Source organism: Episyrphus balteatus, chromosome 2 (assembly GCF_945859705.1).
Source record: "Episyrphus balteatus chromosome 2, idEpiBalt1.1, whole genome shotgun sequence".
In the NCBI taxonomy this organism is placed as follows: domain Eukaryota; kingdom Metazoa; phylum Arthropoda; class Insecta; order Diptera; family Syrphidae; genus Episyrphus; species Episyrphus balteatus.
In genome coordinates this window covers 18,645,503-18,711,096 of record NC_079135.1, presented here as the reverse complement: position 1 = coordinate 18,711,096, position 65,594 = coordinate 18,645,503, and the positions used below count along the sequence as shown (strand labels likewise).

General features: G+C 29.7%; 6 protein-coding genes across 6 annotated transcripts; 3 read left to right on the top strand and 3 right to left on the bottom strand.

Moving 5' to 3' along the window:
• The first annotated feature begins 19 nt into the window (after positions 1–19).
• On the top strand, positions 20–2,831 carry LOC129910885 (ribonucleoside-diphosphate reductase large subunit). The gene is made up of 2 exons (XM_055988474.1): positions 20–132; positions 203–2,831. The coding sequence occupies exon 2, from the start codon at positions 209–211 to the stop codon at positions 2,663–2,665; it is 2,457 nt and encodes an 818-aa protein (XP_055844449.1). The 5' UTR covers positions 20–132; positions 203–208; the 3' UTR covers positions 2,666–2,831.
• A 2,178-nt stretch (positions 2,832–5,009) lies between these two features.
• Positions 5,010–8,323, bottom strand: LOC129908254 (valine--tRNA ligase). The gene is made up of 6 exons (XM_055984631.1): positions 8,218–8,323; positions 7,720–8,162; positions 5,957–7,666; positions 5,455–5,902; positions 5,223–5,398; positions 5,010–5,165 (listed from the first exon to the last, which is right to left on the bottom strand). Exons 1-6 carry the CDS (start codon positions 8,321–8,323, stop codon positions 5,115–5,117), a joined length of 2,934 nt encoding a protein of 977 aa, XP_055840606.1. The 3' UTR covers positions 5,010–5,114.
• A 2,827-nt stretch (positions 8,324–11,150) lies between these two features.
• LOC129908253 (uncharacterized) lies at positions 11,151–12,651 on the bottom strand. The gene is made up of 3 exons (XM_055984630.1): positions 12,546–12,651; positions 12,103–12,261; positions 11,151–12,031 (listed from the first exon to the last, which is right to left on the bottom strand). The coding sequence occupies exons 1-3, from the start codon at positions 12,649–12,651 to the stop codon at positions 11,151–11,153; spliced, it is 1,146 nt and encodes a 381-aa protein (XP_055840605.1).
• A 2,169-nt stretch (positions 12,652–14,820) lies between these two features.
• LOC129909847 (39S ribosomal protein L12, mitochondrial) lies at positions 14,821–15,616 on the bottom strand. Its single transcript, XM_055986966.1, has one exon. The coding sequence runs from the start codon at positions 15,479–15,481 to the stop codon at positions 14,912–14,914; it is 570 nt and encodes a 189-aa protein (XP_055842941.1). The 5' UTR covers positions 15,482–15,616; the 3' UTR covers positions 14,821–14,911.
• A 4,986-nt stretch (positions 15,617–20,602) lies between these two features.
• On the top strand, positions 20,603–21,751 carry LOC129910126 (splicing factor C9orf78 homolog). The gene is made up of 4 exons (XM_055987394.1): positions 20,603–20,736; positions 20,797–20,911; positions 20,972–21,467; positions 21,536–21,751. The coding sequence occupies exons 1-4, from the start codon at positions 20,606–20,608 to the stop codon at positions 21,664–21,666; spliced, it is 873 nt and encodes a 290-aa protein (XP_055843369.1). The 5' UTR covers positions 20,603–20,605; the 3' UTR covers positions 21,667–21,751.
• A 10,824-nt stretch (positions 21,752–32,575) lies between these two features.
• Positions 32,576–52,333, top strand: LOC129910726 (uncharacterized). Its single transcript, XM_055988215.1, has 6 exons — positions 32,576–32,951; positions 44,479–44,610; positions 45,170–45,320; positions 45,383–45,462; positions 48,866–49,074; positions 52,085–52,333. The coding sequence occupies exons 1-6, from the start codon at positions 32,882–32,884 to the stop codon at positions 52,310–52,312; spliced, it is 870 nt and encodes a 289-aa protein (XP_055844190.1). The 5' UTR covers positions 32,576–32,881; the 3' UTR covers positions 52,313–52,333.
• Positions 52,334–65,594: the final 13,261 nt, after the last annotated feature.

Below are 65,594 nucleotides of genomic sequence, written 5' to 3'. Positions count from 1 at the left end.
ATCACTTCCTTGTGTCACTTTTGAAAACTGCCAAAAAATTTCAAATCCCGCCAAAGTGTGTAGTTTTTTCATCATTATCCATCCAAACCAGTACCAGTTATCTTTTTATTTTAATTTTTGTTATAAAAAAAGGTATTTCACAATATTTTATTATTTATTTATTTCATATAAAATGAAATATTTACAAATCCCTATTTAATAGTTCACAATGAAAGCCGAAAAAATGTACGTCTTCAAGCGAGATGGTCGCAAAGAAGAAATCCACTTCGACAAAATCACATCACGCATTCAAAAGTTATGCTATGGTTTAAATATGGATTTCGTCGATCCCGTTGCAATAACATTCAAAGTTATAAGTGGCCTCTACTCCGGAGTAACCACTCAAGAATTAGATAATTTGGCTGCTGAAACTGCAGCCAGTTTAACCACCAACCATGCTGACTATGCAATTTTGGCGGCACGCATTGTTGTTTCAAATTTACACAAAGAAACAAAGAAAGCATTCTCAGAGGTTATAAGTGATCTTTATAATATGATTGATTCGGCTACCGGTGAAAAGTCACCCATAATTTCTGATTTTCATTACAAAGTTGTAATGGATAATGCTGCTCGATTAAATTCGGCAATAATTTATGATCGAGATTTTGGTTATAATTATTTTGGTTTTAAGACTTTGGAGAGATCTTATTTGTTAAAGATTAATGGCAAGATTGCCGAACGTCCACAGCACATGTTAATGCGTGTTGCTGTTGGAATTCATGGCGAAGATATCGATGCCGCCATTGAAACTTATAATTTGCTCTCGGAGCGATACTTTACTCATGCTTCGCCGACTTTGTTTGCCGCTGCCACGAGGCGACCACAATTGTCATCTTGTTTCCTCTTGAGTATGGTCTCCGACTCGATTGAAGGTATCTTTAAATCAGTCGAGCAATGTGCCATGATCTCCAAATCCGCAGGAGGCATTGGTCTTAATGTCCATTGCATTCGAGCTAAAGGCACTGGAATCGCGGGCACAAATGGAACCTCAAATGGGCTTGTTCCCATGTTGAGAGTCTTTAATAATGTTGCCCGTTATGTCGACCAAGGTGGTGGCAAACGGCCTGGAGCATTCGCTATCTATCTCGAACCATGGCATTCAGACATCTTCGAATTTTTGGATTTGAAAAAGAACACTGGAAAGGAAGAGACTCGTGCTCGAGACCTTTTCTATGCTTTGTGGATCCCAGATCTCTTTATGAAGCGTGTAGAAGCCGATGGAGATTGGTCATTAATGTGTCCACATAAATGCCCAGGGTTGCATGATGTTTGGGGTGAAAAATTCGAAGAGCTTTATACTCGTTATGAGAAAGAAGGTCGTGCCAATCGAACAATTAAAGCTCAAACTTTATGGTTTGCAATAATTGAATCTCAAGTTGAGACTGGAACTCCTTACATGCTCTATAAAGATGCTTGCAATCGCAAATCGAATCAACAAAATATTGGAACTATTAAATGTAGTAATCTTTGTACAGAAATTGTTGAATATTCAGCTCCCGATGAAATTGCTGTATGTAATTTGGCCTCGATTGCATTGAATGCTTTTGTAACTCCACAAAAGAAATATGATTTCCAAAAGCTTAAAGAAGTTACAAAGACTGTTACAAAGAATCTTAATAAAATTATTGATGTGAACTTTTATCCAGTTCCGGAGGCAAAGAAATCCAATATGCGTCATAGGCCAATTGGAATTGGTGTACAAGGATTTGCTGATGCATTGATTATTATGAGGCATCCATTTGAAAGTGAAGGAGCACAATTACTTAATCAACAGATATTTGAAACTATATACTATGGAGCGCTAGAAGCAAGTTGTGAGCTAGCTGAGAAAGAAGGTCCTTATGAGACTTATGAGGGTAGTCCAGTTAGTAAGGGAATTCTGCAATATGACATGTGGGATAAGACTCCTACTGATTTATGGGATTGGGCTGTTCTTAAGGAGAAAATTGCCAAACATGGTGTACGTAATTCTTTGTTGGTTGCTCCAATGCCAACTGCATCGACTGCACAGATTTTGGGCAATAATGAGTCGTTTGAACCATACACATCGAATATATACAATCGACGAGTTTTGTCTGGTGAATTCCAAATTGTTAATCAACATTTGTTGAAAGATTTAACCGAATTAGACTTGTGGGATGATGATATGAAGAATGAAATAATTGCAAGTCGTGGATCAATTCAACATATTGAAAGAATTCCAGTGGAACTTCGTGAGCTTTATAAAACTGTATGGGAAATTTCAGTCCGATCATCGATTAAAATGGCAGCAGATCGTGGAGCATTCATAGATCAAAGTCAATCATTTAATATTCATGTGGCTGAGCCAAATTATGGAAAATTAACTTCAATTCATTTCTTTGGTTGGAAGGCTGGTTTAAAGACGGGAATGTATTATTTGCGGACAAAACCAGCTGCACATGCTATTCAATTTACTGTTGATAAGACTAGATTGGCTGGAGCTGTAACACAAAATGGTGGTTCATCTCAATCGACTCCTGTTAAGGAGCAAAATGGACAAACATCTAATCCTACATCACCTGAGAAAGCGGAAAGGGAAAGAAGGATAGCTGAGATGGTATGTTCGTTGGAGAATAAAGATGCTTGTATGAGTTGCGGATCTTAAGTTTTTTTTGTTTGTTTAGTGTTTTCTTTTTTTATATTTGTAATCTTTTTTTTCTAATAATTATTTTATATTATATTAATGAGAGCTAATTGAATTGGCGATGTATCAAAGTATTGTAACTATGTTTCGAAATTTTTAGATAATAATAATATTATTCCCAAAAGTATTTCTTTTTTTTTTTTTTCTTTTGAAAAATTTAATCAACTACAAGTTTTGGATTGTGGAATTATTTTCTCAAAATATGTTAACGGGTAAAGTTAAACATATTTATCATTTCGTTGGTTAATTTAGCTTGTAATTTGGCTCCGGCAAAGGTAACAATTGGATCAGAGCTGTCCGATCTCATTAGAATCAAGATTATTTTTGCTTTTCAGAACCAAACCACTTAAGTTGATAGTTAAGTGTTTTGAGTAATTTTCTGGAGGTCGAATTTAAATATATTCAGCCCAATTCTGAATGAAAACTCTCGGGGAAATGTTCGGGAGAATGGCTCTCAATCGAAAATTCCAAGAATATAATTCCTTTTTGCTTTTTATCCCCTAGCCGTTAAGATTAACAAGCGAAAAAGGTGTAACCATTAGATACCTCGTGAAGTGAATCCATACATTTTTTTTTGGTCACCCGTGAACGTTCCTGTGAAATTTCGTGGTGAAAAAAAAATTGGAGAGTTTTGCTTCACGACGTGAAGCAGTTCACGTGCAAAATGTACAGGAATCTCTTTCACTCGTGAATCTACTCTCCTCATACATATACTTTTTGAAAAAAAATTATTTGAAAATTGAAAACAAACAAAAATTGTATGAATTCACTTCACGACTTGCTTCACAAGTATGTACTAGGCTTAAAGATTAACGAGTATCGTTGATAAAAAAAAAAACGATTACTGTAATAGGTAATCGCGTTTGAACTATAACGAAGTAGGTTCAACGATAATCGTTTTACAAAAAAAGGGCCCCTGGTCAACAACACAATCCAAAATATACTTTTCTTTTTAGGGTGCTGAACTCGAATCCGAAGTCAGAAATACTCGATTGGCCTCCGTTTTTGAAATTAACCGTTATAAAATAAAAAAAGTTTCCCTACACTAAAGGGTAATCTCAAAAATTAGTAAAAAAAACCTCCTATTTATAACGGTAATATTTCAAAAACGGAGACCAATCGAATATTTCTGACCCCTAAAAGAAAAGTACAGTACTTTGGTTCTTATGGCAAAAAAAGTTTAATTTTGTTGACCAGTGCTATTATTTTTTCTTCGCAATCATTTTAAAATTAATGAGTGCCCAACCCAAATCAATTGTCAGTTTTAGTTTTAACTTAAACTTTTATGCATATGCATGTACTATGTACCTACCTACATTAACATACATATTTTTATGGTCAAAAAATATTCTTTTTACTTTAAAAGTACGACTCTATTTGCCACCATATGTATATATAGTTTAATTAAAATCATTAGAGCCGTTTTTGAGAAAAGTGAGTTTTTTTTCATTTTTGTCATATTTGGGTGTCTGCTCATATTTTGTGTGTTAGCTCAAGCTCGATTTTTTACCAACTTTATTATTTTTTGTTTTTAGTTTGTTACCTCATAAGTTGTGAACCAAATTTAATAATTCTTTTTGTATTGTAAGGCTGGTGCCTGCAGTATGTTCAGTTCTGAGAAAAACCATAAAACCCAGTTTTGATCCATGGAAGTCGCTTTTGTTTTTTGATAAAAATCATTATAGTGGATTTTGGTGTGAAATCGAAAAACGAGTTTTCTTGCCAGTATCGTTCGTAGTGGTTTTTATGTTGATCATTAAAAATAAAAACGACTGCGTCGTATGAACTTGCTCTTCGATTTCATGCTTCATTGCTTTAAATTTTTAAACTTGTATAAATTTAGTTGTTTAAAAAAAAAACATAAAATTCGTTCTTCAAAAAAAAAAAAATACAATATCTTATATAAACAATATGAATTTGAGCTCTTAAGATGCACTTTTAGAACCAAAAATTCATAACCGTTAAAAAAACTATAAATCGTTTTTTGAAAAATAAAAATTTGAATAAAATTATATAAATATTGTATTAAATATTTATGAAAATTAAAATCAATATTTCAAAATACAGTTCAATTTGGTGCGGGAGAAATCAATAATTAAAAAGAAAAAAAAATCTATGGCCGTTTCCGTACTGATTTCCGTTATTTTTGTCCTAAAAAATTAATTCCAACAAACTCAGAGTTTTTTTTAACACAAAACAAATGCTCGTTCTGATTTTCATCAAACATGTTATAGGAGCATGTTGATAAACGTGCTAAAAATGGAGTAAACTGTAGAAGATTGTTTTTTTTTTTTGAAACAAGGTATTCAAAACAAACATCAGAATTTAATTATATCCTTAAATTATGATTTTTTAATTTAATTTAAATTTAAAACGAACGACTTTACAAAAGGGTCCAACTATCAAATAGCTAACTTTGTAATGCTTTGATATTTTTTATTTCTACTTCGAGTTGCTGAATCTGAAAATATAAATAAATTATGCACACAAATTTATATTAAATATTTCAAACTCAAACCTTTTCAAAATTCCTCTTCTGAACCGCTTCACTAGCTGACTTTCGGAATCCTTCATTCGAAGTCCGTTCCAAATATTTTTCCAACTCCTTTTGTAATCTCTCCAATTTCAAATTATTCAAATCTTTACCAGATTTCCCAGACTGTGGCAGTTTGAACTCAGAATTCGTTGAAATTCCTTAAAACAATAATATATAAATTTCAAAAATCACCTTGAAAAGTATTAATCCTTACCAAATGAACACAAATGTCCTGCTGTTGAAAATAAACTGTAATCCTCTTTCGAAATTGGATTTGATGTCGTCTCCAAAATCACTTCATTACACAATGTCAAAGCTTTCATTTCAAGTAAGTACTTATTCAATATATTAATAGCTTCTTTATTTTGAGCGAAGAGATGTACTTTAGGACTGTGTTTTTTAGAAACTTTATTTCTGCTCTTCAACTGCCGAATAGCTTGACAAATATCAAGAATTTCATTCACTTCAGTCTCAAGTTGAGAATTTTTGTACAAAGATGAGTCAAAATCGATAGGCTTGGGTAGAAACTGCTGCAGTTCTTCAGAAATGAATGGTGTAAAAGGAGACATTGCTTGAAGACCAAGACTTAAACAAGTCGAAAGAGTGACACAGTGTCCCTTTGCTTTCGATCCACCGTCGGATATACCTGGTTTTGTTGTTTCCTTGAATGGAAAGTTATTAAAAGAAAGCTTTCAAAAAGAAGGTAAATAACTTACCAAGTAGACATCACAAAAGTTTGTATAAAAAAAGTTCTTCAAGGCCGCAGTAGCTGTATGAAAGTTATAATTCTCCAAGCTATTCTCACAGACTTCCAAAGTATCCGCTAAACGACTTAGAATCCATTTGTCCATTAACTCCAGTTCAAGATTTTCTAGAGATCCCTCACCAACTGTCATATTGACTTTTTCATGAGCTCCCAACGTGTACCTTGTTGCTTGCCAAATCTTATTTAGGAACAACTTATTGGTATAACATTCTGCTACATCGAAATTGATAAAATGACTCTTGATATTATGACTACACAAAGTAAATCGCAGAGCATCAGTTCCACATTCTGGAATACCCGAGGGAAACATCTTCTGTAGTCCCTTGAAAGATTTTTTCAATTCATCCGCTCCAAGAACTCCTGAGTTATGAGATTGAAGGGCGTCATCTTGCATTGATTTCAGTGAGGTCCCATAAATAACCTGTTGAGGTGTGACGACATTTCCTAAACTCTTTGACATTTTTCTTCCATGAGCATCGCAAACAATTCCATTTAGAAGTACATTCCGAAAAGGAACATCACCAGTAAGTTTCATTCCCAACATAGTCATACGAGCGACCCAGAAAAATAGAATATCATGACCAGTTTCCATGACATCTAATGGATATGATTGACGAAATTCTTCACTTGGCCAGTTAAAGATCGAGAATGGTAAAAGTGAAGAAGAGAACCAAGTGTCTAAGACATCAGGATCTCTTTCAAGAGAAATATTCTTTGAGTTTAATTGTTTTTGTGCTTTTTCCACAGCTTCTTCCTGAGATTCTGCTGCAATCCACAACTCGGAATCTTTGCTTTTGGCCAAATAAGCTGGAATTTGATGACCCCACCACAATTGTCGAGAAATACACCAATCATGACAATCACTCAACCATCGGAACCAATCGTTTTCGAATGATTTCGGATGCAATTGAATTCGACCATCTCGAACTGCTTGAATTGCCTCATTGGCCATTCCCTGACAATGGACAAACCACTGTGGACGAAGTATATACTCGATGACATCTTTCGATCGTGAACAAAGTGGAAGACTCATCGAGTGCGGTCGAATTTCTCGAAGAAGCTCCTGGCTAGCAAGAGAATCTAGAATTTTACTTCTAGCTTCAAATCTTTTTAAGCCTGAAAAATGAACAAATTCAGGAAGAATCTGTCCCTTTTCAGAGATTACTGAAACAGATTCTAGAGAATGACGTTTGGCTAGTTCAAAATCATTTTTATCATGGGCAGGTGTTATTTTTACTGCTCCAGTTCCAAATTCTCGATCGACAGATGAGTCGAATATAAGTGGAATTGGTTGATTCCGAAAGGGATGCCAAAGGAATGTTTGCTTCTCTCGATATTGAGAGTACCTCTCGTCATCGGGATGAACAGCTACGGCAATATCACCGAGGATTGTCTCTGGACGAGTTGTAGAGACAACTATTTCCTGACTTTCCTCGCCATGTAATCTGTAAGCCAAGTTATACAATTGTCCGAAAGTAATGTTTTTGTCATAACCTGGAACTTTAATCTCAGTTGGACCAGAGATTTCTATAGAATCGACTTCAATATCTGATATGGCAGATTCTAGACTACAAGACCAATTGACTAAAGCTTTTTTGCGTTTAATTAGACCTTCGTTGAAGAGACGAACAAAGGCAAGATTTACAGCTCTGCTTTGCTTCTATAATGAGACACTGAAACAACCTTTAAAATGGAACTAGATAAAGTAGTTACCTTATCCATTGTAAAGTATTCATTATTCCAATCTAATGAACAACCAAGTCGCTTTAGATCATCGACTATAGAATGACCTTTTTCATTCTTCCATTTCCAGACTTCATTAAGGAATTCCTCCCGACCTAAATCATGCCTGGAAAGTTGCCTTTCTTTGAGGATCTTTTTCTCAACAACAACCTGAGTGGCAATGCCAGCGTGATCTGTTCCAGGTATCCATTGAACCTGATAGCCTTTTTGTCTTTTATGCCGGCAAATAACATCTTGGATAGTTGCCATTAAAGCATGGCCAAGATGAAGATTTCCGGTAACATTTGGTGGAGGGAGTATCATAGTGAACCAATGTTTTTCAGTTGTTGTCTTTGTTTGGGATGGTTTTTCTGACCATTTGATGTATTTATTGCTTTCAACATCTTTTGGTTGATAGCCTTGTGCTATTTTATCTGAAAGCATGTAAGTTGAAAAACTTGTTCCTAATCAATCTAGGGGTTGTCATACTTAAAGAGGAATATTTTCGATAACTTGTTGAGTTTAATGATCTTATTTTTGAGATGAAACATGGTAGTTTTAATTGATAATAGTTTAATTTTATAAAAGTTTGCATTTTTCGGTAAAGGAGTTGGGTAATTTTGGGAAAACATTCGGCTTTTTTGATCAGCTGTTTTTTGACAGTTCAATGAATTCAAAGTTGAAATATAGGAAGCGCTGTATGTGCTTGAGAGAAATAAATAGTGTTCAGTGGGGTGAGGATTTTTTTGGGAAATTATTTTTTTTTTATAAAAAAAATATTTTAAAATTTATCCAACTTAACTTCAAATAAGGGATATCTGAAATTTCCGGATTATTAAACAGCTACAACAGCTTTTAGGTGTATAATATTAGCTACAAATCGAAAATGCCACATTTGGAAAGTGGAGGGTAATGTGGTACACATACGCCTGCTAATGTGGTATACTCTTTTCCAATACAATATTACATATTTTATCAGTCTCTTCATTTTTTTTTTTTTTTTTTTTAAATAATGAAAGAAAAAAACAACATAAGATTAAAAATTATTTGTGTTTTGTTAAATTTAAGATAAATTATTAATTTCGTTGTTGGTATATTATAAATTAATTTACTATACCACATTAGAGTTTGGTAAGTATACTGTATACCACATTAGCGGAAACAGTGATATTGTACAAAAAATTAAAAAAAAATATATTAAAAGTTAGATTTTTGTATCAAACTCATATCGAAGTCACATAAATCAATAGCAAACCGTTCTGCTTAAAAAATTAATTTTTGTAAAAATTGCTTTTTAAACGTATGAGAATGCATTTTGTAAAGCTCAAAAAAAAAGTCCACGTTACCGTTTATAAAGATTTATCAAATTTTTGAAAAGTATGGAATATATTTTCGTGTTTTTGAGTTCGCATTTTTCGTTAATAAAAAGTTGTCACCTATTGCTCTAAGGGACGTCCACATTACCCGCCTATTCCACATTACCAGAACTTACTCTACTATAGAGCAAGTTAACGATTTGAAAAAATAAATCGAACTCGAGATAACAATCAGACATGACATATTACGATGATGGAGAACACTAAAAAAGTGGGTCCGGCAATTTTGTCTGTCTGTGTATACCTTCTTCAAACTTTTTGGTTTCTGAATATCTCGCACACGCATTACCCGATTTCAACAAAAACTTTTATACAAAAGTGTTTAAGTAGACGTGATATATGAATTTTCAAAAACACATTTTTAGATTTTTAAACAATATTCAATTTTGTTTTTGAAAAATCAATTTTTTCAAAACGTGTCAGTAAAATATTTCGAAACTTCGTTTTAAAGTGTAAACTAATTATTTCTTCAAAATGGTATACCAATTTTTTTTCGAAAAATGTTAGAAAATTTTTATACATAAGAAACTATTTAAATCTAACGATTTTCATATATTTTTTCTAAAAAATCCTATTATTCAAGAAATCAGATGGCATGCTTTGTTTTGTGATCAAAATCATTTAAAATGGTATTTCATAAATTTTAAAACGATGTTTCATAAATTTTAAAACAGATAATATATAGGTATATTTTGTGCATTACTGGTGAAATTCCCTTATTAAATTATATTTCTAATTTTCCCTAATTTTTTGTTCATAGAAAGCTTTAAGATAAGAGCTACTTTTACCATAAGAGCAAGTACTTGCGATGCAGTCGTGCATTTTATTTACTTTAAAATAATTATTTTGAAAAAAGTACGTCGAGTAAAATTTGTACTTATGTTTATTAAAGGCCAATAAATTTTCTTAAAATTACTTAGCTTTTTATACAAAATATGAATGATTCAATAAAAGAAACAACAAATTTAGTTAAACCAAAAAAAAGTTAGATTTTTGATCAAATATGAACCTTCAAAAATACAAAAGAAATTTTAGTACCACTAAAAACCCGTCGAAATAATTTAATGTAGGTACATAATTGTTCAAATTTTATTTTTAAATTTTACTTAATTTATTAGTTATTATGTTTAAAAATTAAAATATTCATATTTTGTTAAAAAATTAAGACTTAATTAATTGGTCTTTTACAATCGTTAAACAATGCTACTCAATAAATAACGCATTTTTCTGAATAAAATGATTTCAAAGTAAAAAAAGGAAAACAATTATTTCCAAAAACTATTATTTAAAAATTCATGGAAAACCGTTAACAAAATAAGAACAAAACGTTATAAATTCTGTGGCAACAAGGAAAAACAACATAAGTCAGTTTTTACAACTTTTCAGGAGAGCGTTTTGAAAGTTTGGCTTCCCATAAGAAGTCAATGCTAATGTCATTTTTCTTTTACGTGTAATTCATAAACCGCTTAAGATAAAAATACGAAAAAAATATGGTAGATAGAATCGATTATTGTGCATCAGATTTTGTGAAAATCTCAATTTCGACATAAGTTGACTTATGTTGTTATTCCTTGTTGCCACAGAATTTTCGTTTATTAGCAAAAATAAGCAACTTCAAGAAAACAACATTATTTGTTAACATTCCATTTAATTTAAAGTCGCCATTTAAAAGAGGGGATTTTAACAACAAAAATGTATTTAAAAAAGTTGCACATACACCACAGTGGCCGTTAAAGTTTGAACATTAAAAAATTTATACAAACAGCCCTATTTTTAAATTAAAGGAAACAAAAAAAAAATGCATTGCAAAGACTTTTTTAAATCACTAATCCGAATTGTTCTCGTTTTGTGCAATGTAATTTCAGGTTTTGGTCTTTTGGACTTTAGAGAGGACAATGAACGTTTTTAACACTCGTATTCGCATATTGTTCAACTATCGGCCTCTTAAAACTGGTCTATTACCAATTTTCCGCCATAACATTACATTCAATCGAAATAAAACAACATTATTTCATCATAACAATTTCATCATCATATAAAATTTTATTAAGGCCCAGTTATTGGACAATTATTTTGACTGTAAGACAAAGAAAATCCTCGATTCAATATATCAGGATTTTCATTTGCATCCGTAATAGTATACAAAACAAATGGTTTCGATGAACTTGTGGTAGCAACTAATCCCAATCCACAAAATCTATCACTACCTAAGCTGACACCAGCTTGAACCGGAGCCGGAATAACAATATAATCAGTTGTACAAGTTTGACTTTGTACAGCAGCAGTTCCCAGTAAAGTTGGATCAACAGCACCAACATCATTCGTAACAGTAAATGAATAAGGATCCTCACTCAATTGACTCCAAGTAATCGAACATCGACCTGCTTCCATTCGCACACAAATTCCATAATTTGTATTTGCAAGTTGCCTTGTGCCACCAACTCCTACTGTATTTAATTGAGCTGAAGCGGCAGGGGAGTAGTTAAAACTTGATACAGTGCCAGTAGCTCCGGTATAATACTGCAAACATCCAGATGGTGCTTTATTTGGAGATGCACAAGCTATTTGAGCTATTTGCATTTGCCATTGTCTGTTAAACGTTACGCTGCCTGAGGTTTCCACAGTAATTGTTATTGGGTTTAAACCATTGAAATCAACATAAACATGTTGACCAGTATTTTCACCACAAATTCGAGGAACTCTCGATGATCCTCCGGTTATGGTTAATATATCAGTCACACAAGAGCCATCACCATTTGGTGGTGCTAAGGATAATGACAGAAAATCAATACGAAGTTGACAAATTGTGGAATCACAAGGATGAACTGTTAAAGTACAACGGCTGGCTCCATTAAATGTTCCCGGATAATTTGTATTGTAGAAGTAGGTGTTGTTGTTGCTTGTTGAACCTCCACAAGTTGCAGTATCTAAAAATGAAATAAATTGAAAATAAGACTTTTGGGGAGTATGTTTCAAAGAAGTTTTTAATATTACTTACAAATACAACAAACTGCTTGAGCGGTTACTGAAGAACAAGTTCCAGCTGTTACACCACCTCCATCCACACATTCTCCACGTACTTGGCAGGTACCAATCATTCTATTAGTTCCGGTACACACATCGTTCGAAAATCGACCAATTGTGTAAAATGGAAAGACTGAAAAATTATAAACAATTAAGGATGAAACGTTAAGTTTCAAGATTTTAGTAAAAAAATGGTAAACGGTTAGGTTCTTGGTCAGGACTCTTAACAGAAGAAATATTTCAATTGAGATAAGAGACTTTTCATTCACAAACACTTCAGCGATGTTATATTTTTACTAGCATTGTAAATTGTAATATTATCACAATTTATTTTATTTAAACAAAAGAGCTGATGTCAAAACTTTTTTTTTTAATATTTTTTATTCATCGGATAAAGGATGGTTTTCAATCACTCACATCTTCCCTGTCTGGCTTCGCTTTTTATTAGCTCATTATCTAATCCATAGGCAAATTTTAATAAAACAAGCCACACTAATGCAGCAATAATTGGGAACAATTTCATTTTCGATTTAATTTTTTTGGAAACACTTTATTGATAAATTTATTTTTATACTATGTGGAAAGCAAAAAATTCAATGTCTTCGAACGACAATAGTTCACGTAGGACTGAATCATTTATGAAAGGCTTTCCATTTGAAGAAGTGGCGTTTAAAATCTTCCTAACGCAAACAGTCAATAGAAAGTGCTAATTGGTAAATCATATTTTTTTGTTCAGAAGGATTGAATGTGGGTCAGAATGTGTTTAAGGTCGCTTTAAAATACAATAAATGAGGGCAATATAACAACGGCTGTTATAAAGAGTCAACGATGGTTATTTTTCAAAGTAAAGTAGATAATATTTATTGCAATGTTGGGTTGGATCGTGGTGCAACAGTGTTGCATTTAATATTAGAATTCAAATTCTTTGAATAAAGAAAAGATTTTCATTTAAGTTGCTGTTATTAATAGCAACACAATACTAACACAAGTGTACAAGGTTTTTGATGTCGAGACTAAAATATATTTGTCTTAAGGTTTTTGTGGTGCTCGGTAATAATATTTCAAAAACGGGAGCTGATAGGATATTTCTGAATTCGGGTTCCAGATCAACACATCAAAAACCTTTAGAAAAGCATATTTCAGTGTCGGCAACAATAAAAATTAAATTTTGTAGACCAGTGTAATTGCTTACTAGTTACTAAGGAAAAGGATTTTGTTATTTGATAAACTATACGTCACATGAATATTAAAACTCACAGTTGGTATATTAGCTGTTTGCAAAAACTAGCATACAACTTTTTTTTATAATTCCCAAGCTGGGGTCCATTTTCATTTTTCTTATCCCCATCTGTTTTTAAAAAAACTTGTAGAAAATTAAATGGAGATTTAAAATATATTCTTAAATTTTCTGTAAAGTGATCCGTTGTTGAGGTTAATAATTATAATTTTATTAGAATAAAATCTGTTAACTTAGTTTTTGATGTTTCTAAGGATTTTGCGATTCCGCCATTTGAAAAATATTTTGTAATACTAGAAGAATTATAGCTTTTACATAGTTTTAGTTTTATCAACATACGATAATTTTTAAGTGAGAAATACAAATCACAAATTTAAGATGGACAATAGGTTGAGTTTAACATTAGCCGTTTTTTATTATCACTTGATCCATATAGATCATTAATTAAAATGTATTACAACAACTACATGAGATCTTGCAAGATTTCAAATCGTGATCCTGATGAAAAGCAAGATCTCATGTAGTTGTTGTAATACATTTTAATTAATGATCTATATGGATCAAGTGATAATAAAAAACGGCTATTATGTTCAAAGATTGTAATTATGTTTTTTAATTAATCATTAATTACAAAAAAATATATATTTATGAATTAAAAATTTGTATACGCTCAAGGTTGAAAAATTGCAACATGCACATCTTTTTACAAAAGAAACTAAGAAGTTTTCTTAAAATCAACTTATTTCTTTACGCTTACTAGTTCTAAACTAAAGTAATAAAATAAAGAAGTTAAAGTAAAGGTAAAAAAAAAAACAATCGCAACATGTAAAAATATGTGTATGCATAGTTCCTCTTGTATTTAAAGGAGATTTTAGATCTTATAGTAACCTCTAGCAGAGGGAGGTACCTACCTCGATACGTTCCTCATGTCAGAAATAACTTTGACATTGAATTCAATTTAAACTTCCATCAAAATCATCATTATTTCAGTATAGTTTCTTAATTTATACAAATTCTTAATATTTCTATTCTATTTTTATTGATTTTGGTTCGAGATATTTTGATCACTTTTTCCTCTATGCAAATAAAAAAAAATGCTAAAGCGTATTTAGTTTTTACACAGCTAAAAATCAGTCTGCTTTTGTCAGTAAACTACTAAAAAGGCTTTAGGTTTTTTTAAATTTTAAAATTTTGCGCTGTTTATGAAAACTCGCTAAAATAATAAAGTATGCAATCTGATTTCTGTTACTGAAAAGATGCATTAAAAAAAAAAGTTTCCATTCCTACTAGTTTACAGATTGAGGATGCCAGTCGCAAGCCTTCCCACCAAATTTGGACATTGGCCAAATTCTTCTTCTATATTTTATTTTCAATATCTTGCCCATTTTTAAGTTACTTACCGTTTTCATTTCTTATTAAAAGCTTATTCCAGTCTTAATAAAAAGGCCAACTCAATTGGTTTTTCGGGAACTAAATTTATTTTGTAACTTTTTTTTCAAAACATTATTTTCTTTTTAATTAAACAATAATTCTCCTATTCTAGTTTTTATTCAATTTCGATGACAGCACCAACCTTCGTCAGAGCTTCCTTCAATTTATCAGCTTCATCTTTAGGAATATCTTCCTTAACCAACGTTGGAGCACTTTCAACGAATTTCTTAGCTTGAACCAAATTCATTCCCTCAAGTAAATTCTTGATTTCCTTGATCAAAGCAACTTTTTGTTTATCATCGAATTTAACCAATTTTACTTTGAATGATGTTTGAACTTTTTTGGGAGCAGCTTCTTCTTCGTCTTCTGCTGGTTTTGCTGGACCAGCGGCAGCAAAGCCAACTGGAGCAAAAGCTGTTTCGGGTAAATTCAATTTCTTCTTCAATAACGAACTTAATTCGGAAACTTCCAATAGATTTAGGGAAGCAATGCTATTGACAATGTTATCTAATTTAGGATTTGGTGGTTTGTCGACTCCTTCGGGTACAGGGGCCACAAGTTTTTCAGCACCACCAGAAGCAGCGGCAGCGGTCGATTGAAAACGAGCTTCGAACATGCGGGTGAATGCAGATGATCTGTTGATTGTTTGACGGAGGTGATTGATAGTAATACGTGTGATACTCATTTTGATGAAGATGTTTTTTTGTGTGAAAATGCAATTTAAATCACAAGTTATTAGTTATTTAATTAAAGAAAATCCAAAATCAAAAATTTGGAAATTTTCACTTCGAAGAGGGTTATGTTACGACAACTCTGACAGCTGATAGGAAGGAGTGATGCCAAGCTGATGAAAAAATTATGTAACTGAAAGTTGTAGTAGATTTTTATGGGAAGCAATTGTACAAAAGGACAATGAGTCCGTGAATGTTTTGTGCATTCTTTAACAATAGGTGTGTTTAGGCTTAACTACATACACCACTTTTTGAAAAAGTACAAAAGTGAAAATATTTTTTTTCTGGCTAGCGCAATTGTTTTGTGAAAAAGAGTATACAAATTGTTTTTTAGACCAAAAAATAAGCTTTCTGCATCATTAGTTTTAATTTTCCAGCCCGAAAAACTACACAAAAATGCATTTGAAAATTTTCACTTTTGTACTTTTTCACTTTTTGAGCCAATGTAGTTATACCTTTTTTTTGTTTATCTATATAGATTTTGTGCAAAAAAACGACATCGGGTTTTTGAAATCCATGCAAACATTTGGCACCACTGTACATATACTTTGGCAGCTGTCTGTCAAAAATGTTGCTTTTGTTTTTTTTTTTATTTTAACTCCGAAGTGGGAAGGCCATTACATCCATGTTGGATGCAAACAAAAATTTTCATATGGCCATGGCATCCATGTTGGATTCAAAAAAATTGTTTTTTCACAAAAAACCAAAAATTATCTGTATATTCTTAGCTACATTTTAAGACCATGACCATTAACATTAGTTGCGTCGTTCTTGTGTTATAAGCGTTTGAAGGTAGCCATATTGAATTTTTTTTCGATTTTTTAAAAATCAAATGTGAAAACTTTTTTATTTTTATTTCTAATTTTTCGAAAAAACTTTGGTAATTTTATATACATATCTGTTCAACAATCTTATCAGGATCCATTTAAGACTTTTATCTGAAAAGTGCATTGCGTATATCTCGAGATATTAACATTTCAATGCAACCATGTCAAACAAATTTTTGATTATTTTTTTCTATGAGAGTTTTTTTCAAACCTCGTTTTCTCCGCTTTTTTTTTTGTTAATATTTTCAGATATTTCTATATGAACACAACAATTAAACTACCTTGGCACTACTGTTTTTATCGAGAGAAAGTAAAATCTGGATAATTATCTGGATTTTTCAAAAATCTATACAGATAAAGTTTTTGTTGTTTTTAACACGTAAATTGTTTTGATTTCAAAAATCTCGATGTCGTTTTTTTGCACAAAATATATATAGATAAACAAAAAAACACCTAATATTTTTCATTTTATAGCCTGTGGTGAAGCAAATGAGATGATTTCAATCAAATTTGCCAAATGAGGTTCGAAATGAGATAATTTCCCATACAAATTCAATTTGAAATGAGATTATTATTCATAATTAAAACCAAAAAGTGTCCCAGCTAGATTATACATCAAAACCAAAAATCAAATACTAACTTTGGTAATTTCTGTAAAGCTTCCATAAATTCATTAAGCAGGCTTTTCCGAAAACAAGTTTTTTTCGTTTAAGTTTCCTTAACAGTATTTAAACAACTTATTAAAAGTTGTTAAACAAGTTCGAACTTCTATAAGCAATTGAATTCTGAAGCAAGCTCAATACAAGCTGTATAAAAAGTAGTATCTGCGAGATCTCAGTTTATAGAAGCTGTTGTGCTACATGGTATAAAAAAGAGAAAAAAAAATGGCTACTTAAGATTTTGACAGCTGCCCATTGAAATTGTTGTTGTAAACAAATTTGTCTTGGAAATTGTTGTTGCTTTTGACTTTGCCAAATATTAAACGTCAAAACCTTACTACCCCATTTTGTAAGATGGCGGCTCTAATGATCATAACTTGTCTTTTTATACCATAGTTGTGCAAGTTGGGATTAGAGCCTACGATTTTGTTCGTGTATTTAATTACACGTGTACCCGATACACGTGTACACGTGTATCTAAAAAACGTTTACACGTGTATCTTATTTACACGTGTATTTATTAAATACACGTGTATTTATATTTACACGTGTAAATACGAAACAAAATGATTTTTTTGCTTTTTGGGGGTAAAATAAAAGTTTTTAAAACTAAACAACTGAAGATTATTGTGCAAATAAATAGTTCAAATTGGAAAAATAGTATTTGAACTTTTTGAAGACCTTATAAATAATTTATTAAAAAATTAAAAATAATGATGTGCCTTTTCATTAAAAAAAAACTAATAAATTTTTCCAAGATATATTTGCATATTGCCTACTGTGTCTTTCTCAGAAGAAAGTGTACCAACTGTTACATGTTTTTTTTTTTTTTTTTGTTAATCACCGTTTATTTGAAGATCATATGGTTTACTAAGTTCATAGTGAAAGTGTAAAAGGTGTTTTATAAATAAAGCGACAAATTCAATCAAAATAAATTTTAAAATAAAACTAAAATATGAAGCCAAGGAGTTGGGTATGGCAATATGCCCACCGAGAAGGGACAAATGCCTACTGTGACTTATGTAGTTCACAACAAAACAACCGTTTTTCTTGTCCCGGTGGAACAACCGGAGCCCTTGGACGGCATTTAAAGGGACTCCATGGAGTCAATTTAATTATTTTATATGTTTTGTTGCTTGGTAATCTAATCTAATCTGCTTTGTTTTTTTACTTTTTAGTCGTATAATATTTGAAAGAAGATGATAATTTGCTTGGGTGGTATGAGCTCCCAAAGCCCCTCTCTTGCAATTTACCTACAAAAGCTTTTGCGATATTTAGAATGGGATAAAATAGATTTGGGGTGTTTCAACCCCCTAATGCCCCTCCCCTGAGTTCGGACCCCAAAATATTGCGTTGCAATCCAAACTTCATATGTGTACAAAGTTCAGTTCGATACGATAATGGGAATCGGGTCAAAATTTTTTTCCAAGATTTATATGGCTAGGGTTGAATAAGAATTTCCAATTAAATTTTCCGTGTAATTTCAATGTGTAAATCTAGCCAATAACCGCAAAAACCTGAACAATATCCTTTTCATTCAATATAATACATATTTTAGGAAATCGCCACCAAATCTACCTGTTCGAACGCTATTTACACGTGTAAATATAAATACACGTGTAAATATAAATACACGTGTAAATATAAATACACGTGTATTTACAAATACACGTGCTTCGGCACGAATTATTTAAATACACGTGTAGCACGTGTACCTTAATACACGTGCAATAGTAGGCTCTAGTTGGGATACGCAACGCACTTTTCAGATAAAAGTCTTAAATGGATTCTGATAAGATTATTGAGCAAAAATACCTATATATAAAATTACCAAAGTTTTTTTTCGAAAACTTCGAAATAAAAATATAAAATTTTCGCACGTTTGATTTTTAGAAAATCGAAAAAAAAAAATTCAATATGGATACCTTCAAACGCTTATAACACAAGAACGACGCAACGGGGCTTTTCCAAGTGGAAAAGTAATAGAAAAACTTATTCCTCATTGGTCAACCTCCACTGGTGAAGCGAGGTAAACAAGCATTTTTTTCCCATGCCAATTACATACAACAAAAAAGCTATTTTCAGTACAAATAATAGCCTTTTCACACCAAACCCAAAAACGCGGTTTATGGCAAAAAGTTTTCAAAAACCTGAAAATCGTTCACACTAAAAGTTTACAGGTTTTTGTTTGACGTTTAAAATGTTTTGACATCCAAATGTCAAGTTTTCGATGGGATTTAATTTTTTTTGTTTAAATCAGATTGAGCTCACAAAATTGATCAAATAAAATGAACTAAAAAAGAAATTTGATTTATTATAAAAAAAAACCAACAAACCGTATTTGTAAAACAACTAGTTATCTTTGCCTGTCAGTTCTTTATTTTTGTCTGCTGTCAGTTCTTTTTTTTTTGTCTGTTGAATTGTTGCTGAATTCCTCAAAAGGTTTGTTTGGTTATTTCGTTTGGAGTTGAATGATTTCATTTTCAGGTTTTTGGCGAGTTTAATCAAAAAAACTTGTGTTTTACGAAAACTTGTGGTTTATGAAAAATGTATGGAAAATCTTGTGTTTTTGATATAGGTTTTTGGGTTTTTTCTCAAAAACCGCGTTTTTGACTTGGTGTGAAAAGCCTATACCTAACGTTTGTTTACATCTTCACCAGCCCAGAAATGACATTCGCTGAAAGTTCCCCATTTTCAAAATAACTCTTTGATGCGTTCTTTTATTCGACGATGTTAACTATTGTTAACAATAGTTAACTTTCATCGTTCCTAAATGAGAAAAAAGTTACAAAGTGTAACATCGTGACGTCACAACATCGTTCCTAAATCCAGTGTTGAAGTGTCAAATAGTTACATTTTGTTACTTTTTCCAACTCAGCTTCTGGACTTGAGTTTCAATGTTAATCTGTAAAACACAACTAAATTGGGAAGAGAGGGGATGATGTGAGAAGAGAATTTCTTGTTTGTTTCCATATTTGAAATTATTGAATGCATATTTTTGTTTCAATTTGCTTAGAATTCAATTAAAAAGAATTAAGGCTTAACTACATACACCACTTTTTGAAAAAGTACAAAAGTGATAATAATTTTTTTCTGGCTAGCGCAATTGTTTCGTGAAAAAGAGTATACAAATTGTTTATTAGACCAGAAAATAAGCTTTCTGCAATATTTGTTTTAATTTTTCAGGCCGAAAAAGTATACAAAAATGCGTTTGAAAATTTTCACTTTTGTACTTTTTCACTTTTTGAGCCAATGTAGTTAAGCCTTTATTTCAGTAACAAATTAATTTTTTCTTGTTTATTCATTCATAAAATTAATCTCAAAAATTTTTCTTTTGACAGATCAACAAAATGTAACATTTAGTCGTTCCTAAATCAAAGTTAACATTTTGTAACAAAATGTAACAAAAACAAATACAACGATTTTTTTGACATAACAACAATAGTTAACATTGTTCAATAAAAGAACGGACCACTTGCCATAAAATTCTGAACGTGTTCATTATGCGCTTAAAATAAATCTATTACAAAATCATGAAATGCATCTGTCACAAAAGTCAAAACAAAACGTTTGACATTTCATTTTTGTAATCATGTCCGACGAAGATAAACCAACAGAATTAAATAAAATCGTTTTTAAAAAGAAACCCCGTAAAAATATTAAATTAAGACGAAGATCGGGAGATGACGATGAAACCGAACTTGAAAATCCAGCAGAAATATTGTAGGTTCCCAATTAAAAATATACCAATAAATCATTGAACTTTTTTGTATCCCAAAACAGATCCAGCTTAGAAGAAATCAAGGAGCGCCAAAAACTCCGAGGAAGACCAAATGGCGTCAGTATAGCTGGTCTAGCATTAGGAAAAAAACTTGCCCTCGAAGAAGAGATAACAACTGTAAGTAAAAATTTCAATTAATTCCATAAAAAAAAACCTGAAATAAAGACAGTTTCCTAGAACGATCCATTTAACACAAAATGTGGCGGAATGCTCAATATGCAAGCCTTGAAAGCTGGCAAAATCAAAGAAGCAGATGATGCTTATGATGTAGGCATTGGAACACAGTTTTCAGCTGAAACAAACAAACGTGATGAAGACGAAGAAATGATGAAATACATTGAAGAAGAATTGAGAAAGCGAAAAGGAGTCGCCAAAGATGTTGAAGAACAAGAAGGTGACAAAACAAAATACATGACTCCTGAGGAAGCAGCTTTATTTGCTTTACCTGATCATCTCCGACAAAGCTCTTCAAATCGCTCAGAAGAAATGTTATCCAATCAAATGTTAAATGGAATTCCAGAAGTCGATTTGGGAATTGAGGCGAAAATCAAAAATATTGAAGCTACCGAAGAAGCCAAACAGAAATTAGTACAAGAACAAAAGAATAAGAAAGATGGACCGTCGGTGTTTGTGCCAACAAATATGGCTGTTAATTTTATGCAACATAATCGATGTAAGTTTGGAGAAAATTATTTAAATGCGGAGAGGTTTTTAATAGTTTTTTTTTTTATTTTGTTTCAGTTAATATTGAAGATGCTGAGCCGAGAAAAAGAAAGAAACCTGTTGAACCGGTGGACAAGACGACAGGGACGAAGAAAGCCACTGATGATTATCATTATGATAAATTTAAGAAACAATTTAGACGATTTTGATTTGTATTTTTATTACTTTTATTAAATACAAAAAACTTTAGTTTATAAAAAGGGGCACGTCTGTTCTCCATCGCATTTATCTTTTAGATGAAAAAGATCCTCTTTTTTTCTCAATCTGGGGTGAAGTCTCACTTTGTTATTGCATAGTACACAAAATTTGGGTGCTTCTTAACTTGCTTTGTATTTTTTTTTTTTTGAAAGTTGTGCATATTTGAACGAAAAATCTTACTTTTTTTTGAAGAATAGAACGAATAAGATTGGGAGTTCAAACAAATTGTACCTTTCGTATATTTACTTTAAAGAATTAAAACGAAGGTATTTAAAATTCACTTTAAGGGGGATTATTAACTTACGGCCATATTATTAACTAGTTTAAAAAATGCATCTGAATGTAAAGAAATTGAAATGTCAAAAATAAATCTAAATCCATAATATTCACATAATCACACAGAGAAAAGAATAGTCATTTTTAACTATTTTCATAGTTAAAATCGGGATAACTATTTTGGTTTTGGATTTATTTTTGACATTTGACAATTTTACATCCAGATGTATTTTTTAAACTAGTGAATAATATGGCCGTTATAAGTCTGAAAAATAACGGATTTAAAAAAAATCGTATTTTTTTTTTCAAGAAAACACTTTAAAGTGGCTTAACAAATCGCTTAAAAAAGATCGTGTAAAATTTCAAGCTCTTCGGTGCAGCCGCTTTAGTAAAATTTTTTTTTAAACTAAGTTGATACGTTTTTAAAAATACGACAATTCTCCGAAAATGTTTTTTGAGGGATTAATGTGAAATATTTGAAAAAAATATTCGCTTTTTTTAAGGTGACCATCGTTTTTTGTTACTCCCATTCCAAAATTTAGTTGGAAATATCCAAACAAAAATGTCCGAAATAATTTGAGAACTTGAAATTAAGATTTAGTACCTACTCGCCCCCCGCATTTGAAGATTTGCCATACAAAATACACGTGAGTTAATTTTTAAAAATTTATACAGCTCAACTGCATTTTATGCTATTTTAACGAGTCAAAAACCAAATTACTCAAATTTGAATAAAGTCATATAAGTGACTTTACTGTAGTTACTTCCACTAGTGAGACAGGAAATGTCACGAAAGCCATTTTTTCATGAAATGTTATTTTAGAAATGGCTAATTCTGCAATAATTGTGTAAGTATTGGTATGTCATCCCAAATATATTTAGGTTCTAATTGCATTAAAAATATTTGCATTGTCCAATTAGTGCAAAAGTTATAGAGCGCCAAACATTGGCTAGTTTAATTTTTTTTTGGTGCTGAAAAAACAGGTTGTAATTTGTCTTACTCCCAAAATTTTTTGTGCGGTAAAAAAATAATTTAATAATGGATTATAACACTCATCAAGGTATATAAATTAATATTTAACTACAAACAAATTTTTGATTTGTTGGCTTTTGTTTTTATTCGTGATTTTCTAAGTGTTGGGGTTTTTATGGTTTTATACTCAGGAAAGTGTCCACTAAATGAATCAAGAAAAAAATCTTGCCCCAATTTGCCCCAAGTACTTATAATCGCGTTTTTTAGGTTAAACCCCCTATATCAAAAATGGCCAAAATTTAAAAAACTTGGCTGGATAGCGCGAGAACAGAAAATTTGATAGCTTATGTTTGAAAATTCAACAACTTCTTGGCTAAGAGGAGTCAACAGGAGAGATAGAAGCTCAAATACAGGAACTTACTAAATTGTATTGCCTCAAGGTAAAGTAGAAGATGGAGAAGTCTTCTAGAAGACTCAATCGGTTCATGAGCGCTAACGAATAATGTCTGAATTCTAATCTGAGTATAACTAAAGCTATACAAGATTGCGTAAGTGAGTAAGTATGGTCAAAAAGTTCACATATATCAAATTATGATCGAGATATATACCAATATTCATCAAAAAATTATACAGATCTTAGTTTTCCCCTAGAATTTAACCCGGACGACTTAAGTTATACCTCCGAAATCGACACTGAATAAAAAGTTTTGTTTCTTTGTTTTGTTATTTTTTTTTTTTGAATATTCAAATTCTAATGTTTTAATATCTATGCTATTATTAGTTCTATTTTACATAAATTAAAATTAACCAAAAGAAGAGAAAAAATAATAATAAAAAGAAAATCCTAAAAAAAAGTTCGCTGCTCAACTCTTTTTATTAAATAAAAATGAATTTCCTGGCTAAAACGTTTCCATTTATCTGGTTTTCATTGTAAATTCATAGATTTAGGTGTAAATATACGTCTTCATGCAACTTTGCGTAGTTTCAGTCACTTAACCACAAGATATTGGAAATGCCGATTTTTCCATACATTCGTCCCACTGTGCGGAGGCGGGCGTAACCCAAGTAAGTAAATAAGTATGATAAAGAATATAATTGCGGACCTTAAAAATAATGAAACATGCTAAATATGTAAATGCATGTGACATATTATGTACATTTATAATAATAATTTTCAATAATAAGCCATACAAAATACATACGTTAAAAAGATAATATTGGTTTTTTGAATTTTGTTTCCTTATATTATTTCTAAACAACTGTGGTCTGTTCTTTTATTGAACAATGTTAACTTTGGTTGTTGTGTCAAATAAATCGTTGTTGTTTTTTTCGTTAGATTTTGTTAGAAAATTTCAACTTCTATTTAGGAACGACTAATGTTACATATTGTTGATCTGTCAAAACAAATTTTTTGAGATCAATTTTATGAATAAATAAACAAGAAATAATTGATTTGGCACCGAAAAAATTCTTTCAAATTGAATTCTTAGCAAATTGAAAGAAAAATATGCATTAAATAATTTCAAATATGAAAACAAACAAAAAATTCTCTTCTCACATCATCCCCTCTCTTCCGCATTTATTTGTGTTTGACAGATTAACATTGAAACTCAAGTCCAGAAGCTGAGTTGGAAAAAGTTACAAAATGTAACTATTTGACACTTCAACATTGGATTTAGGAACGATGTTGTGACGTCACGATGTTACATTTTGTAACTTTTTTCTCATTTAGGAACGATGAAAGTTAACTATTGTTAACAATAGTTAACATCGGCGAATAAAAGAACGCACCACTCACTGTGAAGCTTAGTTTACATTTTATCTTTTTACAACTCAAATACTAAATTAAGCACACCAACCTTCAAGTTTCGTTTGCTTCAGCATTAAAGAGTTGGTTCCTGGAAAATTCAAATTCTTGGACTTAAGTAATTTTTGAAATATCCGATTCAAATGTAATAGAAAGTAAATAAATTGGACCTTACTTGTATGTATACTGGTATCGTTCACACTCCATTAAGTTAAAAAAAAAACTTGGAAATGCTCCTATAAGAGAGGAATGGCGTTATCAAATTCATATATTTTATATGTTAGTTTTATGATTTGATCTTGAAATATCGTGTTTTTTCAGTTGTGTGGCACTATTTTTCTCAACGTTCGAAAAGTCAATGATGCAATCTAAAATCATCTACCTTTAGGTATATTCATTCCATCCTTAACCCCTGAAGCAATTTTCTTCAAACTTGGTATACCTTACCTATGTATAATGTATGTGGTTAAAAAATTTCTTAGGACCGAAACTAACTTTGTCTGTCATATAACGAAGATAGAAAAGTTTGCTTTTTTTCAAAAACGGCAAAAACTATTTAAAACAAATTTTTTCTGTGTATTTGTAATGTAGCAAACAACGCTAAAAAAAAGTGTTTTTTGCACCATTAATAACAATAGGTACCTATTTCTTTTTTTATTTTTGAATTTCTTGTAGGTAAGAAGGTAAGAAGTTACTCGTTTGAGTAACTGTAATTTAAAATTAAAAAATAAACACATTTGTGGACTTGAAAAAAATGTTATTTTTTTTTGTTTTGAAAAGCCTTTTTTTTATAATAAGCGCGCACTAAAGGGATTAATGTACCCTTAATATGGTGAACACGAGCATTAGGAAAATAGGGAGGGGTTTGATAGGAGATACCGATGAGCATTAGTTTTGAAGTTCTGAGTTTTGAAATGGGATGGGAAAACAGAGGCGGGTAACGCGTTCCACATTCGTGTAGTGCGGCTGAAGAAAGAATCTCTGTATTTGGATATTTTTAGAACGGATTAATTTTTTTTTTATAAATTTCGTTTTTAGGTAGGTATTATGTTTAATATTTTCTTAAAACTGGCACGCCAATTGTTTTTTTTTTTTTTTGTAAAGTTTATATAGACATACAAATATTTTTTTTTGTGTAACAAATAAATGTATATCTCTTCTTCTTTTTCTTTTAATAGTTTTTTAATAGTTTCCTTTTAAAACAGATCTTGCGTAAAAATCAGTTAGAGTATCAGTAAATAGTTGTAATAAAAACATGAGACGTATTTTGTATAAAAATATTAGCAGATAAATATCGAACATTTATCATATCACTATTAAAAAATCAGTAACTTACTGAGGCGCCTGACCATTTAAGTCTAAAAAATGCTACAAGCAAACGTCAAACCTCCTGAGAGTTGAATTTTTTCCAACGTCACTCAACTGTCATTAAACTTAACAACTGCATGCAGCAGTTTAAGTCTGTGATGGACAGTCACCTTAGAGACTTGCAATATATTTTTTTTTGTTTGAAGTTTCAGACGTTTATCAATTCAAGAAATCTGGTAACTACCAGATTTTTTGATTACAAAACATGATTTTTAAATTTTTATAATAGACCAGGGTCGATAATTTTTGAAACCAAAAAAAATCATAGTAGAATGAAACCCATTGGAAAAGGAGGTGAATATGATGAAAATTAAAGGAAAAATAAATTACGGGCGAGCCGAGTTCGGGAAGTGGGTGGGTTGAGTTTTTAATGGCAAAAAAGGGTATATCTCGATTTCCGGCAAAACTACAAATCTTATAGAAAAAAGTTGTATGTTAAAATTGTAGGTAATAAAAAGATCTACAACTTTTGTATTAACAATTTTTTCACATAACCTCAAAATTTATGTGAAAAATTCAAAAAACCGAGTTTTTGGTTTATTATTTTTATCTTTTTCAAAAACAAAAATTTTTCTACCAAATTTGGTGAAAACTTACCTTATTATGTCAAAATACACTGTAATTTATTTGATTTAAAATATTAATTTGTTTACCTTATTTTGACTCAATACCAAAAAAACACCCTAATTTTCAATAAAAAATTCACGTGTCAAAAAATCAGCTTTTTTCAAAAAATTGGTGGGCATTTCGTTCGTTAAAATGTCTATTTTCTGATGGTGTAAATAAAAATTTACATTATTATACTATAGAACATGTTCTCGTAAAATTCAAAAAATGAAAAAGCTTGAATTCGAACAAAAATTTTTATCATTTTTTTCTATAGGATTTGTAGTTTTGTCGGAAATCGAGATATACCATTTTTTACCATTAAAAACTCAACCCACCCACTTCCCGAACTTGGTTCGCCCGTAATTTATTTTTACTTTCATTTTTATCATATTCACCTCCTTTTCCAATTAGTTTCATCCTACTATGATTTTTTTGTACTTTTTAATGTTTTTGAAGGCATCGGCACTGGTCTATAATAAATGTATGGAAATAAAAACTTCATAGCTCTAATAAATCTAAACACATTACGTATACGCCATAGTGTACGTAGCATAGCATTTATTTAATTTTTATAGTTTTATTTTATTCTGCGGTTGATTTCTTTGTTAATGAAATAAATCAACTATTTTGAAATGACCTTCTGGGTTCACTCTTAAGTGACGAATAGGTAGGTACAATCGTTACATCATAGTTTAGATAAACATTTCAATTTGCTTCCAATCTTATTCAAACAATCAAAAAACCTCACCTCTTCAACACTAAAAAGTTAAGTAAATGCGAAAAAAGAAAGTAAAAGTTGTAGTTAAAATTGTTAAAGATATATCTAACACAAAATAGTGATAACAATATCACACGAATGTCAGCAAGTTAAACAACAGATGCACCTTTTATTGACATACATTTTGCTAAATAGAAAAGAAAACAAAACGAACATCAAATATGTCCCCAGATCATTATCTAACTCTAACTTGTAATTATTGTAAACAAAAAAGTTAACATATAAAAATAAGGAGCCTGTGATAATGAACTAGTATAAATGACCCTTTGAAAATTTTGTTTTTGTAAAAGCTTAACAAATGATTTCTATTTCTCTATAGTCATTAGTGTGATGATTTCACTCTTTTACAGAACAATTTTTCGTAATAGTTAAGATTCAACTGCACATCAAATACCTACTTTACAAAGTAAATAGCGCCTGAGGCGCTATTTGTTTTTATAGTTAAATAAAAGTAGCCGCCGGACTCACTCTTTTTAATTCCAATGAATTAAATTTAAACAAGACAACTTTTGTTTTTCTTAAGTCTTTTAAGTAGGCGATAAATAAACAACAACAGTTGCCATTAATCCATCATCAATATCATCGCAATATCTGGGCGTTTTAACAGAATTATTTTCGAGTTCCAACTGCGACAAAAAGAAAGTATATCAATGAATAAACTTGAATACCACAACCATATTCTCTAAATTAATCTATATTTGGTTGTTTATTGCATATTTGTTAATGCCTTATTTAATAATAAAGAGTAGGTATTATCTGCATTGCAATAAAAAGTATTTTAAATTGTTTAAATGTTTATTGTTACTGTCGGAAAAAAACTTTTTTCATTATTATTTTAATTATTTGTTTATTTATTTTTTTTAAACTAGTTTTCCTTGGTATTTGTTATAGTATTTTATTGTAATTGATGTAGGTACCAAAAAAAGTAGCTCAGAGAGAAATAAAATTAATGAATGAAAATACCACACAAAAAGAATGATGCGTGAAAAGGATTGTTGATTCACCATCTAAGTATTATAACGTGGGGGATCTTATAGTAATAATTGTTTGGGAATTTTTCTACATTTGGGTTGGACATTTGTCAAAGGAGCCGCGGATAATTAAAAAATGCCCAACTTGAACTTACTTTCATGGACTCGATAAACTTATTTTTACTAATTAAACCACTTTATTATTTAAGCTTGCAAGACCGATACTTAAAGATAGTTTGCAAAATTAATTTAGAAAGTTGCAATGACGACGACGCCCTTAAAATAATCTAAAATATGAATTGAGTTATTTGGAACTTGCATTCGACTTGGAATTTAAGCAACATTTATATTACGATGATAAATACGTAACACTATTGTTTCAATTTTCGTGTGCATGCAATTTGGCTCACACGACTCTTTAACACTCTTTGTGATTTGATCAGAAGCCATGTAACGAATAATAAATTAACTTGCTTAATAATTTTTTGTTTCTTTTTTTTCAATTCCAAAATAGTACCTCCTAATGAAAGTTGTCGATATTTTCACAATATAAAAATCTTTCACACGCAGTTACAATAAAGAGCTCCTACTCATAAATCTTTGCAATCATTAATTCAAGAGCTTCTTGTGTTTTTATTTTGTCGCAAATGTTATCGCACATGTACGGCTCTAGACATTAAAACTAAACATGATGGTGAATGATTTATGATTTTATTATCTACCCACCATTTGTTGTATTAAAAAACATTTTAAAAAAGTGTTTAAGCACTTGCATTTATTACATTCTATAAACCGCAAACTGCATGTCTAAATGAAGAAGATAAGTACCTACTTTTGCGAATTTTTATGTCTCTTTACCACGTGTTGTAAACTTTTTTTTTTATGACAGTAAAAAATCATGCAAAGAATTTCTAAGTTTAAAGTCATGACATGAGTTATCTATAAACATCTTTTAAGTTGTCACAGATGTTACTTTTATTTGCAAATAAAATCATAAAAAAAGTGTATGTTTGTTATAAGGAGGTATTTTTTTGTTCCTTTTTTGATGATTTCTATGATTTTCTGGAAAAGATTTTATTTATTTATTTCAGCGTTTAAGAGTGATAAATGTGTTTGACTTTAACGACTTTGATTTTTTTGGAGAACAACTTAATGTGTTAACAATATACAAACAAAAAACAAAAACAAAAGTCAATCCCGACTAACAATTTTGCTTCTGTAAAGCTTTATACATGCTTCTTTTGCTTCTATAAAGATTTATAGAAGCAAAATTGTTACTTGGGATGTTTAATTAATTACTAAATTGATCCAGAACATTTAAGTTTTTAGTTATCTAGCTGTATCTTCATTAAAATGATTTAAATATCACCTTTTTTTTCGAAAAGTAATTAAATAAACAGAATTTAATATGTAGCTTGAAGTTCAAGTAATGAATAAATGTAATATATCTGAGTAAATCTGCACCGAAAATATTTTCCTCGAATGAAGGAATGATCTCCCATTGAAGAAATCGAAACATATTTTCTTTTTCAAAAGAATGAATTGCAAGTATTTAATCGTATTTTATCAATATAATCAAGTTATCCATCCGTAAAAAAATTTTCAAACGTGAGAAAACAATCCAACTTGAAATTACCATCAAAGAAAATATGAAATAATATTTTCAACTTTCAAATATTTTCAACTTTCAAATTTCAACAAAGGACCCTGCACAAAAAATATCGATTTGATTTCTGGTCGGTTCGTTGAATTTTTGTATTTTACAAATAAAATAAAAGTAAGGGTACATAATATGTTCATAATATTAGCTGATATTTGAAATCAGGTTCGAATATCAACTCTTTCGTTTAGTTTTACATTTTTGTAAATTAATATAATTTTTTCATTTTTTTCGCACTAATCACGGAAATATATATGACTGCATTAGAAGAAGAAGGTTGTTTAAAATATTTTCAATAAAATTATTCAGTTGTGTGCTCTGATGTTAAAGTTTTGTGTTATTATAAAAATCGTAAGAGCCATTACATTTTTTTTCTAACATTTTTCCATAAAAAATCGGTATGATTTTTTAAGAAGAAAATATTAAGCAACCCTTTAAACCAAAATTTTTAAAAATTCACTAGCCCGTATTTAAAAAAAAAACGATTTTCCAAAAAAAAGTAATATTTTACATTTTAGAAAATTTTTATACATATAACGATTACTTAAACGCTTACAAATGATAATTTTTGTTGCAATTGTCCTTAACGAAAAAATCAGAAATAAAAACAAAGTATTTGTATGGCACATACCGTTAATAACAGCTTAAAAAATATTTATGTTTCATTTCAAAAATAGGACCTTATGTACAAAATTACACGCAAAAATTTGAATCAAAATTAAAATTTTAATGAAAACACTAAATTTATCTATTTTCATTCTATGACAAGTATCTTTAGTTTTTGCCCTAAAAAAAATATTTGCTCTAGGGAATCACCCAAAACTGTTAACTACCAAGTTTAAAGATAATTGCTCATGCTGCTTAGGCTGTAGTTTCGAGGTATGTACATAAAGACATACAGACAGAATTGTGAGATCTACTTTTTTTTGGCACTTTCTATCACCGTAATATCATGTCTGACTGATATCTTGAGTTCGATTTTTCTTACGAATAGAAAATTCTTGTTCTATTTGTACCTATTTCTCAAGTAAAAAAGTGAGGTTATAATAAATAGATTTTTTCAAACAGTATTTGCATTCGAGGCCTCGACAAGTTAGCCTTTTATATAAAAGCGTTTGAGCAATTATATATTTTTTTGAAAAACTAAAGTAAAAATATTCAAAATAAGCCATACTAAAACTTTTGGTAAATTTTATTTAATAAAATAAAAACAATAATTTAAAAACCTTTATAAATGGTAAAATCAACTAATTTTTGTTGACCAGTAATAACTTTTAATATTTCGTAGCTGATATAAACTATAATTGTTATTTTTTTTTTTTTTCAAATTTTAAATCACGGGTTCCTGTGGTGTATATGAACCATTTTTTTTCTATTGGACAAAATGAATGATAAATACAATTTTTAAGCAATTGTAAACAAGAAAACAAGTTGATTATTTTAGACTTTTTTCATTTCCATTTTTTTACTACATACTTTAATAATCGAATTTTTAAAAAGTTTTAATGACAAATTTATTTATGAGATAATTGATATTTATTGGTTTTATCATACATTTTTCCATAATATAGAAAATTCCGATTGTAATTCTATTATTTTAATGCACCTTGCTCAATTGAATTGAAACACACTCTCTGCCACCTACAACCGGTATAATAATAGATACAAGTTTATTTTCTATTACAAAAAAAGAAGACTCCAAACTACTGCGAAAGTAAAACTACGACACTCTACCTCTACCGTAAAAGGAATTATACATCTTTCACTAAAGAACCATGCAACAATTAGAAAAACAAAAAAAAAAGATGCTACGTACAAAAGTATGTTATTAAAACTTGTTTTAAAACCACACGCGTCACATTAATGCGTTTCCAGGAGAATTTTCATTTCACATATTAAACTCGGACACGATTATATCCACGCATCTCTCTCTACATCAATCTTGTTTGTTAATTCGATCAAATAATTAACAAATGATTTTGCTATTTATCAAAGAGGAATTAATGGAGACAAAAAAAAAAAAAGATGCATTTGTGCAAAAGAAACTACTGATGTCCTCCCTTCTTAACTATTTTCCTCATTAATCCATCAAAACATGTCTGATGTACCGCCACCAGCCAGCGGCGGCGGTGGTGTCTACTGATCATCAAATGATCATGAGACGCGTGCGCATAAAGCTGGTGGACATTACACAAAGAGCTTCAAGAAACTCAGATATAATATTGATGAGATACACTTCGAGACTCGAATCAAAACTTAAGAGATCCACGATCTACCAGCAATAGATCCACCATTCGAGCATTCCAAACAGTCGCTGATGGTGGTGGCTCTGTGTATATAACTCTTTTCGTATGCAAGTCGTGGCTCAATCTTACCTTGAACTCGCTACCGTCGAGACATCGCTATTGTTATAAGTGAAGACAAGAACAAAACGAAGAAGCGAACCGCGAGCCTACTTGTCTATGGATAAACTATTTAGCGCGGGTGCGAGATTAAATTTCAGTTAACGTGCGATTAAAGGAAGTGAAAAAGTTAGCAACATTTGAACCGGAAATGGTGTTTTGATCCATGATTGATTAATTGTGAAAGTGACAATTTAAAAGTACCTATATTTTATTCCTATCCTTTCTCTTATTCAGTTATCTGGTGGATCAGTTTAATTTTAAATTCTAAATTTTTAAATTGAATATCCGCATGCGATTTACGCCATAAAAAACAGATTAAATGGGTCTACATGCGATATTTGTGTTCGCAGTGCTGCTGCCGATAAGCATAAAAGCGCAACAAACTCGAGGTAAATATTTAAGAAACTATTAAAAAAAAACTATTTTTATACACTCTATGAACCTCATTTTTTTAAGAAGAATTGATGATCATTAATAAATAGAATATTCTGCGGTCTGATTAACTGATTTTTAACAGTGAATTTTTATCAAAACTAGCACCTGTCATTCTAAAAACGACATGGGAACTATTTTTTTTTGTTTAATTTATGGGTGTAACGGACATCACACAAACTTGATCTTGAGAGGTATAAATGGAATCAAAACAGAACCTTGGTAGATGTTCTTATTTTTTGGAAACGAGTTTTTGGTTTTTGTGACTTGACCCATACTTATTGAGGTTATGACCAACAAGTGAATTTGAAGTATTTTTTGGAAGTTTTTTTTTTTTTATGTTGTTTTGTTTTATTGTTGTGTGAGGCTTAAGTTTGGTGTCATAAAAGATTGAATGTAGTTTAAGAATAATGAGTTCTTAATAAAAAAAACCGTTTAATGGAACAGCTAAAGCATACCTAAGCATAAAGTTGAAAGAGGTTTTGAATTGGACTTTTTTGATTCTAAATGTTTTATGTTATTAATTATTTAGAATGAGATTTTTTGCTAGTTTTGCATAGAAATGATTTGGAATTGGTATAGAGTTCTTGTTTTTTTTATAAGCCATAAAGTAATTTTGTTTTTGGAATTGACAAAGTTTACTGTCAATTTTGAAGCATATTGAAACATTGTTAACTGTACGGTACTAATTTGAAAGAAACTTGAAGTGTTTTTATGTTTTCACATTTTTGTTCGTGAAGAATAGCGTTTTTAAAATAGTTTAGTTTGAAGGTTATTGTTTTGTTTTTCAGTGACACAATCGCCGGCTTGTCAAAATTCTTTTGAAGTTAAATATAATTTATCGATTTAAAAATGTGTGTTATGAATCCTATTTTTACTTGCTCTATAGGGCAAGTATTGGTTTCGTGTAGAAAAAAAAAATCGAGGTTTTAATCAAAACCAACATTACGATGATGGAGAAGATCAAAAAAGTGGTTTTCGTCATGCCGTCCGTCGGTCTGTGCGTGTGTGCGTCTGTGCGTCTGTGCGTCTGTGCGTCTGTGCGTCTGTGCGTCCATCTGTACATCGAGCTAGGGCCTAAACGGGTGGATGGATTTGCTTGAAACTTGGTACAGATGATTTTTACGTAATTCCCTAGGTCCGTTTTTTTTATTTTTTTAATATCTCCAATTTAACGCATATCTCCCATATAACGTTTTCGAGGTATTTCAAATTTCTCGAAAACGGCTCTAACGATTTCGTTTAAATTTGGTTTGCGCAGTACTCTTATTGATTCCAACAAAACTGCGTTTTTAGTTTTTCTCAAAAAATGCCAAGAGCGGAAATATGGCGTTGCCGTTTTTCAAAAATTGACATGTTTTTTAAGTTCATATATTTCATCAAAGCATAAGTCAATTTTTTCAAAATTTACAGACATCATAGGTATTGAAGTGTAAAATGTAAAAAAAAATTAAAAAAAAAAGTTTTTCAAAAATTTTTTAAAAAATTGAATTTTTTTAACTTTCGATTTTTTTTTGTTTTATTTTTTTTTCTTCACAAAATCTTAAATTTCCAATAGATATTTAAGATAAAGATGCTTTGAACTACAAGAGCAAGTACGTGCGACCCAGTCGTGCATTTTATTTCTTTTATTTTTGAATAAGACCTAGAATATTTTTGATACCTAGAAATAGGAACACAATTTCAATATGTATAATATTTTATGTCAGTTAATGGTCCCAAAATGTTACTATTTTTTTTTTAAACGATAGAATTTTTATTATCACGTTTTAAAGTTAAAAATTTTGTGGTCACTGTGGTGTATGCGTAACATTTTTTACTATAGAAAAAATTTTAAAAATATTTATCGTTGCAAATAAATTTATTCATTTATTTGCTTTTAATATTGCTAACATGATTTCAAACCCATTGGTTAAACTCAATAAAATCTCAATGGGTGTCTTCACAATTTAGTATCTTATATACCTACGAGTAAAAGGTTATGTACATTATGCGTGTGCTCATCTGCCTCTATCTTGAGCCCAACTAACTAACAGGATTTATTTAAAAGTTTATTATAAATGGTATTGGATGAGTCTCTAAAGGGGAAATAGAAATTTTATTTACAGACTTAAATAAACGGTAAAAGCAAGATGGCCAATAAGTAAGAGCTTATTTCTAATTTTTTTGTTGGGAAAATGAATTTTTGGAAACGATTCTAAGTTTTTTTTAAATTTAGTTTAATTTATCAAATATGTAATATTATCTGCACATCATTTTTATTTTTAAAAACTTTTTTTTTTTGAGTTTTCTAACGACAATAAATTTTTTTTTTTTAATAAATTAATTAATTTTTGTCTCACACACATTCGGAAGCAGATACATATGTATCTTCGGATCAAAGACCTATGCATTTACATATTCAAATTTTTTTGTTGATTTTAGAAAAATAACCAAGGTTAATCCCTTGCCCAAAAAAATACATTTTTAAAAATTACCTTCGATTACATTGAGTGAGACATCACCATAAAGGTTTCTTTATGCTCCATTTTAAAATAAAAACCAAAAGTTCTTTTGTGGCCTGGTTGATGAATTAATCTTATTAGCAATCAAAATATTTTGTTGCTATTAGGTACTTCATTCGGAGCAGATGTCTACGGACCAAAGTTTCAAAACAAATTTTAAATCAAAGATGTAAGTTCATTGTGAACAGGTCTATGCATTTAGGCACTAATATTCCAAATCTATATTTTTCAAATTTTCGAAAAAATCCATAGGTTAACCCCTTGTCGAAAAAAATGATTTTTTAAAAAAATTCATCCAAATTTATCAAGTGTTGCATCAAAAGAAAGGTCTCTTAAAACTCTATCAATAAACCCGAAAATTTCTTTATTTATGGTTGCTGAGTCATACAAAAAATTCAATAAACAAATATTCAACAACCATCATTTTTTGACAACCTTAATTTACAATTATAAATAAATTAATAAATTATATAATTTCAATTTTCTTCATTTTTTTCATATTGCTCAGCTTACAATTTGGTTTAGAAAATGCTAAAGAATTTTAAATTACTTTGACTATAAAAGCAAGTATGCCATAGTCGTGTAGTTAATTAAATTATCAAATTATCTGCGAAAATTCATACAACTCTTTTTGACTAGGAACCATGGTGACCACTCAACACATAATACTGATTTTTATCTAAATTTAAATTGTTTTTATTGTCAGATTAAAAAATGTGTTTATTCACTAAATGAGTATTAAGCTTTTATGTGGTCAGAAATCGTACCATCTTAAAGTGAAAGGTAAAACCTTTCTTGTCTTTAAAAAAAAAAGTAAAAAAAAGTCTTCGAGTGATTCAACACTCAAGTCATATTAACTTATATAACTTAATGTTTAAACAATTTTTGTTTGAAAACTATGACACCTTAGTTGAAGTTCATTGGTGTTAAGTAATGTAAACAAAAGTTTACAGGCCTTTTAAATCCACCGATGATCGATGATTGAAAACTCTTGATTTTTCATAATTTTAGCCGGCATTTGTTATTGCAATTAACAATCAAACATGCGTGTTTGGCATTGCAATGGTGATTCCCTGATGGATTTGTTTCACTTGATTGAAATTCAATTTAAAAAAATTTTATAACTTTCTCTGCATATAATTATCTACTCGTATTCAGTTTGATTTAATTTAATAGATTGGCTGAGATGAGATATTGGAATGGAATGAGTGACGCTTAGGCGAAATTGAATTACATAAAATTTCTGACTTTGACGAGAGAAACAGAAAGAGAAGATTTCGTACATTGACTCTTACTTATTTCATCACAGAAACATATCTTTTGTTTTAGTTTGAGTACAGAGAAATAATTTTTTTAAAGAAAAAAAACAAAAAGAAGTGCGTGCAATTTTCAAAATTATCTTGAGTTGAATATTAATTATAAGTTAAAATTTATTGATTGGGAATAAAGATTTCACTCATGTTTTGTGACACAATAAATTTGAAATTGTTTATAGTGTGTGGTGTTACACCCGGCAAGTCACGTCTAGAAAAAAAAAAAAAAAAAAACAAACATTGAATCACATACGCAATTTAATTTCACTTTAGTCTGATCTTTTTAATATTGTTTATGTATATGAATGTTGTTAATCTTCAGATTATTTGAAGAAATTCAATTCAATTTCAAACTGGATTATGTCATTTTGGTGAGAGGTGAATAAATTATGATGCTCAAACTATTTCTAGTATTTTTTTATTGATAAATGAAAAGAAGTGTAGTTGTTAGCTTTCTTTTGCTTTGCCGGTTTCTGTAACGCAAAATAATAACTTTATAGTGAATCCAAAAATGTTTCCAAAGGAGGATCACTAGAGTGAAGCAGATACGTGGGAGATCATAGTTTGGTTCGAAATAGAGATCAAGAGCGCTGAATAAAAGGAAGGATAAGATTAACATTTCAGAAAAATGTATATCAAACCTAGTGTCTTTGGGTAGTTCCATGAATAATCATTTTTATCAAAAAACAAAACCGACTTCCATGGCTAAAACTGGGCTTTATGGTTTTTCTGATAGTTCCTATGGCCAGAACTAAACGAAATGGGACCACATGGCAGCCACCAGCTTTCCAACAAAAAAGAATTATCAAAATTGGTTCAGTCAGTCCAAAGTTATGAGGTAACAAACACAAAAAAAAAAAAAAAATACAGTCGAATTGAATACCTCCTCCTTTTTGGAAGTCGGTAAAAAGTGGACACGAATTTTGAACAAATTATGCAGAAGTTTTTACTTCTTTCCGAAGCAAATTACTATTTACAAACGACAACTCTTTATGCAAGTTGCAAGAAAAGATTCTTTGTTATATTTCCTTATGGCTAGAAATAAAATTCAGGGAGCATTTTTAAAGCATAAGCTTGCTTGTCAACTACAGAAGAATTTCAAATGAACTTGACGCAAAAACAAGCCCACAGAAAACAAGATGAATCTAATAGTGACGATGACAATATAGCCTTGCAATTGCTATTTATAAGTTATCATTTAAGCAAAATTCGTTTGACAATATTCGATTTTAAAATTACTTTAGTGAAAATGAATCTATTCTTTACTTTTGCAACCATAAATCGCAGGTAACATGAGTTACTAAAATTATCGAACGTGAGTTACCTAAATATTTTTAAATTTTTCCTCGAAATATTGAACAAATGTTTGATTTTGTCACTAATTTTAAAAGCTTGTAGTTTTTTAGGTATGAAATCTTCACTAAAAAGAAATTAAGATTCTTTTTTTTTCAATAAAAATATTAATAAAAAAATGGATGAATTTTAATGCATTTTATGTATGAATAATTTTAAAACTAGATCTGCTAGAAAAAAAACTAATGTTTTCGGAATTCATCAAAACAACGACATTCTTTAAGAATACCTTAAGTCAGTCACGAGTGTCTTTTTAGGTAAATGGAAAATGTGATTTTCTTACCCCGATATTAAATTTTTTGACACTAGAGGTATTTTTTTCGTACAATATTAAAAGTTTTTTTTTTTCAAAAAAGTTCAAAAGCTAGATGTTATTGAAAAGGTTCAAAAGAAATGCTAGTTTAGGCCAGCTAGTTTCTTTCTGCGTTTAAGAGATGGCCAACCGACTTTTTTTTTTTAAGTTAGAAGAAGGTCTCACCTAAAATCTGATGTATCCAAATGTTTCAGCCTTTAAACTGTATAAAATATCAAAAATTGTGGCTAAAAAAATAGTATTTTTAGTGTTTTTAACCAAAAGAGAGTGTCAGCAGCTTTAAGTGTATACAAAACTTAACTCTTTTGTTTACAAAAGTTTTTCTTTGTATTAATTTTTTATTTGAATAGGGTTGCCATACATTCCTTATATTATTTTATTGATTTTGCCACTAGTTAGGCTTTTGTTTGGGATTTAAAAATTTAATTTGACCTCTAACCTTATAAGCTAAGTAACCCGCCATTCGTCGCTGTTGAAGGAATACCTATCGTAACCCAGAAAATTCTATTTTTTAGGAAAGGCAAAAAACTAAAGAAATATTCAATCTACAGCGATGATATGAAAAATTACCAAAAATGTTTACCTACTTCTGAAATCAATATTGAAAAAATTGCGATCATCCAATTAATTAAAATTCGTTAGTACTTACTATTTTTATGATAGATCTTTCTCCACTCTGTCAAATAGCACACCCTTTTTCAAATTTCCCTCTCTAAATGGCGACTTTAAATTTAATGAAGTGTTGCTAAATTGGGCCTAAAATGCTTGAAGCTTTTACTTTCCTTTTGAAGGAAACGAATATAAAATTATGATATTATTACTCATTAGGACAAATAGTACTTTTATCCAACTATATTTTTAATATATGAGCTGTGACTCATAAAATGTTTAAAAACAATTTAATTTATAAGTTTTCAAACATAAAAAAGATCCATCATTGTCAATTAAAATTTTGAAGACCGTAAATATTAGTTTTTTGTAAAATTCCATATTTTATTACTATTTTGTACATTTTATGTACCTAAACGAAAATTATGTTTGTTGTTCTTGAAATAAATGTCAGACGTAAAATTTATTGCCGAAATACCCTACAACACATATTACCTTAAAGTCATCATCGTTAAATATGCAAGGTATGGTTAAGTCCATACCTTATTAACTATAATAAGTGTTAACTTACTTGGCTGTATTTATGATTTATTATTTTCCAAGGTAATCAGTAAAAAAATGCGTGAAAGTTGTATGTATTTTTTCATATTGCTGCAAATAGTAGTAGCATACGCCAGCTAATTGCTCAAAACTATATTATCTTATATTGCAGCAACTTAACAATATAATAAGTTTTTTCCTCCAAGTTTGTTTGTTATATTCCATCATGAAAACAAGATTACATTAGCCTGATGTCTTTTCATCCTAATACTCTACTATGCCCATTACCTACGCGCAATCACAAACAAACAAACAAATAAACACTCTTAATTCATTTCATCAACAACAACTTTCTCAATGGCAAGTCCATTTGGATCTTGCAACATCTTTTGGTCGTATAGAAGAGTGTTTTCTATTTGATTGCATGTCGCGCCAAAATGTGCAACTATAGTCGCAATATTCGTTTTGGAACCGGGTTCGCATCACAACGGTTTTAGTGGCAGCCGACCGACCGACCTAGAGAAGTAGAAATTCCTCGCTTGGCAATGTTATTCCCAGATAGCTTGAGGACGACGACGACGATGATGAAGAAGACTTAGCTTGGCTCTTCGCCGACAGTGGTTAATTTTGTTTACCTTTTCAATCCCATGTTTGTGGATTTGTTTCTTCTTTTTCTTCAAACCAACTAGAGTCAGCCAGTTTTGTAGTTAAAAGAAGATGAGAACTTTCACTCTTCTAAGTTGGTGGAGGCCGGTGAAATGGATTGGCGTTAACTAGCTGAAACACTACCAACAATTAGTGTTCTTTTAAGCTCTTGGTTTTTATTTTTTAATAAGTTTAGCATCACTAGCCACTAGCTTGGGAGAGTTATGATATTAATTTGGTTAAAGACCTTTTAAAACCATCAGCATCACGATATCAGAATCTACTGAAGACCGCATAGTCTACAGTAAAGACATTAGGTCTTAATGGAATAAGTCTACTGACGCCTGCTGGCTGGTGTAAGCAACTCATCCTACCACATTTGGTTGGATAGGTCAAATCGTGACAAGGGAAAACGAAGACACTTATGGCCTCGAAATTGTTTCCAAAGGAATGCACGTGCCCACTTTCTGCTGCTGCCCGCACTTCTTGAATCTTTTTTTTCCCATCTTCTCAAGGAGACAATAAAATTAATGTCATCTATGATGCTATTGCCAAAACACAAACCCAACATTTCAAATCACAAATAAAAATAAAATGTTCAGTGAAAGTTCAGTTTTCATTGTTGTTTGATTAAATATTCGGATAGGAGATTTTTTTGCAAGAGATGATGCTTCATTAGATATTCCATGTGCGCGGAATAAGAGGTCTCTAAAGGATTCTGGCCAAATGTACTTAGTTATGGGTGGATTGGATATATTAATGACAATCGTTACTGGGTACTAGACAGGCTAACTTTTGATGGTAATCTTTTTGCGCGCAAGGAATCTCAGGGGGACCATGATCGTTTTTTTGTTTAGTAGAAAGTTTGGAAAATTACGTTTTTATAGAAGCACACAGTGGGAAAGAGTATTGTGTGTGAATTGTTTTGAGAAGAATAAACATCACAGGTGGAATAAAGAAGCTTGACAAATTGACTATATACGAATAACCTTTAACATGAATGTATAATGTATTTGAAAGAACAACATATGGTTGGGTATTGATCGTTTTTGGTAGCCACACGATATAGAAACGTGCAAAGTTAAAAAATTGGAGACACACAAGCAGGTGGGATGGTTTTTTAGGAAAAATGTAGGAATTTGTGTTTGAAATTTCTATTTGTTTATTAGGTGTCACTTACAAAGTGGACGCACCTGGTGTTAAAAGAAAACATTCTACGTGGAAAATGCAGAAGATAAATAGTTAACATATTTGTTGGAAAATTAATCGTATGGAATAGGTTTTTGCAAATTCTTTTATAGAAATTTACCTGCAAAACAAAATGCATGAATTGCTTGCAAATATAAGTTCCAAATGTGATGGTCGCAACAATCTAAAAGTTAGAGATGAGCCGTTGTTTGCAAACATAAAGGATTTCGGTTGTATTTGTTCTGCCTTTTTCTAAGTAGGTACCAATATGATACTTACATTTTATTAAGAACATTGATGATAGACCAAATTTAAGACAAGGTGTCGAAAAGCATTAAAATAATTTTTTTCTATTGAAGCATTGCCTTTTGATTTGAATTTAAAAAATTACTCTGAAAATATAATTCTGTGCAGGTAAGCTTAGGCCCAAATTATTCACCCTTTTTTAAATTTAAAGTTTCACAGGTTTCTAATTTTGAATGGGGGCTTAAAATAATATAGGCGGATGAATAAATTGGGCCTTATCGAGAAGGGTGAAAAAAGTTTTTGGATTTACAAACAAAAATTTTAAACTTTGTATTGAAAAATCAAAATTTCGGATTACATTTTTTTTTTTTGAAATTTTGGTTTAGAATAATGTTGTTTAATAGTTATTATATTTGACGTTTTGTACAGATTGTTGCACTAATGATAAAACGGTATGTAAAAATTTCGTAACACATTCCTATAATCTGCACATCTATGTATTGCAAAAAATTTAGCTTCGTCAAATTTTCACCAATTCTATTATTATTTTCGGAAGCAAATATCTTTGGGCTCAGGTTTAAAATAAAAAAATTTGTTTTAACAAAAATAATACGACTTAAATTAAAACTATTTTTTAAAAGATTGTTGAAAAAATTACAAGGGAGCCAGAAAAAATTTATTTTAAAAAATATTCTCCAAAACCATCGACGAAGACATAAATGGAAAGTTCTGTTTAAGTTCCATTAATAAATGAAAACCAAATGTTCTTTTGACGTCTGGTTGCCGAGTTATACAAAATCCAAATAAATTTATCCCAAAAATTTTAAATTTTCGGAAAAAAAAACATCTTCATACTTTGGTACATATTATTTTAGAATATATTTTTAAAACAGTATAAAAAAACTTTGAATTGAAATGATAATAATAAACTGTTTGTCTAATGTCTAAATTTGTACTGCTTGTTTTCTAAACAAAGGAACAGGGTCTACTAAACGTGAGAGGTTTTCACTTATAATTTAATTTATTTAACTTGTAATTTATTTTCAAAAATGTTACAAATTCTATAAAACATATTTTTTTTTTCTAAAATATATTTATTTTTTACCTGCCGACCTTGGTAAAAACATTTATACTTGATTGTAGATACGCATCGAAATTTATAAACCAAGTTAAATGAGTGTTACCTATGTAGAAAATTTATAAAACTCATGCATCATTGCATAAAAAGCTCATAAATTAAATGCTTTTAAATGTTGTTTAGATCGTGAAAAAAAAGAAAATCCAATTAGTTTGGTTCAAATATTTTTTCATAAAAGAGCAATTATCTAACTTAATTTTCTATATGATTTTAACCAACAGATAGACTGATAGGCTTTTTCTTTAATCAATTATAATTCTTTTAACTGAAAAAATATGAGTTACATAGACAATATGAGTTACATAGATAAAAACCTTGTATAATAGTGGTTACAATTAGATTTCATGAAATCTTATGACCTTTGCGTTGTGAAAAAAACCCGATTCCTGTTAACTTAAAAATTAATGATTTAACCAATTTTTCGTTTAAGGATGGTAAAGACTAACAACCTCATATTCAATTAAAAATCAATCCAGATTTGATTATTTAACATAACCCTAAAGCCTGAATTAGGCGGTTAACAAAATTCGTCAGTGCGTTGACTGTATAACTTTACCAAAATACTATACCTTCACTCAGCTAACATATTGTCAATAAAATCGAAAAATGAATGATTCTCACGTTGCATTGTACCCATCTACTCGTTGACAGTATTTGACAATCACCCGACATGACACCTTTAAGACAGAAGATGATGTTATTTTTAAGTGGGAGACCATTTACGTTGACAGTCTAATTGCATTATATATTGTATTAGTTGAATCGTTTATTTTCAAAACATTATAAGTCCATTTGACCAAAAAAAGTTTCTGACAGCACAATTTTTTGTATTTAACAATTTTGACATTTAATTTAAATGCAAATATTAGCCTTGTATATCAAAGTATCTATTAAATTAAGATTTGAATTCATAAGAACATATAAAATCATCTTTTTATGGGTTTAATGAAAATTTTTCAAAATGGACTTATCATGTTTTGAAAATAAACGATTCAGTTGTAACATTAATTTCAAATTTGAATAAGAAGTACACTACCTTAAAAAAAAAAATAAATAATACAATCTGTAAAAAACAGACCTTCCGCAAAATTTGACAGGGCAAAAAAAAAAAAAACAAGTTGAAAAAGTAAAAGTTCTTTCTAAGACAAAAAAAAAAAACAAAACCACAAATGATAAATGATTCGTGACATACAAAAATTAGAGCTTACACCTACAAAACGTCAAAAAGTATTCAACATGCTGTAAATGATACCATAAAAAAATGATACCTAATGATTCGTCATCTGAACTACCTTTATTAAATTTAATATTTTCAAAAAACAAAGCCACCATAGGTACTTACCACAGTACGACGCATGTTCTAATTTATCTTTTAGGTGGCCTAAAATGTGATACCTAGATAAAATGATACCTATTTGATTCACATGGGTGTTTTGTTTTTTTGTTTGTTGTCGGCTCATTACGGAATTGCTTGTTTTTTTTATTTTATTTTTTTCATACTTTCTCCTATTTTCGTGGCTGGTTTACAATTTAATTACTAGAAATTACATTAAGGTTCTGACACAAAAATATGCCTCCTAACCTTTTATTTTATTTTTAATATGACTTTTTTTTTTTGTTGTTTGTCATTTCCAGAAGTCTCGCCATACATAGATTTAGTATTTTGTCCCGTAAAATCAGAACCATGGAGTTGTGCGCGACAACAATCTGGACGTATATTGGACTTGTGGAGTGATCAGTTGGACTCAGAATGGCAAAAATTAAAAGGTAAATTTTAGCTAATTGCTCATAATGTGTTACATATATAAAAAAAGGCAACGATACTTTATTGTGACTTCTTTTTAAGTGTTATTGCGAAATTAAATATAATAGAGAGATGTGAAAACGATCGCGAGCATCATTGCGGTTTCCGATGTGAATCTATGTCAGCTCTTTTTTAATTATTATGTTGAGTACGTAGCGTGTAATAGCGAGTATATAGTGCGCTATTAAAATATTAACAACAAACGGAACTTAAACGATGAGACACATTATGTGTGTAGCTTTCCGCATTTTTATTCTTAATATATTTCACTGGTTGACACTATTTACTTTTCGGTAATTTTCCGCTGAACTTTTCTTAGCACTGCATTTTGGTGTCTCATATTAAGAATGAAATTGCTAGAATTCATCATTATTAAAGAAAATATAATTTTTCTCTCTCCAACTCATTAAATTAGTATTTTTTCTTAAAAAGAAGTTCGGACATCAGCTCTTTTGTTTGAAAATTTATAGAAAGAATTTCATAATTTTGATGGTTATTTATGATTTTTTTTTGATTTTTTAGTTGAAGCAGATCAACAATTTAATGCCACACAAGAACGAAGAGGTTACAGCCAATCAGAGTCATTGAGCAAAGAAAAGCCATCGACACTTTTGAAGAAAATCGAATTGGGTACAAGTTATATGAAGGACTATCTAGCGTATACGTTTGATGGGTAAGTTTTTTTTAGAAAGGATTTTTTATTTCTCATCTTTTAACCCATTTTCTTATTTACAGATTCCTTGGACGAGAATACTATAATGATGTGGAATTAGAAGAAGAAAATCCAGCTAGTGATGAATTTCTCGATGTTGAAGGTGAGGTTAAAAAGAAGAGTAAAAAGAAAAAGAAGAAGAAGAAAAAGAAAAAAAAGAAAAAGAAGAAAAAGAAGAAGGGTAATAAAGGGCATAGCGAAGAATATTATGAAGGTCATGTACAACAAATAACACCATCTTCGATATTTCTTCTACAAACTCCTGAACACAATAAACCACAAAAATGGCATGAAGAAGAAGAATGGCATGAAGAAGAAGAGGCTAGACCTCAACAAGTTTTGCTTGTTCAAGGATCTGATAGTGGACATGGCCATGGTGGAAAAAAGAAACGAAAACGAAAGAAAAAGAAAAAGTCTAAGAAAAGAAAACAGTCAATATTGACAGCTATACCGGCAATGTTGGGAAATAGTCATAATGACTGGGATGAAGATGAATATGAATATGAAGAAGATGATCATTCATCATCAGTGTTTAATGTACTTGGATCATTTGTTGGAGACTTTTTAGAGGGAGCTGGAGATTTTGATGATGATCATGATGACCACGGTTATGTGGTGGTAAAAGAAAAGGGCAGAAAGAGAAAGAAGAAGAAACGTAAAAGAAAGAAAATTAAGAAAATTAAAAAGCCGATCAAATATGGTAGCGAAAAGTCAAAAGATATTTAAGGTGTTTGGGGGTGATGCCTGTGGAAGATTTTAGTTATTTTCTCCGAGGTTATGTTGGAGAATTGGAGAAATGGTTGAGGAGTTTTTTTTATGGAATTTAAAGAACATAGAAAAAAATCAATGAATGTTGTATTGTGGTTCGTGCATTTGGTTTGTAGATATTTTACATCGTAGGTTGGTGTCTTGAATGACGATATAAAATTGGGTTTGTGTCATGCATGAAAACTGCATTGCCGACTGTCTCATCGATGTAGATTTTTTTTGCACAGATTTTCTCAAATATATTTTCGTATTTTTAAAAAGTTTTTGCATTGAATAGGAGTTAATTATTTAAGTTATTTTGAATTGTTATCGGGTAAAAAATATTTTTATTTTTAAGTTAGGAAAATGTAAAGTGCACCAAATGGTTTTTGTTGCATGTTTTTCTATTATAAAATTAATGTTATGTTAATCAACTTGTTTGCTAAAACATATAGGATAGAGAATATACCTTTAAGAAAGGAAACTGTTTGTAAAGTATTTTTCAAGCATGTTTAAAACACAAGTATTATTTAATTCATTGATCACTCTTCATCATTTTTGGATTAAATTAAAAAAAGTAAAACAAGCTAAACTAAATTAGTTTTGTAAGCATTTAATCACAAATTTAAAAATTTGTTCTTTGTTACATCAAGTTACATTTCTAAATTAATATAAGAGGAAAAATCATCAAATTTTACCAAGCTTTTGGAATCCAATTTTGGTATATAGAAAATCTTAAAATTGCTTTATCTTACGTAAAAAAATGAATACGGAATTAAACTTTCTTAAACTCAAAAGATTGAACTGGAAAGGTATAAGAATATACATAAGGAGAAGGAACTTAAATTTAAAAGCCGATAGTTTAAAACCAAGAATGTTATCATAATAAGAAGTATTCATGTGTTCTTGACAACTGATTCAATGCAAGTGATGCTTCATACTTTACTTTCCAAATGAAGAGATGTTTGAATTTTAAAATAATACTAAACTATGGGAAGAGAAGGACTGACAAAAATCCCAAAAAATAATTTTGCTTCTATAAAACCTTATAGATATATAGATACTAAAGCTTGTGTAAGGCTTTTTGGAAGCAACAATTTCGATGGTCTTATATTTGCAAAAGATATAATTTTTTCGCAACGAATTCAAATAATTACAAGTATGAGTCAAAAAATTACCATGAAACATATTTCATAAAAACAATAGCAAAAACATTTTGTGACATTCTTGTTTGCAGACTGAAAAAATGGTTGGACGATAAGCCGTTTTAATAAAAAAAAAAGTTGACCGAATATTTTGTTGAACATTCTAAACCTCAGAATTCATTGAAATGTAAAAATTTTCCAAACAGTTTATTTTTAAAAGAAAAGTGTTATTTTATTGTGTTTTGTTTCAAAAGTTTGTTCAACTAGGATTCTGGTACGAAGCACTTCCTAAATGCACTGCTGATTTCCGACATAATTTCACTGTGACGTCCAAATATACGCTGTGGCGTCCGAATAGCTGAAAGAAATGTTAATGTATGTAAATGAATCACCTGGAAACATGCAGCTTATACACAAACATTTTTCATATGGTCATATTATTGTCTTCGTTAAGAATAATCTTATTTGAGTCTTAAATACATCAATTTGAATTTTAAAATCTTGAATTAAGGAATCTTGCTGTTCTTAGAGCTTAAAATCTTTGACAAAATAAAAATTTCAATTGGACGATCAACGTTACGAAATTTTCAGGATTATGGCAATCGATAAAATGATTAAGAGTTGACCGTACAATTTTGTACAACAAAATTAACGCTGTTTAAGAAATCAAGAATTTTTATTTTATCAAGTATAACACTTAAAACACAACTATAAACTTGGAAACCAATTAGCTTATTATGCTTATAAACAACACAAAACAAAAATTACCTCACAATCAATTAACCACCTGAAGAAACAAAGTGTGATATAAAAGAAGAAACCTAAAATAAAAGTTCCAGAAGGTGAAACATAATTAAAAATAACTTTGAAAAAAAAAAAAATGGAAAATAGAATTCAAACTACAATCTTAGAAATTAAAATTACTTTCTTGATGATTTGAAACAGTCAACGAATTTCAATATTGTTATTATAAGATATGAACGAATTAATGATTTAAATTACAACTGTACTGTAATAACTCTACATCATGAGTGTGAATATGAATGTAGGTATATCTAAAAGGTATTTAAAACGTACATAATGTATAACTGCAACAATATTATTTTTATAAACATTTTTGTTGTGCTTCTAAATAGTTCCTAAGTTTATCTATTTATTTGAAAAAAAAAAAAAAAAATATGAAAGTTTGCAATACTTCTTCTCTTTCTCTTTTATTACTTTTTCTTTCTTTTTTTCTATTCTTCTTTTTTAAACTACTTTGTAATTTAATACAATATTTTTTAATTTGTATTTTCTTGTAAAAAAATATTATATTTGTATAAGGATGCCACATCAAAATTATTTTTTAATATTAAATTATTATATTATTCAACTTTGGTTTACAAAATATTTTTTATAAATAATAATGATTTCATTCAATTGTTTTATTTTCAAAAATTTCAACTGTATGTATTAGCAAAGCTTTTGAATTTTAGATGGCATGTTTGTACAAAATTAACATTAAAAACATAAAAAAAAAATCAAACTCATACTAACCCTTAAAAATATTTTTATTTATCTCAAAACTAAGCAATATTTTTATTTTTTTTTTTCTAAAATTAATGAAACTTATAGTAACTCGCGGCAAAAAAAAGAAGAAGAAGAAGGCCCTCATGAAATTAGCTTTACTTGGAGGCTTTTTAAAAGCAAAAATTGAACTTTTGCTTAAAATTCTTGGAACTCACCTGCAAATTAAATTTTTGGCCATAGCAGCTGTGGGTCTTCTTATTAATATTGCTCGATTTTGGATTGATCTTAAACGAGGCGGAGGTGCACCACAAAAGGTCAGTATCAATGATTTTAATATTATATTTTTATGATTTAACCCCATTTTCCTAACACTGGATTTATTTTATTTTTTTTTTATTTGTTATAAATACACATGAACTTTTCAGCACTATTATCACTGGCATTAATCTTAATCAAATTAAATACAAAATCATATCAAATGATCAAATACAAAACACGCTTTAACAAAAAATTAAAAAAAAAAAGTATACGAGAACCTACACGCTTAACCCTAACCAAATAATAAATAGGTATTGTTTTTAAAATATCTTATTATAGTTTTTGAATTGGGTTTCATTTCTATATTTTCCTTCTGTAGATTCTTATACTTTAAAAGTAAAACTTAAATTATTAACAGAAAGTAGTTTTCGAAGCAACCTTTTGATTGCTTGTTTTAAAATTCTCTCTAATCCAATTCTTAATATTTATTCTCTTGATCTTCTTGAGAACAGCATTTTCTGTCTTAAACTTATTTTAACAATAACAATACGCAGCATGATCACAAAAAAGAAGTTAAGGTTAGATCTATAAAATTTATTTAACTCGATTTAGTTTTTGAAAACCACTTTTTATAGATTTAATAAAAAAATAATAATAAAAAAAAAAAATTGTAAAATCTTATAAAAAATCATACTCTAAAGATAACGAAACCGACGGACAATAAGCATGAGCATGCGTTCGGTAGTGGTGTCTTTACGAAATGTTTTCCTTCTGTCAGTAAAAATAGAGCTTTTTAGTTACTTTTCTATGCATTTAAAGCTTAAAGAGACTAAAAACAAATTTATATTTTTTCGCAATATAAAATAAAAGTATGGTACTCCAAAAAAGTATTTTTTTTTTAACTGTAGTTAAGCTTTTTTAAAATTAGCGATTTTTCAAAAAAATGAATACAATATTCGATTTCTTCTCAAAATTCTACGTCAATTTCATATTAATGTTCCCTATAAAATATTGAGACCGAAAAAAGTTAGGAGGAAAAACTAAAAACCAAATTCGCATCCGTGTGCCTTTCACATTACAAAAAAGGGTTGTGTCGAAGAGTCTTAAAAATATACGCGCAAGTGAATTTAATAAAGCTTAGCAAAAGAGAAATTTAAAAAAAAACTTTATCTAAAAAATCAATAACAGTTTTTATTAATAGGTACTAGAAATCCAAAATCAAACAACATAGTTTCAATTGTTTATTGCAGTAAACCTTTTTAAAATAGTGTAATTAAGAACAGGTCCTTGTTTATTTAATATACTTAATAAACGCTAAACATAAACTAAAAAAATATTTTCTTATGCAAATAGGTACATTAAAAAAAGCAAATCAATGAACAAATTTCTTTGGAATGTTTGTGAGAGAATCAGTTTTCATTCTAAAAGATTCAACATACAATATATTCCATTAAGCTATACAAATAATACAAAATATACAATGAGGATACATTGAATAAAATTAAAGAAGTGCATCAATAGGTCAGACCTTTAGACAAAATAAATAATTCTTAAATGTAGAAGTTTAGTTTAGCAGCTTATTTTGGATGTGGAGTTGTAACCAAAATTTAAGAACGTATAGTTTTTCGTAATAACCCCAGGGAAAACCTTCTAGTATATTTAATCAGAATACCATAAAATATACCAGAAATAATGTTAAATATACCAGACGTATAGTTATCTCTGCATTTTGATCGTTCTAAAATTTTAGGTAGATCTCAAAATCACAAATTGGCTGCAGGTTTGCAAAATATGAAAACAAAAAACAAACAAAAACCTCGGTTTCATTAATTTTTCTCTTTTCATTTGTATTTTTATAAGATTTTATATTAAAAAATATTGATATCATAAGTTTTAAAATATCACTACAACTTTTAGTATAACACACATCAACATTCAAAGAAAAGTCTATGAATAGTCCCAAAAAATCCATTTGGAACTAGAAAAGTGCAAAAACTGCAAAAAATGAAGCTAACAAAGCAAAAAACCTTCTTTCCTCGGAAGAAGGATTTAACTCCGTTTCTAGCTATTTTTTCTCAGATTATTTGAATAACAAATCATATAAATATTTAACCACTTTAATTAAATGAGTAATTTTGCTCGGACTAATTAGATAAACGTCAAATAGCTAATTTAACTAGCTAATAGAGTTAAATAGCTAATAGTTTTTTTTTTTTTAAATTGTCCTCTTTTTTTTTCAAAATCTTTAAGGATCATAAATATTTCTATTTTTCTAAATCGATTAATTAGTAACGCATAAATTTTCTTATAAATATCACATTTCTTATACTTTCTGGTTTGTTTGCTTTTTAGAATTAGCGAGCAAATGTTCAATTTATTAAGAAAAATAATTTGTTTGTACTTTTTTACGAACATTTTCACTCGCGCAAGTAATCTATACAGCTTAAACTAATTCGCTCGAGTGGGTGAGTTTAGTGAAAAGCTTTATACGACCAATTTGAATCCAACTGCAAATATTTTTGTTTTACTGCAGATTAAGATTTTTTGTTTCTTCACTCCATAAAAGGGTAATCATTTTTTTTAACTTGATGTAGCAAAAAAATTAGAACCCCAAGAATTTTATATTTATTAACTTTTAAATTATAAAATAATTTAAACGAGTTTAACACATTATAAGTTTAAAATCTTAATAAATTTAGGTACGTAATAGACTAAAAAAAAAAAATAGATTTCTTGAATAAAAACAACGCCTTTCCCTATTAAAATTTTAACTCTTTGACCTTTGCTAAGACTCTATAAATATGTCTTTTTATTAACAATAGTAAATAAATATAACAGCATGTTTTCAAATACAAAAAAAATATTTAAATAATCTAATAAAGTGCAAACATATTTTGTTTATAAATTATTATAAACTAATTATAATATTTTATACCAATACATATATTTACTGGGACCTCTATTATAAAAAAATATACTACCCTGAGTTATTTGTAAAATAATTGCATGGTATCCTTTGGTGCTTGTCCATTTTTCACTTCAAAGAATAAATCTCTTTAACGGCAGGTTGTCTATGTTGAACATGCACATCATCAGCATCACTATGAGGATCATGGTGAAGATTGGGGCGAACAAGGTTCAAATGGCGGTAGCTATTGGAAACGTTCCATAACTGATCCCATACCAGCAGCTGCAGCACCAGAACAAACATCGGAAAACATTGGCTATTATCATTATCAATCAAATGATCCAAATTATATGGCCTATCATTCTCAACTTCCATCCTATTCATAAAGCTAATAATATAATCCTATTTTCCGGGATACAAAAATTAATATATAAAATATAATTATTTTATTTTATTTATATTTAAATTTAAGTGTAAATTTATTATTTTGATAAAACAAAATGTTACATTTAAGATTAATTTATTGAAAAAAAAAAAAAAGAATCATTTATAAATCATGTTGTTTTATTAATAAATTATAACGGCCATCAAAGAGGAACAAGGTAAATTGTCAACTCATGAAACCGTTTACACGTCCAGACTATAAATTTAAAAACTGTTTTAGTATAGAGACGCAAAAAAGTGTCAAGCTGATCCAAGAATACCCACCTACCACATCAGACACGAAAACGATGAATGAATTCATAAATTACGCGACATGGTACCCAAATTTGTTAACAAGTTAATAAACTATTTAGAAGTCTCATTCCTCATTATTACTTTGATATAAAAATACTAGACTGGGCCAAAAAAATAAAATATTTTTTTTTTTGAAATTAACTTCGAAAATCTTGTTCAGGATGATGAAAAAAAAATTTGGTGAAAATTTGAGCCGTTAAAAAAAATTTTAAGAGGTCTATCATCGGTGTTTTTTATTTTTATACATGATATGATGTTTTACAACAGAACTGCTAGACGATCAAAGTAAAAAAAATTTCTGTTCATTTTTTCTTATATAAAATTAAATTTCCTACAAAAAAGATCTAAATGAAAATTTTCGTCAGACGAGCCGTATTCGAGTAATTAAGCTTTTTAAATCGAAGTGTTTTTTCAATTTGCCTGTTTCACTTTGGAATTTTGTGATGAGCAAATAAGTGAATAGAAAAATAAAACCTCGACAGATTCTTATAGGAAATTTAATTTTCTACAAAAAAGGTCTTATAGTAATTTTCCCTAAATTGAGTTTTGAAGAAGTTATTCACGATTTAAATCGAGAAAAAAATTAAAAAATCAATTTTCAATTTCAAAATTTTCTAATTCACTGAAAATTCAATATTTTCAAATTAGCAAGATGTTTTCTTGTAGGGAATTAAACGTTCTATAAAAAGTTCCTTGGCAGCAAATTAATTGCTTTAACCGTTAAGAAGATATTCGTATCAAAACCAATGCCCACTGATTTCAATAATTTTCTTATGACAAGTATGCATTTGCGATTTGAATACGATTATCTTCTAAACGGTTAAAGCAATTAATTTGCTGCCAAGGAACTTTTTATAGAACGTTTAATTCCCTACAAGAAAACATCTTGCTAATTTGAAAATATTGAATTTTCAGTGAATTAGAAAATTTTGAAATTGAAAATTGATTTTTTAATTTTTTTCTCGATTTAAATCGTGAATAACTTCTTCAAAACTCAATTTAGGGAAAATTACTATAAGACCTTTTTTGTAGAAAATTAAATTTCCTATAAGAATCTGTCGAGGTTTTATTTTTCTATTCACTTATTTGCTCATCACAAAATTCCAAAGTGAAACAGGCAAATTGAAAAAACACTTCGATTTAAAAAGCTTAATTACTCGAATACGGCTTGTCTGACGAAAATTTTCATTTAGATCTTTTTTGTAGGAAATTTAATTTTATATAAGAAAAAATGAACAGAAATTTTTTTTACTTTGATCGTCTAGCAGTTCTGTTGTAAAACATCATATCATGTATAAAAATAAAAAACACCGATGATAGACCTCTTAAAATTTTTTTTAACGGCTCAAATTTTCACCAAATTTTTTTTTCATCATCCTGAACAAGATTTTCGAAGTTAATTTCAAAAAAAAAAATATTTTATTTTTTTGGCCCAGTCTAAAAAATACAATTCGAAAATTCGCACCTACCAGAAGAAGATAAGTCGTTTAAAACGTGCGATGTCAATCAAAATTAAAAAAATAAAGAAATATAAAAAGGGTGTTTTTTTTTTAAATGTAAGTTAGTAAAAAGCTCAAAGCAGGTAGTAGTTTTACTTTTAATAGTTTTTTATGATTCAAGTTATTTTTCTAGTTCAGATATTTTAAGATACTTGAACTTGAATTAAAGACAACGCTCTCTCTGTTAAACTTTTATTCAATGTTAACAAGTTTGGTAAGTTTACAAAAAAACACCCTTTAATAAATGTGCGTATTTGAGTAAGCCATATTCATTCAATTTCTTATGAGACAACAATACAAACAATTTGCATAAATAGCAAATTTGGAAAGCGAGTGTATTCACCCTCAAAGAAACGTTTACTTGGGTTTTGTATGTGGATCTCGATTGAAATTAGGCGAAGTCAATTAGGCTTCTACGTCTTCCTAGTTTTATAGCTTTTTTATTTGAAATTTATTCCTTGGTGTGTCCCAAAAATAGAAAGAATTCAGGTCATAACGTTGAGAATACTGAAATAGAATAAGAAGTAAAAGAACACACACACAGTAAGTACTTACACATTAAAATATGCTTTTACATAAATTATTATTTTTGTAAGGTATGAGAATCAGCTGCAATATTTTCGGGATTGAGGTAAAAATTCTGCAACAATTTGAAACTTTGCAAGGCGCACAAAAAAGACCATATTGACTTGGAATGGTTTTCAGAAAAATTATAATTAAATGAATAAAACCAAAATACTCGATAGAATTTTTAGATGTTATGAATGCTAAAATTAAGTATATGATACAAAATATAAAAAAAAATCATGTGTGTAATTTGCACGCGGTAGAATTGAAACCTTAAAAATCATTTTTCTTGCAAAAAAAAAAAAAAAATCGAAAAAATCTACCTTTTTTATTCCATCACCTTTAAATCCATATGTTTTATATAACAACCTATAATAAATTTTATATCATCTGAAAGCTTATTGTTTCAACTCAAAATATTTATATCGACCATGTCTATACAACATCTACAAAAAGAGCTAGAATTTTTTGAACCCCAACACTTTTCACCGGAAAAGCAAAAAAATCAATGTTTTTTTTTCTTCTAACACCATTAAATATATTTTTTTACCGACTTCCAAAAAGGAGGAGGTATTCAATTCTTCTGTATTTTTTTTTTTTTTTTTATGTTTGTTACCGCATAACTTTGGACAGAGTCAATCAATTTTGATAATTCTTTTTGTATTGGAAAGCTAGTGGCTACAGTGTGGTCCATTTCAATTTCGTTCAGTTAAAGCCATAGGAACTATTAAAAAAAAACATAAAACCCCGTTTTGAATCATAGAAGTCGGTTTTGTTTTTTTTTGATAAAAATGATTATTTAAATGACAACCTATCATTAATTTTATAGCACCTGAAAGCGTTACCTTTTATATGACGCTTCAATCATATTTCTAGCATGCCTACAAAAAAAGTAAGACATTTTTAAAGCCAACTATGTCAGAATTACAAACTGATATAACGATACTTCCTACACTGAGGGCTGGTCATCGGCAACAGCTCTCCTCAGGTGTTTTGAGGTATTTTTTACCGACTTCCAAAAAGGAGGAGGTATTCAATTCGTCTGTTTTTTTTTTTTTTTTTTTTCAATGTTTGTTACCGCATAACTTTGGACTGAGTGAACCAATTTTGATAATTCTTTTTGTATTAGAAAGCTGGTGGCTGCAGTGTGGTCCCTTTTCGTTCACTTTTAGCCATAGAGGAACTATTTTAAAAACCATAAAACCCAGTTTTGATCCATGGAAGTCGGTTTTGTTTTTTGCTAAAAATGATTATCAAGTTCAATTAAAGATTGTGTAACTTGTAGAGCACGTACCGTTATGTGTGATATATATAATGAAAGGTAATATTATCAGCATGCGTATTAAAGTTAAATACAATTTTTATGTGCTCTAAATCAAAAGATATAACGTGTTTAAAAAAGAACATCTTTTTACCGTTATCTCAGGATTTTAAATATAAAATTAATTAAAATTTTCTACAATTGTAGTTTATTTAATTACCCATCTACTGTATTGTATTTCATTGATCTATCCGTTAAAACAAAAAAGTTATAATCCATTGATTTTTCCTGTCGCTTTTTCGTTTCATCTTGTTTCAAATCACTACGATACTAAAGAAGTTTTCACTTCAAAAAACTTAACGTTAAAAAAAATTTCGACACAAGTGTAGTTGTACTTTTGGTATAAACGTATCAAAAAATCTGTATGGAAAGATTTTGAGATATGATTTTTTTTTATTATTTATCCAGATCCTGATGATGAGCGAAAAAGGCCCTCGAAATTATATAGATTATATAAAAAAAAAAAAGTTAAAATAACGATAGAGTCTTTAGTCAAAAATCGATAATTTTGTGCAAATTATTTGAAATCACAGTTATTGCTTCGACCTATGGCATGGACAATACAATCCTTATTTCATTAATAAAAATAGTTACAGTGTGGTAAGAAAGTTTCTATCAATTTTCAAAGTTTTATCTTATGTGGACAAGCTAACAAACTGTGGTGTATGAGCAACATTTTTTTTTTTTTTATTCAGAAGAAACATTTTTCCGTTGCTATTTGTTGGCTATAGTGGACCATTTTTCGTCCATTAACACTATGAAGCATTATAAAGTGCCTTATAGTTGATTTAAAAACGTTGCCTATGCAATTTGAATTGTAGTGATTAAGGTAACATTGGATATGAAAGTGCTTGAATCTAGCAAATAATTGTATTTGATGTAACATTTTGGCCGAATTTTAACAACTCTTTCTATAAGACTCGTTTCAGCTAATCCTAAGATTGCTTCCTAAATTTTTGCTTGATATAGTCCCATAGATAAATGGCATTCAAATCAGGGGTGGGGCTATTTGGGGCTAGTTTTACTACTGCCTTTTTCGCCAGTAGGTAAATTGTTATTGTTCTTTTCGTGAAGTTCTGTCATTTTGAATAAATTAATGAATATTTTCGTTTTAAAAAGTTATTCGTATGAAAATTATTTGTTGGCTTATAATGTATATAATTTTAAATTTTGAATTATGATTTGATAGTTTACTGTGTCTGCCCAAAAATTGTGTTCATTTATGAAAAGGTATCGGAAGTTTAACATCTTCTTCTTTTTATATACTCACATATCAATGCCTCCAAGCGTCCTTTTTTAATAAAAATGTGTAAGAATGATTCTAAGAACCTAAAGAAAAAAAACTATTTTTCCAAAATATTTATTGTAAGAAGGTAAAAATAAAACTATTATTTGTAAAAATTGAAATAATATCTTTTTAAATTCAAATTTGTTTCTAAAAATGACTATAATATCTTTTTTAAATTCAAATTTAAAGCTTTTTAATCTTCAGATATTTTTCTAGGCTTTCTCAATTTGTGTCTTTTTTTACAATAACAATATGTGGATTGTTTAATGTATTGTATACCTTCTTAGAAGAACAAATAAAAGTTTAAATTATTTAAAAAAATCACGTAGTTTTCTTTAAAAGGGTGTTAATAGATTCATGGGCTAGATTCAAAAAAAAAAATGTATCAAAGTTGGAATACAAAATTAATTTGTGTTTCTCATTTGAAACAACAAAAAAATATAAGAATGTAATTGTTCATTTGAAAATATTCGCATTTCATCAGGCGCTTGCAATTTAACGCTAAGATTTAGTGTTAAAAGTTGCAAATAAATATTTAAAGATTTTACGAGTCAAAATAGTTAACTTAATGTTAGTTTTGGTTTGAAAGTCATTCGGAAAAGTTGTATTGAATTTTATTACAAAAAAAAAAAAAAAAAAAAAAAAAAATAAGAATATTGGTGTATTTTTAAAAATTAAAATTAAATAATTCTGAAATGATTGCCCAAAGTGAGTTTGTGTTTAATAATAATTTAAAGAAAACCGGCTTCAATCAAATTGAAAAAATTTACTTTGGAAAGAAATGGAAGCATTCAAAGTAAACTTTTTCTAAAATTTGAGGTAAACAAAATATGCATTTAATTCGTTTTCTTTAAACAGATTTTCTAATTTCCCAGTAACTACTAATAAATATTGTACACTTTATATATCAGTGCGTAGAGAAATATCTGATTTTGAAAAGTCTTTTGTGTAGTTAAGATATAAATGTGAGGATTAGAATCAAAACCCATTTTATCCACTTTCAGAGATTTCGAGTAAATCGAGAAAAACAAAATTAGAAAATCAAAAAATGTATGGATTTTGCTATTTTCTACATATTTTGTGGTCTGATATCTTAGCCATAAAATACAATTTGGGATTCGCCCACGTATGCATTTGAATAATAAGAACAAAACCTCATACCTAAGTCATTTTTTTTGAAAAGTGGATATAATGGGTTTTGATTCTGATCCACACAAATATACCTAATATAAAAAAATAAATTCAAAGGGCAATTTAAATAAATTCTAGAATTCAAGTTTAGAATTTTTCTTTCAGTGTATAAATCTATTTTTAGAGAAAGCCTTTCCAACAATGTGCATTATGTGCACGTGCAAAATGTTAAACCACTGCTGGGTAGGTATAGTTGTCTACCAAACGGAACTGAGCGTTTAAAATAATAATTATATTACTCCTGCTCTGTCCTCCTGATGTGTTATTATTCAATGCGTGCCCAATGCACATGTTTATCGTTTTATTCACAAATCACCACTAGTCACTACACTTGTGTACACGCATCTTCCATGTCCTGTTCCTGTCGTCCAGGAGGTGAAGAACACTGCTGACAACAATATGTGTGGTTCTGCCTTTTGAGCATTTTCCTTGTCATTCTTAGAAATATCAATTGATTTTCCTGATGGCCACAAAGAGACTCTACACACACGTTTGGTAATATAATTAAAATTAGCATTCCTTTAATTTTACTTCCTTTGCAAATAAGTCATTATACTCAACAACAACAACAACAAAGGTTCTATGCTGTGTGAAGTGACCAAACACGTGTCGTCTGCCACAGGAATTAGCTACCTATTATTCCAGAAGAACCTCCGTGATACTGGTCAGAGATAAGCCCTTTTTGTCTTCATTCGTATTCCAAATGAGCTAATATAGCCATTTTCGATTTCTCTTTCGTGGACACAAAAATGAACAACGACGCACTTTGAACAAAGTTCACGTTCCATTAAAGAATGCGTTTTAGGGAAACCATCATCATCATCGTCAGGTCTTCTTGCACCTTAACTCCATCCAGATCCAATATTACCATTAAAATAAAGTAAAGTAAACTCTTAAATAATGACCGGCTGACCAATTCTAAATTAGAAAGTAGGCCAACAATTCCAGTCACGTATGTTGTGTGCAACAAAATGAGATACTTTGATGCGAATTAAAAAAAAACCTCTGGTATAGCACTCGATATGAGTCCCATTTGGCTTCCGGAAAATCTACACGTTCGTCTATAGAAGGGCTTATGGTAAGGAATGTTCTTTGAAAGAAAGGTCTAATGCACCAGTCTTTTTGTCGTACAACTTACTCATTTCTGATCAATTTTAGAACCCATCTTGTGTCACTTATAAACCTCTTCATGACATAATTTAGTTTCAAAAACCTGACAATAATACTTAAACACTCTCTGTTCACACTCTTAAACTAGAGCAAGAAGAGAACGTTAAAGAATGAAAATCCCTCAGTGAATAAGAATCACTTTTTTTGAAAAGAACAAACAAATATAGAACAATGAGATTTTAAATAGATAAGATAAATTTATTCTTTGGAATGAAAAAGAAGTGGAAATACAAATGAGTCGTAGGTAGGTCCACAATTTGAAAAGAGATTATAATGAATGCACCTTCACAATTTTTTGGCAAAATATCAAAAGATTTTGATAACAATGCTGATTTTTGAAAAGAATTTTTATGTCAAGTTTCATGGGTGTTGTCAAGGTGTAAATTTTGATTGTTTGTCTTATTGTCTTCTAAAGGATGAAGTGCAAAGCTGTCAAATTTTTAGTTGCGATACAAATGTTTTAAATGTGTTATAGATAAAGTTTAGTATCCAAATTGAAGAGTACATTTTTTTTCGAGACACTTTTGCCGAAAGTGTCACCACAGTGGATCCACTATCACAAAATTAAATTGAATCATTGTCACATTTTTTTTTCTTTATAAAAAAAAAATATTACGCATACGCCACAGTGACCCATAAATTTCTCACCTGAATGATACGGCTAAGAAAATTTTCCAAGACATACATTTATTCAAAGACTCCAATACAGAGTCGGTTTCATTGAAAAAAAACACCCTTTAACACACTTTGGTTTGAAAACCTTATAATTACTTAGACTGTCATTACAATTTTTGGGTTTATCCCAATTTAAATTTTATTTAAAATAAACCGTTTCAGATAAGTTAAAGAAATTATTTAAATTTTTTTATGTTTTGAGCTAATATTGTTACTTCACGCTTCCAAAATTTAAATGAAATAAAATGCACGTACATTAGGGTGGGTCAAAAAAATCGAAATTCTTTTTTTTTGATTTGGTACTCCGAAACCAATGCCCACTGATTTCAGTAGTTTTCTTATGTCTCGTATGCATTGCGATTTGGATACGATTATCTTTTAAACGGTTAAAGCAATCAATTTGATTCCAAGGAATTTTTTGTAGAACGTGTAAGCCCTTACAAGAATATATTTTGCGAATTTGAAAATAATGAATTTTCAGTGAATAAGAAAATTTTGAAAAGTAAAAAATGTTTTTATATTTTTTTTTAAATTTGACCTCGAATATCTTTAGAATGGTTAGATTAATGAAAAAAGTTAATAAGACATTTTTTGTGGAACAATCTATTTCCTACAAGAATATGTCTTGCGCGTTTGATTATTATAATTTTTCAATTTGTTAAAAAAATTAAGAACAAAAAACGAATTTTTAAAGTTTTTCTCTATTTTTCGACCTCAAATATCTATTAAACGGTTAGATAAACGAAAAAAGTGTACAAGGCCTTTTTTGTAGAGCGTTCAATTTCCCACAAGAATATGTAAAGAAATTTGCTAAAAAGAAAATTAAAAAAAAAAAAAAATGATTTTTTTTTGTAGAAGCTTGATGTAAAAATGGAAAATTGCGAAGCGGAGGACCTTCCCATTTACATAAAGAGTTCATATTTGGTGTGTATATTCTAGAGGTATCTAGCAATCGATTTTTCGGAGTACCAAATAAAAAAAAAATTTTGTTTTAAAGCTTATTAGATTATTTAAACTTTCTTTTCAAAAACATAGTCAACAAAAAACATCTTTATTTTCAAAAAAAAAATCAAAATCAATACTGGAACCATTCAATTTCTGTTTCAATTTATATATTGTTGTTCAACATTCTTTTTCAATGGTTTCCTTCATGTAGGGGAGAGGTGCGGACAGTGAGACACCCTTTTTTTAAATTGGTATATCTTAGAATGTTTTCAAGATAGCTTAACAAAACTTTGAAGACAGTTTAAAACACATTTTATCTTAATGTTGCAAAAAAACTTGTAGTTAAAGAATGAATGAGAGCATCACATTGGACTTAAATGTAGAAAAAGTCAAAACGTCTCACTGTTTGCAAGGGGTGCGATCAGTGAGACATTCTTAGGTGAAACAAAAAATTTACGAAAACGTCAAATAATTAGGTAATTGACAAGTATATAAATAATAATTAATTTATGTTACTTTAACCCATTTTTTCAAATAAAAATAACAAAAAGCCCAAAAAAAAAAAAACGAAAGAAAAAACACTTCGAAATCATATTGAACATTCTAAAATAAAAGATTTTTTTTTTAAACTATTTGTCTCACTGTTTGCTTTTTAAAAATCTTATGTCTCATTGTTTACTTTTTGTCATTTTTCGGAAAAATATTAAATTATAAAAAACGAGAAGGAATTCTAATTACATGATATTTTTTTATGAAAGAACATATAAATATAATACATATGTAAAAAAAATTCTCTCCACTAACCAGATTTTTTTGTGTTATACACTCTTTTTATAACACTCCAAAAACTACTTTCACCTGATTTTGTGTGATATTTTACGGTGTAGGGAAATGGACAGCTTTAATTAAGTCGGGACAAAATTAAAAGACGCAGACGGGGAAATAAACGTTTTGACCCAAACTAGCGTTACTGTGCTTATTTTCCGAAAAGAGAAAAATGGATTGTCTCACTCAAGTCTAACTCCGTTGGAACCGACGGCATCCATCCGGTTTTTCTGAAAGCCATTCTTCCGTTTGTAGTTAAATACATAACTTACATATTTAATAACATTTTAATGACGAGTACTTTCCCCTCCGTTTGGAAACAAGCGAAGATAATACCAATTCCAAAAAATCATGAGGCAGGTGAATATAGACTTATAGCAATATTAATTTTTCTTTCTAAAGTTCTGGAGAAAATTATAAATCAACAAATAAGAACTTTTCTTTGGAACAACAAATTGATGTGTATAAATCAATCAGGCTTTCGCCCTAAGCACAGCTGTACTACAGCTTTAATTGACGTCGTTGAAAATATCAGAAATCAATTAGATAAAGATAAAGTGACTATATTAACGCTCCTTGATTTTTCAAAGGCATTTGATACCGTCAACCGTTTCATACTTTGCGAAAAACTTAAAGATCAATTCCATTTCTCGTTTCCATCAGTCAAGCTTATTCTCTCCTACTTAACCGGTCGATCGCAGGCAGTATTTGCCAACAATGTTATGTCAAGTTTTCTCCCCTTGCAGAGAGGTGTCCCTCAGGGTTCTATTTTGGGCCCTTTGCTGTTTTCTATGTATATTAATGATCTTCCTTCATGCCCGTTAAACTCTTCTGTACACATGTATGCTGATGACGTTCAATTATACAACAGTTTTCAACTAGGTATGCTTGAGAATGGTGTGCATGAAATCAATGAGGATTTGAATGCTATCGTTATGTGGTCCCGCAAAAACGATCTTTGCTTAAATCCGAAAAAAACTAAATGCTTAGTCATCTCTAGATCCATAATTGATACTTCATATTTTCCTCAGATATATTTGAACAACTGTGCTATCGAGTTCGTTGATTCTGTAAAAAATCTTGGGCTTACATTTAATAAAACGCTAAGTTGGAACACCCATATAAATCAAACACTAGGTAAGGTCTATGGAGGTCTGCGATTACTCTGGGCGTCTCATCACATAATGCCTTTAAAAACACGCCTAATATTGGCCAAAACCTTATTAGTACCCCTTTTGCTTTTTTGTTGCGAGGTGTTTAGTAATTGTGACTCCGAACACAAGCGAAAACTCAACGTTGCATTCAACAGTATTACGCGTTATGTTTATGGTCTTAGGAGATACGACCACATCTCAAGTTTTTCCAAATCTATCTATGGCATGTCACTTGATAATCTATTCAAGTTAAGAACCTTAACCATGCTTCACAATATCATACAGTCGCATCAGCCTGAATACTTATATAATAAAATAAATTTTACGCGTTCTGAAAGATCATGCGACATAATCCCAGTACGTTACACATTCCTTGTATCTGAACGGCAGTTTTATGTGCATTCTATTCGTTTATGGAACTCCCTCCCTCGCTCTGTTAAAATTATAAGCAGCCCGACCATGTTTGGAAAAACGCTAAGAGAACTCTTCTCCTAGCTCTGTGCTTGTTTGGTGATGTTGATGATGAAGAAGATGATGATGATGATGATGATTATGATGGTGATGAGGAAGACGCTAGTTTTTGAATGTTTTTATTATTTTAATTATTAGCTTTTTTTTTTTTCTTTTGATAACACTTAAATAATCTTAATATTAATTATTTAATACATAATGTACATTTTTCCACTTATAACTCAAAGCACAAATTTTGTAAAAATAGTATTTAGATACTGAAATTTGCTCTAATTTATAAGATTTTGTATCTTACTGAGTATAATTATACAATAAAAGAACTATGAACTATGAACACTGTTTGCACTGTCCGCACCTTTCCCCTACCTACATACATTATTTTTTCTTCAACTATTTTTCTCAAGTTTTATTTTTATACAAGATGAAGAATAACCAAGCGCCAGTAGTAAATTATTTTTTTCCCGCCGACCCTTCCTTGCCCATAAAGTTTATATTCCATTCATAGAATGTATATACTATACATATATGCATTCCTTATGCAAATGACCAAAACGGTGATGAATTGCCTTCTGAGTATCTAAATCTCGCCACCGTTTATATTCTTCGAATCGGTTTACAAGTAAAAGTACTTATATCGAAAGACATAATAGTTTTATAATTTAAATATCAGTGCAGTTTTTTGGCAGACAAAATTTCTTATTTGGACTTGGACATTTTCAAGTGATTTTTTGACGATTGATAAGAAAAAATTTTTTAAAGATTTTTTTTTTTTTATTGTATTGAGCAATCCTATACGATGGAATCACCAAAGTAATAAAATACGTGAAATAAAAATATTTATAATCGAAATAAAACTTGCATTCGTCATGTATTATTTTGTGAAATAGAATTGTGATAATGCCAAAATAAACTTTTCATTTTATGTTACAAAAGTTTCTATGGAATCTACACTTTAAAGTAGAATTTAAGAGAGCGCAACTTGATCAGTAAATTGATTTATCTCAAAACTTTAAAGTTATAACCAATTTTCATTTAAAGTTATAACTATTTAATAGGTCTCAGTTAAAGTGAGATTTGTTATAAAAAGTTGGTTACTAATAAGCGATAAAAATGAAATCACCAAAAATTCTGTTAAATGTAAAAGAACTAAATAATTTCCCATTTTCTTCAAAGCCTGCATATTTTCGCAACATCAGACTTCCAGACATTGGTGTGTTTTGAATATTAGAGTATATTATTTTGTGATTCCAATCAGGTATAAAGTCTTCTTACATGTAATTTTTGTATATTTTTTTTTTCTGAAAACAAAAACCACCAAGACTAGAATTGATCGATTGTCATAAAAAACATTGTAGCTTGGTAACTACACTATCCCACAGTTCTGAAAGCAAAAATTAGCTGACGACAACTTAAAATTATGTTGTTTTTTATTTACAGCAGACTTATCATGTACGTTTACCTTTAACGCCTTAAAATGTATTCCACTCCCTTTAGTTAGAAATTTTGCAAACAAGAAAAATATTCATTCAAGAAGAAACCGCATCCAAAGTCACAATGTTTATGTGCAAAATTCAATTTCACTTGGAAACAGTATAGCTTAAACCGATTCGAAGAATATAAACGGTGGTCGCCAGATTTAGATACTCAGAAGGCAATTTATCAACGTTTTGGTCATTTGCATGAGGAATGCATATAAATTCTATGAATGAAAAATAAAGACTTAGTGGGAACTGTGGGGAGTTAAAGGAGGGTAAAAGAAATAATTTACTACTGGCGCTTGGCTATTCTTCATCTTGGATAAAAATAAAACTTGAGAAAAATAGT

Coding starts and splice junctions, on each gene's coding strand:
- LOC129910885 (XM_055988474.1), top strand. CDS start 209: ATGAAAGCCGAAAAAATGTACGTCTTCAAGCGAGATGGTCGCAAAGAA.
- LOC129908254 (XM_055984631.1), bottom strand. CDS start 8,323: ATGCAAACTTTTATAAAATTAAACTATTATCAATTAAAACTACCATGT. Junction 8,163..8,217: donor TCGAAAATATTCCTCTTTAA/GTATGACAACCC, acceptor ACATGCTTTCAG/ATAAAATAGCACAAGGCTAT. Junction 5,166..5,222: donor AGAAGAGGAATTTTGAAAAG/GTTTGAGTTTGA, acceptor TTATATTTTCAG/ATTCAGCAACTCGAAGTAGA.
- LOC129908253 (XM_055984630.1), bottom strand. CDS start 12,651: ATGAAATTGTTCCCAATTATTGCTGCATTAGTGTGGCTTGTTTTATTA. Junction 12,262..12,545: donor CGAAGCCAGACAGGGAAGAT/GTGAGTGATTGA, acceptor ATAATTTTTCAG/TCTTTCCATTTTACACAATT. Junction 12,032..12,102: donor TCAAGCAGTTTGTTGTATTT/GTAAGTAATATT, acceptor TTTCATTTTTAG/ATACTGCAACTTGTGGAGGT.
- LOC129909847 (XM_055986966.1), bottom strand. CDS start 15,481: ATGAGTATCACACGTATTACTATCAATCACCTCCGTCAAACAATCAAC.
- LOC129910126 (XM_055987394.1), top strand. CDS start 20,606: ATGTCCGACGAAGATAAACCAACAGAATTAAATAAAATCGTTTTTAAA. Junction 20,737..20,796: donor GAAAATCCAGCAGAAATATT/GTAGGTTCCCAA, acceptor ATCCCAAAACAG/ATCCAGCTTAGAAGAAATCA. Junction 21,468..21,535: donor TTTTATGCAACATAATCGAT/GTAAGTTTGGAG, acceptor ATTTTGTTTCAG/TTAATATTGAAGATGCTGAG.
- LOC129910726 (XM_055988215.1), top strand. CDS start 32,882: ATGGGTCTACATGCGATATTTGTGTTCGCAGTGCTGCTGCCGATAAGC. Junction 44,611..45,169: donor AGAATGGCAAAAATTAAAAG/GTAAATTTTAGC, acceptor TTGATTTTTTAG/TTGAAGCAGATCAACAATTT. Junction 49,075..52,084: donor GCGGAGGTGCACCACAAAAG/GTCAGTATCAAT, acceptor CTTTAACGGCAG/GTTGTCTATGTTGAACATGC.